This window comes from Urocitellus parryii, chromosome 10, assembly GCF_045843805.1.
Source record: "Urocitellus parryii isolate mUroPar1 chromosome 10, mUroPar1.hap1, whole genome shotgun sequence".
NCBI classification, from domain to species: Eukaryota; Metazoa; Chordata; class Mammalia; order Rodentia; family Sciuridae; genus Urocitellus; species Urocitellus parryii.
In genome coordinates, this window is record NC_135540.1 from 91,584,246 (window position 1) to 91,656,334 (window position 72,089).

Sequence of the window (72,089 nt, forward strand, 5' to 3'; positions counted from 1 at the left end):
TGTTCTGCTTTCAAACTATTTTCTCTTTTAAGAAAAGGAAAGATGTGCTGGACATGGTGGCACATGTCTGTAATCCCAGTGGCTTAGGAGGCTGAGGAAGGAGGATCAAAAATTCAAAGCCCACCTCAGCAACAAAGTGAGGCCCTAAGCAACTTAACAAAAGTAGCTAAAGTGGAAAAATATTTCCAGGATCCACATTGCCAACCTGTAAATTAGGATCTTCTAATTATCTTTCTAAAAACACATTTAAATTTCCACCCCTATGTAATGAATAACATAATTTTCATATACAGCTTATTGATAATGATTATTTTTATCCAGTTACAAAAAATTAACTGACATAAATAAATCCCCATATAAATTTTCTATATTTCTATAAGCATGAAAAAATCTATTATTACTAAAAACTTTAGTTAAGGGGACATCACCTTGATAAAGTGCTCTCCTAAGCACTAGGCTTTATTTAATTATGATTTATATATAAATGTATATAAATTATATATAAACTTTATATATAATTTATATACAATATATAATTAAATTTATATATAAATATAAAATATTTATATATGTATTTATATATAAATTATATTTATAAGGCTTTCATACTTGGAGAACATGAATAGTTTTTACATACAAGAAAGTCACTAACAATTAGCAGCAGAGTTACACAGATGTCTTCATGTTAGCTTAATTACAACTTTGAAGCAAAACTCAGGATAACCATAACTAGAGGTCTACATAGGTTAACAGTATTGATAAAAATTAAAAAATATAGCTTTAGTATTGATGAAAATAAAAATATACAAGTTTAGGAAATAGTAATAATTACCATAATGGACTTATTACATGATATATAAGTGCATTTCTGATATACAATAACCAAATGCTTATTTAGAAAGCAAACTAATGCAGAAAAAATAATGTATAAATGCCATCCATAAGTTTCATAGACTATTTTATATGTTTAAGTTTCAGATACAATACATGCTGTATTAAAGGGAACACTTATTATTTATCTTGTAGGCATTAAACTTACATTATATTAATTGTAAAAACTGCTGCATAACATTTGGATAAAGCTCAAACATACTAAGTCCTTAGATGTATATGTACTTTGATTCATATATATAAGTTGTCAACCTAAACATATTAAATAACCTAAAATAACATTTTTTATTTAACCAGTGCTATGAAATTATTATTTAACAGACTTTAAAACAGAAAGGTACATAAACAAATCTTAATTAGTTTAAGAATAGTTTCCAAGTTATAACTGTTTTGTTTAATTGGAACTAGAAGAGGGATTATATTCTAGTTTATGCCCTTCCTAGAGATTGGGAAGGACACTGAGATTGCACCCCTGTACTGGTCACCACCATTGTCAGTGAACATATTGAGTTTACTTCCCTCTAAATCTTAAATAAATTCAGGTCAGATTTGCAGGTATGCAACCTTCTAGTGTTACAGGAAAGCAATTCATTGATGACTGATCTTCCAGCAGCATGCAGTCTTTACATTCATCGATGACAAATTCATTTTATGTTTTTTTTCATTTAAAGTTTGATTGAAAAGAAAAAAAAGGGACTACTTCCCTAAGTGACAAAATGCTGAGATTATCTTGATAACTAAGTGCTTTACGAAAATCTTGCTTAAACATAAAGAATTAGATTTTGGTTTTATACAAGTTCATTAAATTTTGACCTGAAAAACCCTTAAATAACATTCACTGTGTCCATTATAGCCAACTTACTCACACATAAAAATTTCCTAAGATATTTACTTTCCACCATCTCCAACTTACTTAGACAATCTACAACTTGTTTACATTCTTAGCTTTTCCCTCATGTCCATCTAGGACTTTATGGGGAACAAAGAATCACTCTATCATATAAAATACTTTTTCATCCCAAATCATTTTTTTCTTTAATTTTTTTTTTAACAAAATACATCCCAATTCCAAAAACTTTTTTATATCTCTTTCTCTTATTTGCTGACTCATTTTCCCCTAAGGGTACATTTTAAAACAATCTTAAAAAAAATTTTCAATTTAGGAAAATTATTCTTTACCTCAATAATATGAAGTAATTTATGATTTCAACAGTATTTTAATCAAAACACAGCTGAAACTCTTCATAGGTTTGCATATAGAATTACATCTACTAATTTGAATTTAAACTCTTGGTGATCTTGCTTTGTAGAGACCCAGAAATAAAGTGATCTTAAACAGTTTTTGTCATATATTAAGAATTTATAAAAACTTTTTAAGAACACATTTAATAGAATAAAATATATATTTTTCTTACAGAACTTAGTGTTGAACCCATGATGCAAAGAAAAGACCACCAACTCTAATTTTAAACCAAATTAAAGTAAGCTTATATTGCATACACAAGAGATCTGGCCAGCAAATGCCTCACTGGAAAACCTGGGTAAAGGACAGCAACAGCGCTCAGGAAAGAAAGGTATTTATAGCACAAGAAGTTACAAAGAGGCTAGTGTTGGGAACTTATAGCTAACAGGGTTCTGGCAATCATGATACAAAGGCAGATAGCAGGTTAATGATCTACATGGCTTGACATTTTAAGGTAGGGAGTAAATTGAGATTCCAACATCAGAATTTGTGAGATGCTGCTGAAGTTTTGGGGAGGGTTGTTATCTGATAAGGGAGAGCCAGAATTTATGAGGAGGCACTAAAGTTTTAGGGAGGGTTGTCATCTGATCAAGGAGAGCCAGGCATGGGTGAGTTCAGAGCATGGACAGGAATTTCAAACAAGTTTTTAAAACATTAAATTATGGTCAGTTTCCAAATAGAAATCTTAATATTCTATAGTAAAACAGAAATGAACTTTTCATGACTTTGTGACAGATAGATTCCAATCTTAAGATGGAATTAAGCTGAGTTCATCACTTAGAAGACCAAGAGTAATTGGGCTTATTTTTAGCAATTTCTTTTTTATCATTTTAACTTACAAATGACTTAGATCTTTTATCTAATTGATACATTTATACATATTTAACCCATTTATGTCAGACCTAATTTTCCAGTTTTAGGTTATTCACGAAAATCAAACTTTCAGACAAGCATAGTTAATTTTTAAACTGTTTTCCCCTGACAAAGGAAAACCTTAAAAGCAAGGGAGAGTATACTTTAAACATCTGAACAGAGACAATGCAATCCCAGTTGGCTGGTAACTTGGGGAAAAAAGTGTTAGTAATTTTAGAGATATTTTTACTGTTATCTTACCAACAAATTTAAATTAATTCACTTCTCAAAGATTTATTTAAATCACATGGACTAAACATGTAGGTTTATGTTCTTTTTAACTGTGTGAGCAAGCATTGATTTATAAGTCAATTTGATACCTTGTAGATACACACATAATACATGCCTGTCCACAAACATACTAAAAATTAAAAATATATATATATTTTATAGCTTTTATTTAGGTTCATCTTTTACCAGTTCTTTCAATAGATTATTATAGTCTTAAGCAATTCATAATATTAAATCTGCTCTTCCAAAGGTATAGTTTCCACAAAAACAAAGCAGAAATTTTATATCTGTTTGACAGAATGTAGTCTAAACACTACTGAGAAAGATAAAGGCAAAGGCTCAGAAAAGCAAAAATTTTAATGGTGAGGCTTGTTTTGGAGGCTAAAGTTAATATTTTATTTATTTTAAGAGATAATCAATAGAGGGAGTCACCCACTCAAATGAAAATTCTTGTTGAATAGCTTAAAAACTCATATTTTGGAGAAATTCTTAGTTAACAAGTCCTTCTGACTTAATTTATTTTCTAGTCATATGTAATCATTCAGTGGGTAGGCCAAGGGTTCTCTCCATGCCCACCCAACCTGGAAAGCCTAGTTTGAACTTACAAAACCTTTTCTTCCTCTTTAATTTATCACAGGTTTCAGTAATCTTAGAAAAAGCTTGCCATAAATTTTAAAATATTTCCCATTGTATCAGAATATAGAATGGCCAGTCAGAAATTTATAAATATCTTACCATTTTAACTAATTTCCCAAGAACTCTAGAGCAGTGTGGTGGAAATCCAATTTAGGAATATTAAGTGTCCCCCATTTCTTGAATACTTGCAAGTTGAGGCATCATGATCGTCAAACATAAAACCAGTTTGAGTGTTATATGAGGTTTTTCTCCATATATTTTCTCCTCCCTTAAATATGTTCCCCATTTTGGTGAACTAGCCTTTTCTCCCAAAATTGTTACCTTCTGAACTACTGGAGTACTTGTGTTTTGCACTAAAAAAATCAAAGTTGCAATGATCAGGAGAAAGAGACAAAGACAAAGATGCAAAAAAAGGAATATTTACACAATCAGGTGGCAGGAGAAAAAGATCAAATGCTAGCAAATAATGTTCCACCAAAAATTATGAAGCAAAAGCTATCCAAATTCACCAGCTCAGAAGCAAAGAACTATCAAACAAGCAATAAGTTTTCAGTAGGACCATTGATACCACCAGTTACTGGTGAGAAGTTCTGTTCTCTCACATGTTGAACTATAACATTAAAGAAGCACGAGGAGGCAAGCATATAAAGGAGGATTTATCTAAAAAGGGGTAAAATAGAGTTCTCCCAGGAGGGAGAAGGGGTCATGGCTGGTATTCTAGTATCTCAAGAAGCCAGGTATTCCACCTTTTTGTATGTCTTGGGCTTCCTATATTCTCGTGATCCCTTCCCCTTATCTTTCTCCTTTCTGCATATGTGATTAGGCCCAGGAAATTCTCAGTGGGATGGCCAAAAGATGGGAAACAGGTGGGTTGAAGGTGAAGAGCAGGTTGGAACAGCTCAGGACACATTAATTAACAACTTGCCCCTGTAGGAAGTGTCAATCCCAGTGACAGGTTACCTTAGCAACAGGTTGAAGCACGGGGAGGTTCTTGCAAGGGTGCAGGAAGATTTCTGAAGGAATTAACATTTCAGTCCCTCAGGAGGCAGCCTCCAACATCCCAGATTTACTCAAATTGGCCTCCTTGATCTGACATGACTCTATTTACCTATCTATATTGACTGCGTATCTAATTCTGGCTTCACCATCACCATCAGCCATTATTTACTTATTAATGTTTTTGCCTTTACTGAGTCACTCATCACAAACACAGATTAATAGACAAAAGAATGCATAAAAAATAACATTAAATCAATGTGTACTTTCAGGTATATAAGCCATGCTATACTTCAATAATGAACCATCTTTTCCTTAATCATGGGTTTATTGCTATAAATAAATCAGGCAGCCAAAATTCTCCCTAGGGGACACTGGCACAAAATTAGGGCTTTCTGTTCTAATGCAAATAAGAATAGAGATGTCCCCCCAAACAACATTACTTTTATTTTGTCTTTAAGTCCCTTCCCTGCTCACTGGCACTACAAAGTTATGGAATACAAACTTCCCTGGTAGGCAAATGGCAAAAGTTCACACCAGTTCAAAAAAACCCACATTGGATCAAATGAGCCTCAAATGACAAGGAAAAGGAAGGGTGAGTACAAACATGCATTGTCATGAAGAAGTGCAATCCTTCCCTGTTGGAGGTTTTGTATGAATTATGGGTTTATTTGAGTCATTACAAGGTGGGGCAGGGGTTGCTTTTTAAGGAATAATCAGGTGGAAATTCCCCATTCAAGAATGCCCAGATTATACTGACCCCCTATTTAACTACAGCTCTAGATTCAAATGTAGCTGTCTAGAGGTGGACAGAACCTGTTCAGCCCCAAACAACTTGTTTCCCCCATTTTCATTCAGTTTTCCTAAAGAAGCTTCTCACTGTATTCTTCTGGAGACTGGAGACTCCATTTTGGGGGAGTTACACCCAATCTCCATCAGAGTTGATGGATTCTGCTTTTTACTTACTTTTATGTCTGGTCTTACTGCTTCAATTTCTCATACCTTTAATTTTTCCCATCAGACTAACCACCCTAGCTCAAGAAACTGAGTAAATGTCATGTGGGTTCTGACACTGCCCATCATCTGGAGGTGTTAGCAACCAGATGGGAATGCTATGTACCCTTTTCCTTTTCTCTGATAACAAGCTACCTGTCCTTTGCCCTGGTCTCATTGTCCCTCAAGGGAAAACTTACTGCTATGAAGGTAAATGGGCAATGACTGATCTGGCTGCTTCAGGTTGAGAGGGGAATGACATGGAGCAAGTAGTTTGGGTTTCCATTTTAGGAATGTTTTGGGTCAGTTAAGGGGTCAGGGGCAAAAGTCTGGTTCAGAAAAAACTGGTTGTAAGTCATTTGAGAGAGGATGGGCTCTCTGAGAGAAACAAGCAAACATGAGTACTGGAATGAGATTAATACAAAACTAAGTGAATATGATGATGATTATAGAGACCAGCATTTTTTTTTTTTTTTTCACCAGGAGGTGCAAGAGCTAAGAAATTGTTCCCATGACAATGGCAGTGAGGACATGACCTCTGGTTTGGAATGTAAATGTTTAATAATAATGTAAATGTTTAATTAATGACATTGCCAGAGTTATCAGGAATGTAATCACACACTAAGCTTTTATAATGCCACAAATGCCCCCATAAGATATAAAGATAGCTAACATCATCTGATTTTTGTAAAATACATTTCTATTGGCATAAATACCTCTGTGTTTAGTACAAATATCTTTATTTCTGTCACTTAGGGCTAGATAATTATACTAGCAAAGCAGATCAAGTTTGCCCATGTAGGAGGTTAGGAAGATTTGTAGGACTTAATTTAAAAACAAACAAACATCAACAACAAAACTAACTTTTGAATCTGATAGTCTCTTTTAGTAGTTATTAGGCACTCTTAAGAATCTTTCTTTTATAGCATTCAGCTTTATTTACTCTTGGTGGGGCTCTCACAAATGTACATCAGAAGTCATATTAAAAGATCTATTATTTTTTCTTTTAAATGTCCAGGTATGGCTGTGCTTTATTTATGACTTTCTTTCCTAGGTGTTAAAGACCAAGCCAGTCAAATTGACCTTGTTTCTATCTATTACTAAGAGTCAACTTAGTTTCCTGGGGGGTGGGGACATTCCTGGGAAAACTGAAGAGTCTCTTAGCTTCTTTAGTGCATTATGCCAGGATGGGTCAGAGTCTTGTTGACCATGTTTGGCTTCCCTTGGAGGTATTAGGACATTTCTGTCTCCAATGACCCTCCTCTTTGCAGCATGTGCTCTGCTTGGCTTTCTGGTCTCCATGTTCTCATTGATCCTCTGATCAAGAGGTCATGTGGCCCAGAGTTGCAAAGCCCTTGGAGAAGTTTCCTTATGCCCTGGGTTGAAGCTGACCTCAGAGGGCAACAGAACATTACTGGATATTTTCTTTTTGGCCCTTTTGTTTCCTTAAGTTTAGGCTGTAAGTTTTGGTCTTAAACATCTAGCAAGTCATTTTCACCAGTCTTGATATAGGAATACTGAATTTTATCTTTAATGTTTATTATTTTATAGTAATTTATTTTTTCATTTAATTGAGTCAGTATTAGTATTAGAAGTTAGCCTTACATCCTGTATGTGATATGGATGATGGCCTGTTATCTCAAATTAACGTTGGTTATTGTATTAGAAGTTGTACTTTTGTAAGGCACTAATATAGGATAGTGACCATTGTCTAAGTCACACTGGGGCGAGGCCACAGTGCAGTAAAGACCTGGCAGTTCTACCATTGGTCTGAGTCCTAACTTGTCAAAATTTAAATATAGACTTTCTTTTTTTTTTCTTTTTCTCAGAGAGAGAGAGAGAGAGAGAGAGAGAGAGAGAGAGAGAGAGAGAATTTTTGCTGAGAATCGAACCCAGCGCCCCGGGCATGCCAGGTGAGCGCATTACCACTTGAGCCACATTCCCAGCCCCTGAATATAGATTTTCCAAAGACTTTTGGGGTCTAAGGAAGATTCGATGTTTTCAATGACCTTCTGGCACCCTCAGGTGTAGGTGGGATCAGAAAAAAGCATCCCAAATTCTGATCGCACTCACCTGAGGAACGGAGAAGAGCCAGGCGGGGATTGAGGATTGAGGTATCCATGCAACCCACTGGGGGCCCAAATGGATCAGAGTGGCTAGCCAGAGTACTGGGACATTTCCAAAGTTCATGGGGCCTTAAACAGAATGGGTGGGAGTCTATGGCACACTCCTGACTTATGGATAGGCCCCTGTGGCCAGAGAGGGGCTTGATGGTCAGGGGAAATGAGGGAACTTACCCCACTCCTGGCAGCCCAGATGAAGGGAGAGGGAAAGAAGGAGCAGCTTAGGAATCTCTTGGTTTGTTTGAAGGGGGAGAGGGTGGACCTCATTCTCCAGATGTAAGGTATGGAAGAGGCCTGAAAAGCTCTCCCAGGTTTCAGCACCAGATGTAAAGCCAGGCAGCAGCCACTAAAAGGAGGCAGATTTAAGGGCTGCTGAATGAGGCTTTATTGAGATTTTGCTTCTGGGCAGGACCCTCAGACCAACAGGGTAAAAATAGGATCTAAGGAGAAAGGCATGGGGCTCAACTAGACTGGAATTTGTATTGGGCTTAGGGCAGGAAGGAAGGGCTTGGGACAGGAAAAGGGGTTTTTAGAGTCCCTTGTCCTACTGGGGTTGGTCGGGAGAGCTGGCTAAGATTCAGTATTGGCCAGGAGACCCCTCTGATTGACAGGTGTTTCTTTCAGTGCCTGGTGGTGGTTCCCCCCCCCCCCCCACAACACACACACACACACACAGGTTGCTTGGTATTTTGTTCCGGAGCCACCTCAATTGACCTGACAGATTTTAGCTCCCTTTGGTGAGAAAGTGACAAAATGTTTTTATGTTCCACATGTTTAACTTGTAAATAAACCATGCCTTCCTATTGACTTATAAAATACATTTAAATTGCCAGCCCAGTGTAAAGAGTCACATGAAATGTTACATATAACTTATTGATAGCAGGTTATTTTTCTCTAATTACAAATTAAATAATATAAATAAGCCTCCAGCTAAATTGTTGTTGTTGTTGTTGTTATTATTATTATTATTATTATTATTTTGTGTGTGGTGCTGAGGATTGAACCCAAGGCTTGTTCATTGAAGGCAAGCATTCGAACAACTGAGTTATATCCCCATCCCACAATCCATTATTTTTATATAAGTCTGAAAGAGACTATTGTTATAGAAAGATTTAGTTAGAAGAACATGAACTCAGTAAAATGTTTTTCTATACTTTTTATTTTAAAGATTTTTATACTTGAAATATATGAATACATCAAGTGTACAAAAAAGGCATTATATTATATTATATTAACAAAGTTTAGCTTTTAAAGGTAAATTCAGAATTTGTAGTGTAGTGTATTACTCTAAAATAACAGCTATTGTTTACCTAGAGTTGTACAAACCCTAATTCCTTTAAGACAATTTCTCTAAATAATAAAACTAACTAGTCATGAGATATTATCTTGTTGGATAAGAGGAATTTAATGTTTTAAGAATTCTTTTTTAGTTTAATACATAGAGATAAAAATCAAATGTACTTATATAAATCAAAATAAATCTTTGATTTATATAAGTACATTAATATTTAGCCTTAAGTAAAAACCTTGAATAACTTTAACTTATAGTGTTAAGTAGCCAACTTAGTTACACAAAAACTTTTGGAATTTCACCCTCCACAATCCTTAGCAATTTACTTAGACATTCTACAGCTTTTTATAATATCACACAATTCTTTTTATTTATTTATTTGTTTATTTTTTAATTTTAATTTTTTATTATTAGTTGTTCACATAATTCTTTCTCACCCAGAAACATTTCTTTTTCCTTCTACTTTTTATATTAAAATGCACTCCATTATCTACAACTTTCTTATATCTCATTTGTTGTTGTTCACCCCTTTTTAAAAAATTACATTCTGGGGCCTGGGGTTGTGGCTCAGTGGTAGAGTGCTTGGCTCACATGTGTGAGGTACTGGGTTTGATTCTCAGCACCACATATAAATAAATGAATAAAATAAAGGTCCATCAACAACTAAAAAATAAAGTTAAAAAATTTACATTCTGAAACAATCCTTATAAAATTTCTGAATTTAAACAAATTACTCTACTTTAATAAGATGAAATACTTCATATTTTTAGTCCTTTAATTTAAACCCAACTGAAAACTTTTGTACTGTTTTTATATAAAATTATACCTGATAGAATATTAACTCTTAGCAACCTTTTTTTTATAAAGACACAGAAAGAAAGAAATCTTAAACTTTTGTATTTACCAATTTATGAAAATACACTTTATGATTGAATATATTACTTTATGGAATCTAAGAAGTCAAAAGTTCTTGATTTTTTTTATTAGCAGTTAATGTGTCAGCATTTTAACTTTCCAAATTAATCAGGTGTCTCCTCTGGCAAGCACATTTATGATTAATCCTATTGATGTTAAGTCTAATTTAATTTTTTTAACTGTAAGTAAAAGATATCAGACAATTGTTACAAATAGTAATAGTTATTTCTTTGTTATTGAAGAAAAATTCTATAAACAATGGATATTACATTTTAGATATTTTATAGAAACCAACACTCTATTAATTATCTGACCACCTAGAAAAACTTGTGAGTTAGTAATTTTAAAGACATATTTATTCTCATCTTTTTAACTTTTTCAAAAGTCATGTGAACTAAATGCTGTTTGGCATCCATTTCTCATTTAAAATTTTATTTATGAGTGCTCATTTCTTTTTGCCAATCTTGATATCATGTACGTAATATATGTAGCACATATGTAGACACAATAATATAATACATAGGTGTGCACATATGCATAGAACAGACAGGAAAGAAAGATCTTGCAGCTTTTTGTAGGTAAATTTCCACAGGTATGAAACAATACTACAAAAGTTTTTTAAAAACCTCTAATTAATTTAATCTGATAGAAATTAAAATAGAGCCTGTCATTATTTTACATTATGACTTAAATATAGGCAGGCCTGTATATTTGGAAATGTTAGGTGTGAAGTGTAACAGCCATTTAGACACTGAAATTAAAGATTCAGGTGGCCACGTGTTCTTGAAGACTATCAGATTTATTCCGTACATCACCATGTCTATATCTTCCTTAGGACTCTAAAAAGGAGATTTTTCCAATGTATTTGAGAGTTAATGCCAGTGTCTAGGCTGACACTGAATCACGAGCCACCACACAGCTTTGTAGATTCAAACAGCAATTCTTTATTCCCGAACTCACACCGGCCTCCAACAAACACGTTCTCCTCCAATCTCCAATATGCCGCCGCCCCAAAACCTACTCCACAAGGCTTTTTTCCAAATCCCATTTGAATCTCACGAGAACTCAACGGGAACAAGCAGCAGGAACACCCTAATCCCAGCAGCAATAATCTTCAACCTCCAACTTCCCTAAAACCCCTATTGTCTTAAACCGGGAACGCCTTAAACTCAAGGAGCGGAGGAGCGGGGAAACTTCCTCAAACCTGATCAGCTCTAAACCCAGATCCGCCCTGGTCTTTGAGCAAGGTCACCTTACTAAAGCATACATGCAATGTCCCATCAAGTCCTTTAAGCAATATGGGGTACGCTGGCAAGGAAAATTCGATGCGTCATTCCTACTTGGCAATGGCCCTCAGCAAGTTAATCTTTGAAAAATTGGTCTTTGAACAAAGACAGTGTAAAAAACTTTGTATTTTGTACTTAGATAAAATAAAATAGTTCAGAAATATATTTATCTAGGTATGCAGGATCCATGAGCTCAAGAATATAGAAAGTTTTAATAAAACAGAAGTTAAAAAAAATGACATGACCACAATTTCTCTAGTAAAGAAAATCCAGAACTTTGATCAGATCAGAGTGAACTTTTGGATCAAATTAGAATCAGTTCAGAAGTTTAAAGAATGTTAGAGTCCAGAAATCCTTGGGTAAAAATTTTTAAGGTAAAGAAGTCTTACATATATATGAGATTATTTCATTTTTCCTCTCTTTTTTAGGAAGGAACTTGTTAAGAAAGTAGGTGGTAGTGTGTAGATAAGACAGTTGGCCATTTAGGTCCCACATGGAGCTTGAATTTAAAAGTTATTTCCTTTTTTCTTTTGTCTCAGATCAGTTTTGAATAATAATTTCTGCAAGAGTCCCAAGTCTTGAAAGTTCTGAAATCTCTGTAAACTTCTGTAAGTTACATTTCAAATGCAGGCCTTGGAGAGAGAGATCTGGCAGAAGTTAAGTAAGGGAAGATGCTATTTTGAGTTTAAGAGGCAAAACCTCATGCATAGGTCATTTTAACCATTTTTTTCTTTTGTAAAATCACCCTCTTAAGGTGCAGTGCTATAGTTTATTTCCTATAGTGAGTCTTTTTTATTCCCCCAGTTGGTACTCAGGATAGGGATGTAGAATACTATAAAACATCTTGTTTTCCATGCTGTGCTTAGGTCATTTCCCAGGCCTGGTAGAAGAGGAAAATGATGCACTTTTTGAGCATCTGTGGGTCAAACTTATTCCAATTTTTAGTAATACAGGATGGTGGTAAACCTGGCATAACTGTTGAGAAAGAAGCTCCCATCTGAGTACAAGAAAACAAAACTCAGGCGCGTATACCTGAGAAAAATCTATTTTTTAAAACGGACATCATTCAATGAGCTTCTCATGTCCAGAAAGCCCATTTTTCATCATGGTTCTGCGAAATTAATTGCTGGTGTCATTGGCCGAATAAACAAGGTCTCTGTTTAAAGCATGACAATGACACTGAAGATTCAGTCTCAGAGGCATTACTGACCTCTATAAACTTTCAAATGTGATGATCACAAAAAAACAAAACAAAACCTAATGTGAAGTACATCCATCTGCTCTGTGGCTAAAGGAATCTCCAGAGTGTAAGGAGGACATCTAGTGGTTGTTAAGACACTTAACACCCTTGTTTTGAAAGAGATTATGGAAGGGGTGAATGAAAATGTCTCCCATTTGCAGCCAAAGAGACTCACAGACCACAGAAAAAAACAACAGGAAAAACCCCTGGAGGCTTATAGCAGCTTAATGTGTGAACAAAGGGAATCCAGGCATTTCCTTATGAACCACTCTCAATGGCTAGAGACTTATTGGTGAAAGGAGGGGCGTGCTCTGGAGGAGTGAGCACAGGAAAGTGAAGTTTGGCTCATCTGGAGGTGTGTCTCACTCCCCTCTGTACAGGGAAGTTGTTAATTAATGGGTTCTGGGCTGCTCCATCCTGCACTTCCTCCCTCAGCCCACTTCCTCCCTTCCCACTTTTTGGCCCTCCCACCTAGCCTTTCCTGGGCCTAGTCACAGACATACCCAGGAAGGAGAAAGATAAGGGGAAGAGAGCAGGAGCACAAAGGAAGTCTAGGCATATAAAAAAGGCAGAACACCTTGCTTCTTGGAATACTAGGATACCTTCTATGGCCCCCTTCTCCCTTCTGGGAGAAGTCTATGTTACCTGCTTTATATGCTTGCCTTGGCATGCTTCTTTAATGTCCAAATTTCAGCACATGAGGGAGCAGATAACCAGTCACTCGTAACCATGGGTATCAATACTGTTTGCCTATTAGTTGAAGAATGCTCTAAAATTGTCAAATTATTTTAATAATTTTTAATGATTTTGTAATCATCCTTTTGATTTGTTTTTGACCCATTTGCTATTCAGACATGTTTGGTGGACTTTCTAAGTGATTTTGGATTTTTCAAATTTCATTTCACATTGATTGTTAATTTTATTTTACGGTGATCAGAATACATGCTTTGTATTATTTCAGTTCACTTACTTTAATAGATACTTTAAAAATAATATGCCAATGGTACATTGGGAGAGGTTACTATTCACTGAAAAATATCATAGATTTGTTTTAGGATGGAGCATCATGGAAATACCTATTAGACATCAACTTAAAGTGATCTTCTGGTCTTCTTTTTCCTTGTAATATTCTTCTGAGAATCCTGTCCCTTGAAACTGCAGTAATGATGTGTTCAACTGCTATCACTATTATCTTGTTGTTTCAAAACTTTCTGTTTTATCTTTCAGCCTCTGGTGTGGCTATGTTTGGATCCTTCTTGGATTTGAGAGATTTCTGAGTTTTTCCCAGAGACTATAATTTGACTTATCTTATAAACCTAACCCCTCATATTTGAAAGATAATGTATTTTTATCATCAGCATTTCAACCATGTGCCATTTAGAATATATTTTGTAGTTATATGAAGGGTAAAATAATGGTGGAATGTTTTTAGTCATTTAATAGTGCAAGTTGATTTTGCTGTGCACAGCAATTATTTTCAGGGGTATAGCAAGTTAACAAACACATTCTTCACAATCCCATGACATAGGTTATGCCATCATATTGATGACTATTTCACTGGTGACAAAACTGAGGCACAGAGAATTTAAATAACCAGCTCAACTTCACATATCTTTGTAGTGACTAGTGTCAATGCTATCTGGATTCAGAATACAAATGCTATAGCTATTTTCAAAATTTTATGTTATGTCTCCCATATATGTAAATATATCTATATGTTAATATAAAAAAAATCACATAGTGTATGAATAATTAAATGACAAATATTTATTATATAGTTATCTGTCACTGCATAAAAACCAACCCTCAAATATAGGGCCTTAGAATATCCTGTTTTAGTATTATCTCTTACTGTTCTGGGTGTTGGCTCACTTGACCATGGTGGTTCTTGAGTGCGATTTTTCATGTACTTACAGACCTGTGATGGTTGATGTTGAATCAGCTGAAGGTTATCCCCTAACAAGTCTGGTGATTAAGAGTCCATCTAATTGATGCCTGAAAAAACGGAGACTTCTTATACATATCTTTTGTATCCTCCACAAAATGCTCATTTATCATGGAGACTACAATTCTGACTCAGGGCTCCAACATGAGTAGAGGAGGAAAGTTTGAGGAAAGAGAAAAAGTCACAAAGAAAATCGGCGGGTGGGTGAGAATTCAGTGCCTTGATTAACTAAGTCATGGAAGAAAAGTGCATGACTTCCAGTGCAAGCTCCATGATGAAATTGACAAAGTGCAATGAGAGGGGACACGGATCAATGGAACCATTGTTCAAGTGTTTCTAGTCTTGTCTCAAATTGCTGCAGATATAAACTTTTGAAGTAGCTATCAGACAGCTCTATGCTACTATGAAATGTATTTAAATGTTCGTATTAAACCTAAATTTATATTATAAAAATTGTGTGAATCTACAATGCACAGTGATGCAAATCTAATAACATAAGCCATATATTTAATCATTGAATTTTGCAGTGTTAATATTAATGCTTCAGAAAAGGGAAACAAAGCAGACAGCATTTAATTGTGATGAATATCACATGCCAGCAGGAACCCAACCACATCCAAAAATATGTACAGGAATCAGAAGAGGTTCTGGATGGCATAGGGGGAGAGTGAAAATTGAAAGATTGAGACTATGTATATGTATAATCAAAGCAGGAATGAAACTGAGACCATCTAGGTGAAACTTTTTAAAGGACTAAGAGCAAAAGTGAATGAACCCATGATAAATGACTTTGCCTTCTATATCTTTTAGGAAAGAAGGGATACTGAGGCTGGATGTACAATGAAAGGCAAACAACATTACCAGTCTCCCAAAAAACAAACAGAAGGGCAAATCTTGTCACTACACTCTAATTACTGAACTCTTTCTTCAGAGAGGTTAAAGCTACAAAACGGAACCATAAATGGCAATATAAACATGTGGTTTAATTTTATTTTCTCTAATAGTTTTTCCTTTAACTGAAATATTTCTATCTTTTACACAGGGAGTGAGTTTTATGAAGCCAAAATTTGACTTGACAAAGTGATCTGTGAAAAGTTGTTAGCATAGGTAGAAACCTGGCAATACAGACTCCTCCTGTGGAAGTTAACAGGAGGAGCCATTTATCAGGATTCCCAGCTTCAGGCCTAGGTACAATTACTCCCTTTTTTTCTTCTTTCCAGTTTTAAAAAACATCTGGAAACAAAACAGACAGCATTTAGTGATGATGAATATCCCAGTTGCCACACAGGCCAGCAGGAACCCAATCACATCCAAAGAGTAGTACTGGAACCAGGAGAGGTCATGGGCAGCCACCCGGAGGTGTTTAGCTCCTTTGTGGCGCATGACAAACTCAATCCAGAAGACAGCTCGGTCCAGAGGCTTCACTGGCTGATCATGTTGAATTCTAGATAACTTCATAGCATTCTCTTTATATCTAAAGGTGAAACATAAAAGGATCAACATTGAAAGTAAGTTAATCTGTCTAAGCACATGAAGTCAATGAAAGTTTTTCACAAGTGCCTTATGGATGATTTAAAATAAATATCATAGACTTGCCCTGCATATGGTGTATTTTTGCTTTTGTCACCATATTATGTTTGATTTTAATTGGAATGTTCTGATGTATAAATATCTCAAAAGTGCCTATGGAAATGAGTAAAATTCTTTCCATCAGAGCAAATAATTATGAGTAATTCTGAGTCCAATAAGTGAGAGAGAAGGCATACAGTTTGTGAAAGATTACCTTGAAGCCTTTTAAAGAGGAATCATATCATGGTGGGCAGTGCTTCCTAACCATTCTCTGTTTCTCCTCTTCATTTCTACCTTCTATTGTCTCTTTTCCAACTAGTAGCTAGAATGGTATTTTGAAAATATATACATCTATTTATGAAGTTGCTCAAAATTTTCATTTGACTTCTCATCACAAGTGGAATCAAATCCAAGTCTGTTCTTGTACTAGTGAATTCTAATGGGTTAGACACTGGCCATGTTTTCTGATAACATTTCCCCTTGATTATTCTGTCTAGGCATATGTGTCTTATTTATTTTATTGTTAAAGCTTTAAAAAAATTATGTATAACATAAGAATATATTTTTACATAATTGCAAAGAAATGGAATATAATTTGTTCTAATTCAGTTCCCAGAACACCCCCTCCTCATACCCTCCCTCTACTTAACTCTTTCTATTCCACTGATCTTTCTTTAATTTATTTAGAGTTTTTTTTTAAATAAGTGTTTTTTATATATACTTGATATTGGGATTCACTGTAATATATTCAGGTATGTACATATGAAAATTTGTCAGATTCATTCCATTCTTTTTCCTTTTTCCTTTCCCTCATTCCTCGTCCTCAATCCCCTTTGTTTACTCTATTGATCTTTCCTCTATTTTGATAAAATTCTCTCTTCTTTTTTTTTTCCTTTCTCCCTCTGCCCCCCGTCCCATTCCCTGTTATTTTGGATTAACTTGTGTTTATAAGGGAAAACTTTTGACATTCTAGGTTTTGAGACTGACTCATTTCACTTGGCATGACAGTCTCCAGTTTCATCACTTTTCTGGCTAATGCCATAATATCATTCTTTATGACTAATACTCCATTATGAATATATATCACATTTTTTTATCCATTCATCTGTTGAAGGGCACCTACATTGGTTTTATAACTTGGTTACTATGAACTGTGCTGCTATAAAGATTGATGTGGTTGAATTCCTATAGTACACTGATTTCAGATCTTTTGGATATATACTGAGGACTGGGATAATCTATGGTGGTTCCATTTCTAGTTTTTAGTAGTTTAGGCTCATGTGCATTCTTCCTCTTCCCCAGTGTCACCAATGTGCTCTCCCCTTGGCACCTTCATACTTTTAATCTTGTCTGGCTTTTCCTTGAGCATCCTTTCCTACAACCCCACAAGGCCTGCTTATATTTCATGGTTGAGGTCTTGGCCCTCATATCACCCCTCAGAGGTGCTTTTCCTGACCATATTAGCATAGCAGCACCAGGCATATTCTATTATTTTGGTTGTTTTACATGAATTTCTATTTTATACCACATTATATTTTCTCTAATAAACCCCCCCACAACAAGATAATATACATATCCTAAGTGATCACCTGGAAATATCATAATTAACTTGAAGATATGTGAAGTGAGGACACTAATGTACCCACTAATTGGATCAATGACATCGGATTTGCACATGATATGATCTGCCATTTAGAAGATCCTAAAGAATCCACTAGAAGACTTAGATCTGATGATGAAATACAAATTCAGAAAATAAATAGGATACAAATCACCACACAAAACTCAATAACTTGTCTAATACATAAACAGCAAACTCACTGAGAAAGAAATCAGAAAAGAAATTTCTTTAGCAATAGTTCCAAAGATAAATAACTAGGAATAAGCCTAATAGAAGAGTCTTCTTTCATATTCCAATTATGGAATATGGAAGAAAGAAGATACTATAATATGGAAAGACTTCTTTGGTTCATAAATCAGCAGAATGAATACTGTTGAAATGGCCATCTGACTGAAACCAATCTACTGATTTTTGATAAAATTTCTGTCAAAGTATTATATTTTGTCAGGAATTTTATCAAATCAGTACATTGGTTTCAGTCATTGTACTGTTATGTGTAACTAATTAAAACAAAAATATATATATATAAATGGAAGTCTTCACAGAACTAAGAAAAACAATCATAAAATCCATATGAAAGTACAAAAGACTCTGAATAGCCACAAAAATTTGAGCAAAAGGATAAAAGCTAGAAGTATCGCAATATCCAATTTCATATAGCCTAGAGAGCCATAGTAATAAAAATAATATTGTAATTATAAAACAGACCAATGGAATACAATAGAGACTCAAGAAATAAACCCATGGAGTTATAACCATCTGATTCTTGAGAAAGGTGCCAAAAATGTATGCTGGAGAAATGATAGCCTTTTTTCAAAATGGTGCTGGTAAAACTGGATATCCACATGTGGAACTTTGCAACTTGATCCCTAACTCTGACCCTGTACAAGAATAAACACAAAATAGATCAATGACCTGAGTATAAGATCTAAAACATTGAAACTACACAAAGAAAGACTTCATGACATAGGCACAGGCAATGACTGTTTGAAGAGAACTCCTATAATTCTGAAAGTTATAAGAAACATCAATAAATAGGACTGCACCAAATTAAAATGCTTCTGCATAGTAAAGAAAATAATCATCACAGTGAAGAAGAAGCCTACAGAATAAGATAAACATTTTGCCCTCTCCTCTTCAGACAGGATTAATATTCAAAATGTATAAGGAATTCAAATGTCTTAATACCATAATATTCTCCAAATAAACCAGTCAATGAATAGGCCAATGAGCTGAACAGACATCTTATGGTTTGAACATAGATATCCCCCAATAGCTCATGTGACATCACAGGAATGTTCAAAGTGAGATAATTAGATGATGAGAGGTATAGTCTCATCAGTAGACTAATGTATTTGAATGGAAGTGATGTATTACTTTGTAGCAACTGTATCCAGGATGTGGCTGGAAGAAGTAGATCACTGGGGATGTGAACTTGGGGATTATATTTTGTCCCTGAATCCCTGTCACTCCCTTTCTCTGATTCCTGATTGCCTTGAGCTGAGTAGCTTTCCTCTGCCATGATGTTCTGCTGTGATTTTCAACCTCATCTCAGGCCCACAGTAATTGAGTTGGCTGATTGTGAACTGAATCTCTAAAACCATGATCTGAAATAAAGTTAATTTTTTTCCTGTCAGGTATTTTTGTCACAGCAACAAAATCTGACTAATACAATATATGAAAAAAATGTTCAACATCTTTAACCAGTAAGAACATGCAAAATAATACTACACTGAGATTCCATCTCAGCCCAGTCAGAATGACTATCATCAGGAATCCAAGTAACAATAACTGCTGGCAAAAGATTCAGGGAAAAAGAACCATTTGTACACTGTTGGTGGAAATGGAAAGTAATACATTCACTATAGACATGGGGTGGAATTTCCTCAAAAAGCTAAATGTAGAACTAACATATAATGAAGGTATACTACTGTTGGGTATATACTGAAAGGAATTAAAGTTATCATACTAGAGTGATGCCTGCATATTTACACTCTTCATGGCACATTTACAGTGGCTGGATTATAGAATTAGCCCAGATTTCCATCAACAGATGAGTGGATAAAGAAAATGTGATCTCTCTCTCTCTCTCTCTCTCTCTCTCTCTCTCTCTCACACACACACACACACACACACACACAGAATTATTGAGCTCTAAATAATGAAATTATGTCATTTGTAGAAAAAGAGATGAAATTAGAAATTCTAATATTAAATGAAATAAATTTAAAAATTAGACAAATATTGCATGTTTTCATTGGTATATGGAATCTGGCAGGGTGATGTAATGTATAAGTAACAGGACGACTATTATACAAGAAGGAAAGGATCAGTAGAGGAGGGGGAGAGATTGTTAGGGTACTACAAAGTCTTCTAGGACATAATGTATTAACTGATATATTCATATTTAAATCTGATGTTTTAATCTGTATTTTCTTTTCCATTTTTATGGCTCTTTTTCTATTCTTTCTTTATGTCTTTCAGAGTATTTTTATTATTCATTGTCTTACTATTTTCTTCTTGGAAATGTAATTTTGAACTTGTCCTTCAAGTGATACCTTTCTAAAATATAATACTCTGATAGGAGAAATGAGAGCTGAATAGAAGATAGTCATTCTGCTGAGATACAATTCCCATTTCCCTTTGCAGTATGGAAAAGGTTAATTATTGAAGTTTTGTTTTATCAAATGTCATGTAGAAAATTTTATTGTGCTTCAAAAGTTACCACAAATTTAAAAAGTCAACCATATGGAATGTTAGAAAAATATTTGCAATTCATATATCTGATGAGATAAAATATGGTGAAATATTATCATCAATAATTAAAATATAAATAACCTGATTAAAAATGAGTAAAGAATTGGAACTGACATTTCTCTTAAGAAGATAAGTGAATGACCAATAAGCACATAAAGCAATGCTCTTTAGCTATAATGGAAATGCAAGTCAAGACCACAGTGAGCTACAATCCTAGTCATTAGATTGGCTATAATAAGAGAAACAGGTGATAAATGCTAATAACGATATGGAGAGATTGTAACTCTTACGTTGCTTGGATGCTGCAGAAAATTTTGCAACTAGTTTGTAAAACAGTTTGGAAGATCTTAATACATATAAAATTAACATATGACCCAGCAGTTCTATTAGGAATTATCAGAAGAAATGAATACTTATGTTTATAAAAAGTTGTACCCATTGTTCATAATAATCAAAATTGAAAACAACAGAAATGTCCATAAACTGATGAATTGATAAATTACTGTGAATATGACATACCTATATTTGAAGCTGTCTACAACTCTGAAATCGTACAGACTGGTTTGAAATAAATAAGATTTAACATGGGTTCAATCTTTTAAATTCTTTCAAAACTACCCTCCTCAAAAATGGGATAAAACTTACACTCATTGATGAGAAGACAATCCTTCTATGAATACTACCCGATGTCAAAGTTGTACTTACAAAGGGTCATTAATAACCATCCTCAAGGCCTTGAGAAGATCAGCACTTGACAGTGTTCTGTAGTCCAACCTAATAGCTGCTCCCTTGGCCTTCATATGAGCAATGTTGTCAGCTTGATCTCCAAACAAGGGAATTCCCACCATAGGGATCCCATGGTAGATTGCCTCATAGATGCCATTGGCTCCACCATGAGTTATAAAAGCTTTTGTTTTTGGATGACCTAGGATTGAGTCAATGTCAGAAAAAATATTAATTAAAAATCTTAGAAATGAAATGAGAAATGTGTATTATAAGACATTAGAAGGAGCAGTGTATTTTAGATAACAGATTATTGTAATCTTGAATTATTAACCTGCACTGAATTATTTTTTTCATATCTTAGGGGAACAAGCACCTATGTCTACTGGGGTAATAAATGAAAACTACAGGAAAGAGGGAATATATGACTTGAGACTTGATAATTGAACACAAGATTATAGGTGGTAAAAAAATAGAACATTTTTTGAGTAAAGGAATCAACATGTACTAATGAAAAATACAGTCATGAAGGACATGTTAGCATATTTTCTCATTAAGAAAAAACCCCCAAACTGAAGTCACTAAGTTTGCTATGTAGCATGTCCAAAGCAGCAGGAAGTAGAATGGTGATGGTACTAAAATCAGAGAAAAGAGAGACAACACTTCATTATGAAATGTGTTATCACTTCATAATAAAGATTGTTCATTCATTTCTATAGAAAATAAAGAATCGCTGTTAATAAAAAAAAAACAAAACTGTCAGTTACTTTCGAGTGGTATTTGAAATACTTCAGCAAGAGGGGAAAGAATGAGTGAAAGATGTAAACTAAGGGGCTGGGGTTGTGACTCAGTGGTAGAGTGCTCACCTTGTAAATGTATACCACTGGGTTTGATCCTCAGTATCACATAAAAAATAAACAAAGATATTGTGCCCATCTACAACTAAAAACATATTTTTAAAAGAGATGTAAAACAATACAGAGAGATAATCCAGGAACTGACTGAAAAATTCTTGCAGAGGTAATTGCACCAGAAATAAAGATAATTTGGATTCTGTATATAATGACTGTGTATAATAAAATTGCAGCTTTTTACTTTGCTTTTCCAAACCATCCCTGGGTCTGGAAAATAATTTTTTAAAAATTGAACATTGTGTTTGATTTTTTTAAAGTAACAACTATTCAATAAAATGTTTCCTGTTGAACTGAAGCATCCAGATTGACTGTACTCATGTTTTCAGGATTTATCTCAGAGTCTTACCAAGAAGGTCATTCTGGGGGATCCATTTGTATATCTGAGTGTTGGGTCCTAATTTATCTGGCCTCTTGCCATTAAATCTCCATATGACCTGTGTGGTAAACAAAGTACCTTATTCTATGATTTAAAGATTAAAGTTATAGTATGTTTGAATTCTAAAAATTTAAGAGATCATCTAGTTCAATATTTCACACATAATGAAATGAATACAAACAATTTTTAACAATGGGAATTCTTAAAATCTGAAGTAAAAGTCCACATTTATTTTGTTTAATGTATTTTACTCTAGCTTTCATTTTTCAAAATTAATATTATCAGGTTTATTTCTTTTGAGTGACACAGATTGGACATTACATATATTCATTAGTTCTTTAAGGTACTTATTTCAGTTTGTCATTTTGTTTTTTTAATACACAAAAGCAAAACAATACAGTCAGCTACTTGTTTGAAATAAATGAATTCTAATGAGGAGTTACATGTAACTTGTTTTAGATGGCATTTTACTAAGCAGTAACTACAAGAATCATTTCACTGGCACATGTGAACTATACCCCACACTTTATCAATTTAACCTACGCTTTTATAAATATTGGTGGATTTGGAAATTCTTTTAAGTTTTAAAAGGAAAAGCTTATTAGCAACTTGTAAATAATTACATGGGTTTTGAAATAAAGTGCAAAATTTTGATGTCACTAGTTTTTTAAAAACTGTTTGCTATTTAGTGATGTACTACAAAGTCTTGGTGGTAGTATCATACAAATTCAAGATATTTTTGTGCCTAGAACCAAAACAAGGAGCTGACTTTGGAAATTGAAAGCAGACTTCATGAACTGGAGTATAATTTCTATGTGCTTAACTTCTATATGCAATGAGAATAGCAAAGTAACTTTAGTTCTGCAGAAAAGAAAAAACGCTTGGGTGATTAGGAGAAGACTATATCAGATAGAAAACTACAAAGTAAATGGCTAACACCCAAAGACCACAAGAGCATTCTGTATGTAGAAAATGTGGTATTAAAGCATTTTATGGAGCTGCATCTCCTGAATTCCAGCCCATGCGAGGCTTGCTTCTGCTTGACTCTTCCTTAGACTGTCTTGTTTCTCCTTCAAAGGTGTTAATCTGATATTTTAGAAGCAAAGTCCTTTGGGGCACATTTTATAATGCACAGGGTCCACTTTGAGGGAGGGTTAATGTCTACACATTTAAAAATATTTTCCTTCCTCAGACATTATCTGTTAGTGCAAGCTGTTTTTTGTTTGTTTGTTTGTTTTTCTGCAAATACAGTGACTGAGTGTGAATTTAGAGTCAGGGTTTAAGGCTTGTTCAACTCTGGGTAGCCTTTCTCCTCAAAACTCCAGGAACAGTTCATTAAAGAAACCTATGTTTGTTTGTTTTTTTTTTTTATGGGAGTATTTTGAACTCATAGTTTCCGAGGTTCAGCACACTTTTGGCAGACTCCAGTGTTCTTGGCCAGAGATGAGGTGGAATATGATTCCAAGAAGCTTATTCTTAAATAAGGATAAGTAAGGAACAAGGGATTGCATAAGATATCTAAAATCATGATAAAATTTAGCCTTTTCCAATACCTGATTAATATTATTGTGGTGGTCCAGTTATGAGTTAACTTTTTTATAGCTTTTTGATAACATTTGCTGTGTGTATGGTGCCCTCAGGAATCCTGCAGGGAAAAGGAAGAAGTGGCAGGGAAGAATGTAGTATCTGTGTGAATGTAGTATCTTACAATTAAAATCTCACAATGAATCTGTGAAAAAAATATATATAAAAGAATGTATATATACAAAGATATATATCATGAATTATATATATCATGATAGGTTTTTTTTTCACAAAGGATGCATCTTTAATTAAATACTTTGTAAATTTTATAAAGTTTAACAGACTTTTTCATGCTTATCTACTAAGAGGGCACTTTTTCTTACCTTTTGTGGAATCTGTGCAAGAGCAAATGCAATCATATTGGCTTTCTCTTCTGGCATGTTAGAAACCATTGTCCCCAGAGAAAACACCACAATGCCATTTTCTCCAGAACTCTGTACAAATTCTTCCATTTCCTGTGAATAAAACATTTGCTCCATCAAAAAATTTTAACAGCGAGGGAATAGAAGATGGCAGATTAGAGGAAGGCTGACTTCTTAATTCCTCCAAGGATCAAAATACGAGTACTGAGAATACTGCTTCTTAGTGAGGTGGGTGAAAGAAGGATTTCACTAAAATTCAGTACTGGCCAATCAGAGTTATCTCAGAGACTCAGAAGTTTGGGTTCATTATACAAAGAAGACTACATTGAAACCGAAGTATTTGTGGAAGTGGCTGTAGTAATAGTAATGGTGCTGTCTACCACAGAGAAAGGAAAATACAGAGAAAAAAACACAATGGACATATTTGGTATGAAAAAACCTGAGATCAGAAAAGCAGCCTGAACTTAGCTGATCCAGAGGCTGCACTGTGCACTGATAATTGAAAGATTATGTTTCTTTACTAGGTGGGGAGAGATGAGGTGGAGTAATCTTGAAGTGGCCATACTTCAGCTGCTGCTAGTACTGGGAGATCAGAGCAAACACTGCTGCAAGGCCTACTGTGTGGCCTAGTGAGTACCTAGTTAAATGGAAGGGAAACAAACCCAAAGAAGGTTTTACTCCAGGGGAATCAAGTCAAAAAAGCAAAGTGGGAGCACAACTTGCGTTTCCTTTGAGACTGGTGGTTCATGTGACCAGGTGAAGTGGGTAGAGAATCTGAAAATGCAGGTGTAGAAATACTCAGAGACTAAACCTGGGAGATCTATGTTGGTGGACCTCAGAATAAATGGAGGATCAGCTCCCCTGCTGTTATGGGCTAATTTGAAAATTAAGTCAGGCTGACTGCATTTTGCTCAGACATCTCACCCTGTGCAGAACTGGTCCCCCTTTCTGCATGAGCCCACTCACACAGAGCTGAAATCTCTACCCTCACCCACTTGCACACTGACCACAATGTATTTTAAACTCTGGAACTAATGCAAGTATGCTTCCTGATTATGTATAAAAAGGTGCTGATTCCGAGAACTTGGTGCTTTCCACTTTATGAATTGTGTCCTATGATTGTACTTGCCTCTTCCATCCCCATTATTTGTGGTTTTTGTGTTTTTAAGCTGTCCTCCCTCCCCCCACACCAGTGTTCAGTGTCTTGGGCCATAGAACTGTCTGCTTTCTTCTCCCTTGGCCCTGGCCAGAACATATCCTTTGTCTTTTCTTCAAAAAACCCAGAGTTTTATTTGGGATTTTGGAATAGCACCTTAACATGGCCAAATGAATAGAATTCTTGGGAGGCTACTGAGATTCAGACTTCTTACAAAGTTCAGCAACTGCCAGGCCCTAGGTGTGTGTCCATCTACTCTCTTCAGATCAGAATCCAACAAAGCCCTTGAGCTCTGATTAGACCTAAGCCTCATCCATCAGGACTCCCCTCATACAACACCACAGCTTGGTGTGCATAGATCTGTCTGTGTAGGCAAAGCTCCAACTAACAGTTCTTCCCATTCCATCCTATGTCATACTGGTAAGAAGGAAAGCTGTCACTTGTTTAAAACAGCTACAGCCTTTGGCAACTCCAACTGGTAGCTCAGAGACAAACACAAGGAGAAAGCGGATAACAAAATCCATCCCTTGCTCTGGCTTTCCTTACATAGCTTAAGAAGAAATGGAAAGAAAGACAGTTGGGCATAGTCGGTGATCATCCATTCTTGCTGACTATTTTGACCGCTTCAGTGGAAATTATTCTTTCATTTATCATTAAGAATGTTTTTACTTTTTCTTATTCTCTCTCTCTCTCTCTCTCTGTTCTTTCAGTGGTTCATGGACATATATCTACATTTTTCTTCTTAGCATTTTTAAAAATGTAGTTATTTCCTTTGCCTTGTCTTTTGAGGGTTAGGATTTTTGATCTGTATATTTTTGTTCATTTTGTATTATTTTTATTTGTTCGTTTCTCTTCCTCTCTTTTCTTCTCCTGCTGATAGCCAAAATCTATTTTCTTTTTCTCTCTTCCTTTACTTTTTTCTTTTTTTTCCTCCTCCATCCTCATAACTGTCACCTGCCACATTTCTGCTGCATTCTCTCTGTTCACTTTTGAGAACTGCAAACCCTTTTTCTTCCTTCCTATCATGCTTCATTTCCTCTTAACTGTATTTTTCATCATCTTTTAGAACTAATTGTTTTATATAAGTCCTGCTTCCACCATTAACATTCTTGAAATTATTACTTATGTGGATGACATCGGTGATACCTGTTTCTTGTTTTAATGCTGGATCTAGTATGGTTATACACCTTTTTGTTATTGTTGTTATTGTTATTGGCAATTGCTGACCCCACCATTTCTGTGTGTTTTTTTTTTTTTTTTTTTTTTTTTTTTTTTTAGCAATTGACATTGTAGAAGTCATAGTAGAATCCAACTATTTATTTTTATGCTGTTTATTGTTTGTATAATTTGTTTCCATTGTTTGTTTCCACCAATTCTGCAACTGGAAATCTATAGTGTTACTACAAGTACAGGGTAGAGAAGTCTCCAGCTAAAATAAATTCAGCCAAAATACAGTTCACCTTCCTCCACATACAAATTAATGAAACTCAATCTCTGTCTATACTTTAATACAAAGATAAAAACACAAACTATTTATAAAGCCACCTTAAGTAGAAAGAGCTGGGGGTGGGCTTTTAGCTTCCACCTATGGAAATCCATTGCCACAGCAAAATCAGAGAGAATTAATGCAAAGCCTGTGAATACCACATTTACAAGGGTGCCTCAATCCAGATCATTCTAGGACATGTTGGAAAGTAAAGACAATGCCCTATATAGAGTGAAAGAAATATCCCCATCTAAAAGATGTATAAAATTCAACACAGGTCTATAACAAATATGTAAAAACCAGGTAATATTAAACCACATAAAGTTTATAATTCACCAACAACTGACCCCAAAGATATTGTAATAAATAAAATATCAGATAAGAATTTAAAAACCCACTATAAAAATGATCAATGAATTCCTAGAGAACACAGAAAAACAATTGAATGAACTAAGGAAGTTATTATAGAATATAAATGAAAAATTAAATGAGAAATATTAAAAGAGAACTAAATGTGAATCTTGGAAATGAAAGACAAAATAAATAAAATGTTCAGTTGGAAGTCTCTATAATACAGTAGACAATGCTGAAGACAGAATCTGAGATATAAAAGAAAAAGCGGCCAGCCTTGAACATTTAGGCAGTTTTAAAGTAAAGAAAATATGTAACCATGACCAGAAAGTACAAGAATATTGGGAAAACATTAAGAGATTAAATTTAAGAACCATTGGAATTGAGGAGGATTGTGAAAGGCAGGATAAGAGAAATTGATAACCTCTTTAGGGAAATAATAACAGAAAAATTTTCAAACTTTGAGAATAAGACAGATACCCAGATACAGAAGGATATATCCAGATATGGAACCCGAAATACACAGGATAGATAAAGAAACTTTCTACAATACATTATAATTAAAATGCCTAACATACAGAACAAGAATAGACTTTTAGAATCCTTAAGAGAAAATTGTCATGTTACATTTAGAGGCAAGACAATCAGAATCACTTCTCATTTCTCAGCACAAACTCTAAAAGCCAGAAGATCTGGGAGTAATAAGTTCCAACTCCTGAAAGAAAATAATTGTCAACCAAGACTGCTATACACAGCAAAGCTATTCTTCAAAATCAAATTAAAACTTTCCTAGATAAGCAGAAAGTAAAAGAATTCAGAGCAACTAAACCAACAGTACAGAAGATATTTAATAAAATAATTCTTTTGAAAGAAATGAAAAACAGACCATAGAGTTCAAAACTGAACAAGAGTAATTTGAAGAGTAATTAAGCAAATGAGAAACAGGACCAAATTAAAAATAAATAAATCAAAATGACAGGAATTAATAAACTTCCCTTTGTAATTATATTGAATATAAATGGTCTCAATTCTCCAATTAAAACATAGAATCTGTCAGAATGGATTATAAAAGAAGACCCAATGATACGTTGTTTGTAAAATATGCACCTTACAGATAAAAACAGCCACAGGCTGAAGCCAAAGCATAAAAATAATATATAATGCAAAGGGAAAGATAAAATATGCAGGATTAGCAAATCTTATATCTGACAAAGTAAACTTCAAAACAAAATTAATCAAAAGAGACAAAGATGGTCACTTTCTACTGGTAAAGGAAATAATTTAAAAAGAAGATATAACAATTATAAATATTTAAGTCACAAACATGGGTCCAACTAATTACATAAAGGAAACCCTACACATATTGAAGCCTCAGATAGACATGAATACAATAATACTGGGTGATTTAATACAGTTTGTTTATCAAGGTCATTCAAACATAAAGTCAGTGAAGACTCTTTGGATATGAAAAATATTATAAGTCTAATGAACTTAAAGATATCTATAGAATATTTCATTCAACAACATCTGAATACACTTTCTTTTTAGCATCTTATGAAACCATCCCCCAAACAGACCATATTTATGATGACAAAGCCACTCTCCTCAAATACAGAATAATTGGTATAATTTATTATATCCTATCTGACTATAATGGGATAAAATTAGAAATCAGCATGATTTCTAAAACCATACCAAAACTATGTAAACATATGAAGATTGAACAGACTGTTTTGAATGAAACAAACAACCCCCCCAAAAAATTGGATTATAGAAGAGTCAAGAGAAAAATTTAAAAATCTTAGACTCAAATGAGAAGAGTAATACAACATATCATAATATCTGGATTAGTATGAAAGCAGTTTAAAGAGAAAAGTTTATAGCTGAGTGCCTGTATAATAAAATCATAATGATTACACATATAAAAGCTATTCATTTCAAGGCCCTTGAAAAAGAAGAACAAACCAATTCCAAAACCAGAAGAAGAGCAGTTAGAAAAGAATGATATATATGATATACAAAAATAGGAAAGAAAGAAGTCAAATTATTAGTTTGTAAAGGTATAATTCTATACATAGAAGACCCAGAGGACTCTACCCAAAGATTGCTAGAACTAATAAATAAATTTGACAAAATAGCTTATTATAAATCAACATACAAAAATCAATAGCTTTCCTTTATACTGACACTGAATATGCAGAGAAAAAAATCAGGAGAAGGATTCCATTCACAATAGCCTCAAAACAAAACAAGCAAACTAAAAGCCCCTAGGAATAAATCTAACAAAAGAGTTGAAAGAGCTCTACAATTAAAGAAAGAAATCAAAGAAGACACATAAGAAATTGGAAAGGCCTCCCATGTTCATGGATAGGTAGAATTAATATTGTTGAAATTGCCAACTATTCAAAACAACATACAGATTCAATGCAATCCACATAAAAATACCAATGATGTCCTTTACAAAATTAGAATAAACACTCCTAAAATTCAACTGAAAAAATTAGGGCTGGGGATGTGGCTCAAGCAGTAGCGCGCTTGCCTGGCATGCGTGCAGCCCGGGTTCGATCCTCAGCACCACATACCAACAAAAGATGTTGTGTCCACCGAGAACTAAAAAAAAATATATTAAAAATTCTCTCTCTCTCTCTCTCTCTCTCTCTCTCTCTCTCTCTCTCTCTCTCCTCTCTCACTCTCTCTTTAAAAAAAGAAAAGAAAAAAAATTTAAAAAACCCAGAATAGTGAATGCAAATCTAAATTCAAAAAGCAATCCTGGAGGCCTCACAATATCTGTCTTCAAATTATACTACAGAGCATGGAGCCATCATATCACCCAGGCATACTACTTTTGTAGTAACAAAAACTGCTTGTTACTGGCATAAAAGCAGACACATTGATTAGTAGTACAGAATAGAAAACAGAGAAAACCCCACACATATATAGTCATCCGATCCTTGACAATGGTGCCAAAAACATACATTGGAGTAAAGATTGCCTTTTTAATAAATGATGATGGGAAAACTGCAGAAGAATTTAACTAGACCCTTATCTCTCACCCTTCACAAAAATCAACTCAAAATGGATCGATGACCTAGAAATTAAAGTAAATAAAATACAACTCCTAGAAGAAAACATAGGGTCAACATTCCAGCATATAAGCACAGACAATGACTTTCTCAAATAAGACCTCTAGAGGTCAGAAAACAATACCAAGAGGTAATAAATAGGAAGGCATCAAATTAAATAGCTTCTGCACAGCAAAGGAAACAATCAGAATTGTGAAGAGAGAACTTATAAGATGGAAGAAAATCTTTGCTATCTACCTTCTGACAAAGGATTAATATCTAGAATATATGAAGAATTCAATATACTTTACACTAAAAATCAAACAACCCAATTAATAAGTGGAAAAATAAATTAAACAGATGCTTCTCATAAGAATAAGTATAAATAGCCAACAAAAATATGATAAAATGCTTAATATCATTACCAATTAGGAAAATCAAAACTATACTGAGATTTCATCTTATACTAGTCAAAATACTAGTCATTGAGAATAAAAAGGGTAATAAATGCTAGAGAGGATATGGAGAAAAATGAATACTTTTACACAATTGGAGGCATTGTAAATGACTATGGAAATCAGTATGGAGATTCATTAAAAGAGTAAACATGGAACCATCAGGTTCCATAATACTTCTCAGTATTTATCCTAAAGAATTAAAGTTGTCTTATTACAGTGTTACACACATACCCATTTTATAGCAATATAATTCAAAATGGACAAATTATGGAATCAGCCTAGGTGTCTGCCAATGAATGAATGAATAAAGAAAATGTGGTCTATATACACAATGGAGATTTATTCAGCCCAAAGAACTAAAGATCATTACATTAAATGAAATAAGTCAAACTCAGGTCAAAGGTTGTATGTTTTCTCTCATATGTAAAAGCTAGAGAGGAAAAAGGAAAATAAAGATGGGATGGATCTCATGAAAATCAAAGGGAGATCAGGTGAGAAAGGGATCAATGGGTGGGAGGTGGGGAAAAATGGGGAATTTCTGGAAAATTATATTGGCCAAATTATATTGTTATATTGTGTGAATGTATGAATTTGTAACATAAAATCCCATCATTAGGTATAACTATAATGCACCAATAAAAGTGTTGAAAAAAAGAGAAACAGAAAATACTAGAAATAATTTCTATGTAAACTAAGAGGAGAAAAATCATGTATTATTAGAAATTTGGTGTCAATGGCTACTTTTAAATTGATCCAAACACTTATCAAAATTAAACTAGACCCTTATCTCTCACCCTTTTGAAAGAGATGTGTATTATGGCATTCAAGTTCTACTAGGCTTACTTGTATAAACATGTTTCCCTGTATGTGCTTGTGTCCGTGTGTCAGGAAGAAATGACCTAGAGCCATTAAACAGTAATTTGAGAGGTAATGTTAGAAATTATTACATGTAGACTCTTAATTTATAACTTTATTCATTACTAATGTCAATTTTTTTGTTAGACACTATAGCTAGTACTTTACTTGGCTTCAATTGTTGCATTTCTAGGAAATCACTTGGGTTTATTCTAGGCAGGTTATCTGGATAATTTTTTAGTTTGAAATTATTAGTACTTATTTCTCTCCTAGTGAGCACTGAAGAAAAGTTACTGGGATTTTTTTTACATGTGTATAGTTCTTATCTCTATAATACTTATTTTTTCACTTTATAATTTGTGAGAGTTTCTCAATGCTTTTCTCTATAACATCCCATAAAAGCTGGATATTAACAGTCACTGGCATTCAGAATATATGTAGTGTGTTGGATTTTCTTTTACATAATCCTAACAATCCTCCACTTGTCCATTTCAGAACCATTCTGATCCACAATCAGCATTTTCACTGCATTGGAATGATACATATATCTGAGTGATCAATTTTTTGGGTTGTTTATATGTATCATGTTTTGCCCTGAAATTTGTAAATAATATTGAAATTCCACAACAATGAACTGTGTACAAGTGGCTGTAAATAACCCTTATCACCACCTCATATGACCAATGGGAACTGATGCACACTGGTGTGTGTTCCTCTGGACCTTTTAGAGAACTGGCCAAAATATACAGTACCCCTTCATGTTCAAAACACTAGAAACACTAGGGATAATAGGAACATATCTCAACATGGTAAAAGCTATCTATGCTAAGCCCAAGGCCAACATCATTCTAAATGGAGACAAATTGAAAGCATCCTCTCTAAAAACTGGAACAAGACAGGGATGCCCTCTTTCACCACTTCTATTTAATATAGTTCTTGAAACACTGGCCAGAGCAATTAGACAGATAAAAGAAAATAAAGGGATACAGATAGGAAAAGAGAACTCAAATTAGCACTATTTACTGGCTATATGATTCTATACTTAGAAGACCCAAAAAATTCCACCAGAAAACATCTAAAACTAGTAAAGAAATCAGCAAAGTAGCAGGATATAAAATCAACACCCTTAAATCAAATGCATTTTTCAGTGACAAATCCTCTGAAAGGGAAACAAGGAAAACTACCCCATTTACAAAAGCCTCAAAATTAAATAAATAAATAAAATACTTGGGAATAAATTTAGTGAAAGACATGAAAGTCCTCTACAATGAAAACTACAGAATTCTAAAGAAACAAATTAAAGACGACCTTAGAAGAGCAAAAAAATCTCCCTTATTCTTGGATAGGAAGAATTAATTTTGTCAAAATGACCATACTACCAAAGCATCATGCTGATTTAATGCAATCCCAATCAATATCCCAATGACATTTCTCATAGAAATAGAAAAAGCAGTCATGAAATTCATCTGGAAAAACAAGAGAGCCTGAATATCTAAAGCAATCCTTAGAGTGAAGCAGGTAGCATCACTATACCAGATATTACCCTATACTACAGAGCAATAGTAACAAAAACAGATGGTATTGGCACCAAAGTAGACTTGTAGACCAATGATATGGAATAGAGGACACAGAGACAAACTCACATAATTAAAGTTATTTTATATTAGACAAAGCTGCCAAAAACATACATTGGAGAAACAGTGCTGGGAAAACTGGAAATCTATATGCAACAAAATGAAATTAAACCCCTATCTCCCACCATGTACAAAACTCAACTCAAAGCAGATTAAGGACACAGGAATTAAACCACAGACACTGTACCTAATAGAAGAAAAAGTAGGCCCCAAACTCTATCATGTCGAATTAGGCCCAACTTCTTTAATAAGACTCTTATAGCAGGAGATTTAAAATCAAGGATCAATAAATGGGATGGATTCAAACTAAAAAGCTTCTTCTCAGCAAAAGAAACAATTAATTAGGTAAAAAGAGAACCTACATTTGGGGAGCAAGTTTTTACCACATGCATATCAGACAGAACACTAATCTCTGTGATATATAAAGAACTGAAAAAGTTAAACACCAAAAAAACAAATAACCCAATAAATAACTGGGCCAAGGAATGAACACACACTTCTCAGAAGATTATATACAATCGGTCAACAAATATATGAAAAAAATGTTCAACATCATTGGCAATTAGGGAAATGCAAATCAAAACTACTTCAAGATTTAATCTCACTCTAGTCAGAATGGCAGCTATTAAAAATACAAACAACAATGAGTGTTGGTGAGGATGTTGGGAAAAAGGCACACTCGCACACTCGTACATTGGTGGTGGGACTGCAAAATGGTGCAGCATTGGAAAGCAGTATGGAGATTCCTTGGACAACTCAGAATGGAACCACCATTTGACCCAGCTATCACACTCTTCAGTCTATACCCAAAGGACTTAAAAACAGCATACTACAGTCAAAAAGCCACATCAATGTTTATAGCAGAATAATTCACAATGGCTAAACTGTGAAACCAACCTATATGCCCTTCAGTATATGGATGGATAAAGAAAATGTGGCATATATACACAATGGAATATTACTCAGCATTAAAAGAGAATAAAATCATGGAATTTGCCATTAAATGCATGGTGTTAGAGAATATAATGCTAAGTGAAGTTAACCAATCCCAAAAAAACAAAAGCTGAGTGTTTTCTTTGATATAAGGGGGCTAACTCATAATGGAGATGGTGGAGGGCTTGGGATGAATAGATCAACTGTAGGTCTGGCAAAGGCGTGGGAGGGAAGAGAAGATATAGGAAAGACCGTGGAATGTGATGGACATCATTACCCTAAGTACAAATATAAAGACATGAATGGTGTAACTCTACTTTGTGTACAAGCAGAGACATGATATATTGTGCTCTATATGTGTAATATGAATTGTAATGCATTCTGCTGTCATATATAACAAATTAGAATTTTTTTAAAAAAAAACTAGTTTCTGTTATATGTGTAATTATATCCATTATGCCTTTCACATATTAACTAATTGATATTATTGGCAACTACCATACAAGACCTGAACTGGTTACACTTACAAGAGAAAATCTATGGTAGTTAGTTTCAGCCATATTGTTTCTTTCTCTCGAGTTGAATATAATCCAAATTCATGTACACCGTAGTGTTTTAGGTATGCTAAAATGAATTACCTGTAAAAACACCCAAATATTATTATTTATAAACATTAAGCCTACCTTTTTGGTATAGTTAGGATCTTTAAAAGTAGATAACAAAGTTCAGTTATTTAGAAGGAAAAAAATTGTTTTATAGATACAAAAAAGAAATAATTACAACAGCTAATATCACTATGGATCCTATGTTTGTACCAAGGACATTGTGTATCAGTATTATCTATTTTTTCCATGTAACACAATATGAAATTGAACTATTAACAGATAAGTAAGCATCATCACATGTAAGAACCACCTCATCCATGTTTACATCATTTGTTATCTGCAGTCTTGCAACAACTTCCTGAGTGTTTCCTCTGCATTATCTTTCCCTCTACAATCCAACTTGGTGACTGCATTTTGAGATTTTTTCAAAAGAGAAAATTTATTCACATCTCTCTCTTTAAAAAAATATTTACTTTTCAATTGTAGTTGGATACAATCTATTTTATTTATTTATTTATCTGTTTATTTTTATGTGGTCCTGAGGATGGAACCCAGGGCCTCACACACGCTAGGCAAGTGCTGTACTACTGAGCCACAACCTCAGCCCCTTCACATCTCTCTTATGCTTAACTCTTTTCATGGAATCCCCAATGCACTTAATAGATTCTTTAAACTCATAGTTACCTAGCTTTCACTTACCTCTCTAGCATTATCTGCTCTTTGCTGTCCTACTCCTGCTACACTACTCTTGAAGTTCTTGGGAGTTTCCCTTACTATTTATTGTATGTGCTTTTCCTTTTGTGTCTTCCTCTCTCCCTCAACCCCTTTTCTCATCCTGTGCATTCTTTAGAACTCACCTTAGTTATCAAGGATTCTAGGATGTTTCTCATGATCTTTGCTGGAGGTTTCCTTAGCATTGTATAATTTCCTTATGGTAACACACACAAATTTATTCCTTGTTACAGTCCTTGTACCCAGCTTGAATGTAAGATCTGGATGATGCATAAACTGTGTCAACTTTATATCTCTCTGTATCTAGCACTTACCTCTGGTAGATGTGAGTCACTTAATAAATATTATCTTTATATTTAGTAGAATAATTGATTGATTTTTTCTTATGAATTATATAATGAAGGCATAAGTTTCATGACTAGTCTCAGATGATGCCAGATTTCCTATTTCCTTCTGTGACAATAATGAAATGCCAGTATGTTTGATGGCATAGAAATGCCGAGTCTATAATTGGCAGAACTCTTTATCTTATTTTTCATGTCTTTGACTCAAAAATCTCTGAATTAGGAATGCAGAATCATTTCTACCAAAAATGTCAATCTTTAAACAGAACAAACAGGAGCAGATTTACCTTAGGGAGGGGTTTGGCAGGTTTACAGTGGAGTCCTCCAACAAAGTCAAAATTTGGTAAAAGTGGACGAGGAAATTCTAAATCCCAATAGGTTCGAATGAGCCAAAAATCAGCTTTCCCCATTGTCTCATATATTGTAGTGGGTCTCCCTGAAAGGATTAAAGAAAAGATGATGAAACTTGTATCTTGAATGCCTCACATAATTTCCATGAAATGAACTGGATTAGTGTTGTCAAGATGCTTAAAGTGCATGTGTGTATGTGTTTGTGTGTGTTTGCATCCTAAAATTGATATTGTTTTTTAGAGAGAGAGAGAGAGAGAGAGAGAGAGAGAGAGAGAGAGAATTTTTTTTAATATTTATTTTTATTTTAGTTATTGGCGGACACAACATCTTTGTTTGTGTGTGCTGAGGATCGAACCCCTGGGCCGCACACATGCCAGGCGAGGGTGCTACCACTTGAGCCACAGCCCCAGCCCCTAAAATTGATATGTTTTATAGTGTACTTTTTTGTATATTATAATTGATATGTTTTACATATGTTAATATGTACATAAACTAATTGTGTGGGTACTTTCTAATGTTCCATCAGTATATATACAATCACAAATAATTACTAACATAAGCCAGCATAGAAGTAACATATTTTATTTTCTTTCTAAAACTGTAGAATAATCTAAATTTTTAGAATCTTTGTGAGCTCCACAACCAATCAGTGTTCCCATAACTGTAAAGACATCTTTTCTAGGAGTACTCAGTCTAATTCTCACAATTGAACAAACCATTCCCTTGATTCTTGATTCTACAAGTGAACTGTAATGGTTAGTGAGTATGCCTGAATTCCTAGTGACCACTACTGCAATTGCCTCCTATTAGGAGATTAATAATATTAACTCGGTAATATATATGTATTTGAAAATAACAGCCATACAAATCATTAAAACAGAGATTTGTTCTCATGCTTAATTTAGTTCATATTGCATTAAATAGTAAATATTAGTCTTTAAAAATATAGACTAATAAGGTGTGGTTCCACTCCACACAAAGTTTTAGGCCTAAAGGCATGGTTTGTTTGTTTTTTATCAAAGGAATGTGAAGTATGAGATATCTCAATTTATAGCTCTCTGCATCTGAGATAGAGACACTATTTACTTAACTGTGAAGGAATCTTTAAGGTAATTCAGATAAATACTTTAATTTCTAACTGAGGAAATAAAGCTACATAAAATAATTTTCTCCATGGTACATACATATTGTTATGCTAGTAATACATATGTATGTTATTAATGTACATGTATATCATCATTAAAACATTTAGGGAAATTAATGACTGTCCTTAAAGATGAAAAAAAAATAGTAAAGTGCAGACAAATCTTCCATGATTCAATTTGCAAGTTATTGTTTCCTAGAGCAATCCGTACAAGTGATTGCCACTGGTTTCTAATTGACCCTATAATGTAAAAGCCCTTTTTTATTGGTGAGACCATTTGTTCACCTTATATTTTCATTCCATACTTTTTAAAATTATTTTTTTATTTGTTTTAATTTGTTATACATGGCAGTAGAATTCACTTATACTTGACATATCATACATAGATGGGATATAATTTCTCATTTTTCTGAGTATACATATTGCAGAATCACATTGGTCACAAAGTCACATATACACATAAAGTAATAATGTCTGTTTCATTCAACTGTCTTCCTTATCCCCACATCCCCTGCTTTCCCCTCCTTTCTCTTCCCTCTACCTAATCTAAGGTAATGCTATTCTTTTTTTCTTTTTGCCTTTATACATGTACACTTTTTTTTTGTATTACAATTCTTAATACACATACATACCACAAATTTTGTATCTCTGTTTGTATATAAAGTATGTTGGCACCCAATTCAAGTCTTCATACATGCACTTTGTATGATCTAATGTAATCACATTACACCACCCTTGCTAATCCCCTGCCCCCTCCTTTTCCCTCCCATCCCTCTGCCCTATCTAGAATTCATCTATTTCTCCCATGCTCTCCTGCCCTACCCCACTAATGAGTAAACCTCCTTATATCAGAGAAAACATTAGGCATTTGTTTTTGGGGGGATAGGCTGACTTCACTTAGCATTATCTTCTCCAATGCCATCCATTTACCTGCAAATGTAATGGTTTTGTTCTTTTGTAATGCTGAGTAAAATTCCCTTGTGTATATACACCACATTTTGTTCTATAGTTTTACTTACAGAAAAGAAAATTTTTCTGATTTTATATTTATGAAAGGTCAGCTTCAAAGTCATAGAAAATTTAGGATTTCAAATAATAATTAAAGAATCAACTTACCTAGAACTTCACTGTAAAACTGATTCCATCTCTTCACATCAAACATTTGGAACCAAAAATCAAAATAAAGCATATACAGTATATTTTTAACCCTCTCCATGAATGTCATTTGATCACTTAATTCTGACATAACAATGGGCACATAAGAAGGAGGAACTGTAAGTCCACCACTGTATTTTTCATATGTGTAGCCAAAAGTGAAGCGGAGAGTATATACAAATGGTATATTAAGTAGCTCAGCCAGCAGCTCACCACAGGGACCAACTGCATCTGCAAGAACAACATCAAATTTTGATTCATGTAGTTTCATCATAAGTTTCTTGTTTAAAACTACATTTCTGCAGAGTTCTTCAATTGTATCAGAATATTCCTTGAAAAGTTTTTGCGATAATGAATGAAATTCCCAAAAGTCATCTTTTGGAATATCATAAATTAATTCATGGATCCATTTGGAGAAACGTTCTTCCAAATGTTGTTCACTTGATGGTGCAGGGTAAACCTCAAAATTAATAGCAGATGTTGTGTTGGGATTAATAAGAATGGAAGCTGTTGATGTCAGAACAGTCACCTCATGACCTCTCTGGAGAAGTTCATCCAGGATTGTCTTTATGTTGATCCAATGGCTGTATTCTGTGGGCCACACCAGCACTTTTCCACAGCTTCCAGAGCTAAAGTAACACATCAGTTGTATCAGCAGAAGAACCGAGTTCCTTTTCACAGACATCTTGGTGCAATGCAATGCTTCTGTTACATTAGCAGCTCTTCTTTTCTTCAATTTCTCAGGCTTATATGTCTCAGGATAAATCAATCCAAAGTTAAAGTATAACTCCTGCACTTCAAAGTACAATTGTAGAGGCTGATCATGTGGATGATAGAAGAACAAACACAAGGTAGAGTACCTTAAGGTCATAAAAACTTGTTTAATATCTCCTTTATTTTTGTAAGTGCAATTTTCCAGATAAGATTTATTGATATCTCATATATACATTACCTGTCTTACATATTGTATTTTAGAATGATATCAAGGACAGTGGCAACTGAAAGGATCTCCTATGTGTATCAAATAATAATACAACTGACACAGCATTTATTTGATGATCTGATTCAAGGGTAATTTTTAAATTTTCTTGATATATACAGATACTATACAATTCACCAATTTAAAGTGTATAATTCAATGTTTCCTAATATATTCACAGAATTTTGAAATCTTATTTTATATGGATTTAAACTCAATTTTTCTTCTGAGTTTATTCCATTTTATATTCTTATAACAAAATACCTAAGTCAAGGTACATTATAAGTAAAAGATTCATTTTGATTATGGTTCTACTGCCTGGCTTGGCATCTGATTATGACACTGGTTAGCACACTCTGGGTATGTCATAGCATGACATAAAAATAGTATGGGACTTGGGTATGTGCCCAAGAGGCGAAACATTTGGGGTGACCCCATTTTATACCAACTGTCTCTTGCAGTAACTGATCCAGTCTTGCCAGATCTAACCTAGTCCCATAGACATATTAATCCTTATTAATTAAAGTCTTAATCATTACTATGATCTGAAAATAAGGTATTCCCTTCCTGAACTTCTGTTAATGCAGGACTATTCAGGTGTAAAAACATTAGATTATGAGAACTATAACCAAATCCGTCCAAACTAGAGTGCACTGAGTGGGTGTAACTGTACACAGGTAAAGCTTGGCTGGTGGAGGTGGGTTGTTGGGGGTATGCCCTAAAAGGGTGCATTTGCCCTGGATTGTATGTCTCTCTCTCTCCTTCCAGACTCTGACATAAGCTGAACATCTTTCCTTTGCTAGGGCCTTCCCCCATAATGTACTAGTTTATCTTGGGCCCGGGGCAATGGAGTTGGCCATCAATGGACAGAGACCTCTGAAACCATAAGCCCCAAATAATTTTTTTCTCCTTTAAGTTGTTCTTAGGTATTTTGGTCACAGTGATGAAAAGTTGACTAAAATAATCACCTTTGAAGGTTACCATACCTCTCAATACTGTTACCTTAGCAACCAAACCTCAACACAAAGGTGGGTAATGACAAGCTCTATTCAAACCACACAAATCCCCTACTAAAAAGATTTATTCAGTAATGCAGACACTGGTTATGATGGTCTTGAATGAAGTCTACCTCACTGTTATTAAGAGGTATTGTTAATATTTTGCTTTAACAATAGTGAGAAAACATTCTCAGGTTTATCACTTATGATGTTATTATTTTTAATATGTTCTTGGAAACAGACAATCAATAGAAACTTAACTTACATTTAGTTACTTATAATTATTATTTTACTAAAAAAAGGTGTTCCATGCAAGTTATCTGAAGAATCATTTTAGTTTAGTTTTTTTGTCTTTTAATTTAAGTGTAGTAAAAGATAGTTAGTTATAGATGAAATTACTTTATATCACTTTCAGTCAGCTCTGTGTTCCTGGGTAGCTTATCTTAAAATATGTTGGAATTTTCCAATCACTCCCCCTTAAATCACCTCTATAATAAGGCTAAGAAATGCTGATTTTTAGGGTCATGGTGCTATGGTTTAGAATTTCAATGAAACTGTTCCAAGAGTCCTATTTATAATCTAGGAGAATATATGTATAGTTACATGTTTAAATGATCATATTTCTTAGGTCATTGTTTCTATATGGCAGCTTTTGCCCTGCTATCAAATTAATATTCTGGTAGAATGTGCTATGTATATCTGGTATGAGGGGCCTTCCTCATCACCTTTCTGTATCCTACAAGGAAAACTTATACCACAAAGAGGTTCAGCAGGCATTTCTCCAAAGGAGATCTGGTCAAAGTTTTGATCAAATCACTTCAACTTTTGGAAAGCTCCTGGTAAAGACATATTTGGTTGGAATTATTTTGAGAATTATTCTTTTGTTGTTGCTGCTGCTCTGTTCTTCTTTATTACAACCCTGTCCTGTGTTCCCGAATGATGGCTCTTTAACATGACACCCAAAATATTCCCACAGTGAATCCTGTTAGCATTCAAAAGTCTCCCAATTTATTTCTCAGCACATTAAATCCAAAAGGGGGGAGGGAGTCTTTTAAAAAGTCAATAGGTTTAGTGCATCCCAGGAAAAGCACCTTTGCAATAGGAAAACTAAATGTGTCAGAAATCTGACAAAATAGGTAAAGCATCAGGTATGATTCCTGAAGGAATGACTCCCAAAGGAACATAAATAGATCCACCCAAGGTATATATATTTCACAAGCATGTACATATATATTAAAAGAAATTTGGTTTTTAAATCCCCCCAAATTATTCAGAAATCAACATCCCATCTGAGTTGGGGAAGCTGGATGCTGCATCCATATTACAAGCCAAGCAGCACCTCTCTGTGCACAGGCCTCCCCCGCCCCTATGCTCACTCCTGGCCGAACAGCATGGGCAGCTAAACTAAAGGTTGCTGGAGTGAATTTACTGGGATACTAAATAAAACACAGACACACATTTTACCATTCAATCAAGCTTCAGGGGCTGGGGATGTGGCTCAAGCGGTAATGCACTCACCTGGCGTGTGCAGGGTGCTGGGTTGGATCCTCAGCACCACATAAAAAAAAAAAAAAAAGTTGTGTCCACCAAAAACTATATATACATATAAATTCTCTCTCTCTCTCTCTCTCTCTCTCTCTCTCTCTCTCTCTCTCTCTCTCTCTTTAAAAAAATAAATAAATAAAAAATAAATAAATCAAGCTTCAGGACAGCTCCTTCACTCTAGGCCTCAAGCTCCCCAATGGGAGAGCAAGGAATGTCAGGAGAGGCTGGAGAGAGAGAGCTAGCACCTTTGGAAGTGAACTTTTACTGGAGGGATCCACATTCTTTAGAAAGTTCCATACAAAAAAGGTCAAGAGGGGGAAGGTTACAAGGACAGGTAAGGTAATTTGACCCCTGGGGTTGTGGGAGGCCACGCCTACACATGATGACACATTCAGCTATTTGGAGAATGGGGGAAGGATCTAGGGCCACTATGAAAGTGACCTGATCACTAGGAAAGTGACAGACAGAGCCTCTACCAGTCACTGGAAGGAAAATGCTAGTCATTCAGCATGATGGCCCCCTACATTCCAAATTATTCAGAAATCAACATCCTATCTGAGATGGGGGAAGCCGGGTGCTCCAGCCATATTAAAAGCCAAGCAGGCACCTGGCTGTGCACAATGCCTTCCTGCGCCTATGGTCACTCCTGGGACAGGGCTGGGGTGGCCCAGGTCTGGCAGATCCATTGTTTATAGAAAACTGAAGTAGGAAGGCTGGTCCCTGGGTGGCCTGGGGACTCCAGAACCAACTGGAGGAGGGAACAAATGCCCAGGCCCCCCACAAACAGACCTGAGGACCCCCTGTTCCTGGGGTAAAGCAAATGCTTGGACCCCAGGGGTAGGAAAGCAGTGCTCCCTCCCAGCTTTAGCTGCGCTCTGGGTTCTGCCCAAACACCTCCAGGTCTTTGTATTTGATCAGCCTGGGCTTCACCCAGGATCCAATGGCTTTGGAGAGTAGTTTCCAGACGCACCAGGGATTAGCCTGTGAGCCTGCTCTGTGTGTGTGTGTGTGTGTGTGTGTGTGTGTGTGTGTGTTCGTGCTCTCACATGTACATACACATTTTTTAATGGAAGTCGGGCAGAAATGAGACATAGTTTTCTCTCACATTGCTGTTTCCTGCTCAGAAATTAAAATATTTGGCATATTACCTAAGGAATTTCCTCATATTTTCCGTGGAAATTTTAATTTGCTAAATTATTACAAACTAGACTAATTGTGGCAATGTTTTCATGGATACAGCAAGATCAATAAATTTTGGAGCTACGATAGTTGTTCACATTTATACCTCTTACTTTTACACCTTTAAACAAAAACCAAAAGGAGTTCATTCTACAGTGTTTTGTTTTAATGATTTTTTTAAAAAATTGTGAATGCCATGAAAAAACTAGAATTCCATGAAAGACAATCTCTTCTCATTTCTATACAGAAAGTGGTGCTAGAACTATTCATAATTCCACACCTACATAACTATGTAAAGACATTCAGTGAGGTTTATCATTGTTATTTTAGAAATGAAATTTAAAATAGCATTAAATAAATGTGTAATGTCTTAGAGAAATTCTAAGGTCTTCAATTGGTAGGATTATGATATTCTAGAATGACTAATGAGTGATGGCCACAGGGTTCTAAATAACCATGCAATGTAAGCCTTACTTAAATCTTTGTGAGATTGATCACTGATTCCCTTTTACTGTATCTCCTGTACAAATTTCTCTGATTTCAAATATTCATTCAAACTTGCCTTCAAATAAGGAAAGTTTTGACTTCATGCTACCAACTGAAATTGTATCTCATCTAGTATTTTACAAGGGAGGGTGATTCTACTTCTTCCTAAATGTGTAGAACTAACTCAAAATAATGTACATGCATCATATTCTTTCTTTCACCATGAATACCACTTTGCTACTTAAGTCTTACATAAAAGCAACTATATTAGAAGAAGCAGATAGAAGTTCTCTGTTCTACTACTTCAGTGTATATCCAGGAAAGAATTTGACATTGTATACATAGTGTGTCTCAAGTATTTTAGCCAGCCATTCACCACAGGGACCAATGGCACCTGAAAGCAGGATATTCTTAGTTGATTTTTGTTGCTATAATTAACTACTTTGATATATTTAATGAATGAAAATTTTTTTTTCTCAGACTTCTGAGGCTGGGAAGTCCAAGAGCCAGTCACTGGCAAAATTTTTGTTCAGTGGTCTGTGCTTTCACTAAGAACACAGCAGTCCTCCAGAGAGGAGGAATGCTTTGTCCTCATGTGGCAGATGATGGAAGGACAATGTAGTTTTGATTTGCATTTTCCTGATGGCTAAAGATGCTGAATAGTTTTTCATATATTTATTGGCCATTTTTACTTCTTTTGAGAAGTGTCTGTTCAGCTCATTTGCCCATTTATTGTTTTAAATATGATTCAGTTCCATTTGTCAAATTTTATTATAACTTTCTGAGCTATACAGATCCTATTCAGAAAGCTATTGCCTGTGTCTACATCATGGAATGTCCTTCTTTATTTTCTTCTAGTAGATTCAAGATTTCATCAATCTTGACTCATTCATTTCATGGATGATCTCATGCCTGGGTCATTCCTCCATTTTGAGTTGATTTTTTATAAGATGAGGTATATGAATCTAGTTTTAGTCTTCTACGATAGATATATGGCTTTCCCAGCAAGGTTAGTTAAAGAAACTGTCTTTTCTCTAATGTATGTTTTTGGCAATTTTGATAGGAATCAGGTAACAATAGCCTCATGGGTTTATTTCTTGGTTTTCTCTTCTATTCCATTGGTCTAGGTGTCTGTTTTCATGTTGTACCATGCTGCTTTTGTTACTAGGCTTGCTCTTTTTGCTCAGGATTGCTTGGGCTCTCCAGGGTCTCTACTGATTTCATATGAATTTTAGGATTTTTTTTTCTACTTCTGTGAACATGAACATAAGAGTTCTTTGCATTTTCTAGTATCTTCCTTAATTTTATTTCTTCCATTGTAGAACACATGCCCAATATACTTTTGAAAAATCGTATGTTTATTTATATTTATAGTTGGCTTATTTATTTATATTTTCATGCATTTGTGAAAAAATCTCCAGTTTCTCCTCAGCATGGGATATAGGAAAAATTAAAATTTGTATAGTAGATAGTTTGTTGAGATCAAAGAAAATGGAACATGAAAGTCACAGAAGACCACCTTAGGGTCCGCCAGGACAAGTTCATCCAGAACTTCCTTAAAAATGACCATTGAGCACAGTAGTACTTCTCTATCACTATCAGAGTTGAAGTAATAGTTCAGCACATTTTTGATTGTGTTGTTTTGTTATGTTTGAGTTTCAAGTTTTCTTTACATATTTATAAGTCCAGTATTAGTTATCCAATATATAATTTAGAAATATATTGTGCAATCTTGTGATTTGTTTTTTTCATTTTCTTGATGATATCTTTTTATGAATGAAACTTTTAATATTAATGAAGTCAAATTTATCGATTTTATTTGGTTGGTTTTGCTTTTAGTGTCATATCAATGATGAAATAAGAAAATAAAAAGTTTTAACTATATTTTCCTTAAGATCTCTATATATTGTATGTACAAAATGTATACTTCTTATACTTCCTTTTGAAATTTGTTAAAAGAGAACAAGAAATACACATTCTTCCTCCATCTTATAATTGTGGATTATTTTTACTGTGCTTTATTGTGTGGATTAGATTTGGAGTTTGGGCCGGGTAGAATGGTGCATGCCTAGTCACCCAGGAGGCCTAGGCAAGAGGATCGCAAGTTTGAGGCCAGCCTTGACAACTTAGAGGGACCTATCTAAAAACAAAAAAATAAAAAAAGGTGATTATGCAGCTTAGTGATAAAATATCCCATTGTCTGATCCTAGTAACCAAGAGAAAAAAAAATAAAAATTTAAAAAAAAATAGTTGAAGTCTGGGTTTATTTACATTCAGCCTGAAAAACTACTTTTAGATTTTTTGTAAGGTAGACTTGCTAGAAATAAATTATCTGTTTTTGTTTGTTTGTAAATGTCTTTATTTCTTATTTTGGAAAAAATAGTTTTATGGTATATAGGATTTCTCTTCAAAAGAGATCTTTCATTGTTTTGAATATGACATACTAGCCTCTCATGGATCCAGAGTTTATGATAATAAGTCAGCAGTTAATGTTTTTGGATTGCCTCATATGTCATGAAGTGTCTTTCTCTTGCTACTTCACAATTTTCTCTCTTTAGTCATTACCTTTTACTTTGATGTGTCTGTGTTGGACCTCTGTGTGTATCTTACTTGAAATTCATTGTACTTCTGGATTTTATAAATCAATGTCTTTCATCATACATTGAAAGTTTTCAAGTATTTTTTAAAAAGTATTTTCTCAGATCATTCTCTTTTCTTCTTGTATCCCCACTTCACACACGTTGGTGTGCTTAAGTTTGCTTCATAATTCTGTAGGGCTCACTCATTTTTCTTCATGTTTTTAATCTCTCTGTTCTTTGGGTCATATAATCACTGTTTACCAACCTGCCGTGTTGACTGACTCTTATCAGCTGCTGTTTCAGATCTACAATTGGGTTCCTTATAATGAACTTTTTAATTTCAATATAGTAATTTTCAATTTTAATATATATTGTTTTGATTCTTTTAAAGGAATATAATAACTATCACTTTTTGTATCTTCAATATTAGATATTAGATTATTTTCCCCCTGTAAATATATATATATATATATTTGCATTACAATTCTTAATTATTACAACTTCTTTTATTCTTGGGAGCTGGTCCAGGGAACTCCTCATGCTGCAACATGAAAATTGGCTGGTAAAGTTTTCCTGTAAAATATCTCTTATTCCTATATATATTGAAGGGAAGAAAAAAACAATTAGGGAGATAAGAGTAAAAATTTAAACATTAGGAAGTTGCAATTTAAGAAAAAAGAGGACATGTTAAAATTAAGGGACGAAATCCTTTTGAAGTCATAGCCCTGTGTATCTGATTTTGGGGGGTTTTGTTTGTTTAATTACTTAATAAGCAGTAGAATGACTCCAGTAGATAATACTGGGTTGCCATGACTGGAGGCTGGGGAAAGTACTGAATAGACATCTTTTTGTGGTGATGCAAATGCTTTTTATCCAGAATATTGTAATAGTTGCACAACACTGTGAATCATTGAATATCACTTATTTAACTTAAAATGTAAAATGTTATTTTTTTATTTGATTATTTTTAAAAAATAGCCATATTTGTCCCAGAGGCCCCAATTTGTTATTCATAGCTTGTACCGTAAATTAATTCCTACATATTCAAAATAGAAAATACTCTCATTTTTATTGTTTACATCTGAAACATCTTTTATTATTATTATTATTATTATTATTTGGTATTATGAATTGAACCCAAAATCTGTTCTACGTTTTTAAGCAGAGAGTCACTGCACTCCATATAGAGTAAAATATTTTCCCTACAGTTAAGGCCTATGTTTTATTTGGATTCCAAGAATACACTAATCATCAGTGAATATTTTTCTTGATTGCATATTTGCCTGGGAATGCTGTTGTATACTGCTTTTTCTTTAAGATATGTATGTTTTAGGAGCATAAATAGTGAGAAAGTATTGAGTCAATTATGAACAGTTTAGTCCACTGCAAAAAATGCAACCCCAAATGTAAGTATTTGAGAATAGATGGCGTATATTCCCTTTTTCTTCCATTGATTTTTTTTAGTTTTATTCCATTATAGTAAGATTTATCTCATATAAAAACTTCAAATTTGCTGAGATTCTAATCTGTGACCTTGCCTGAGAACTCCTTTATAAAAGTTTCATGTGCACTTGAAAATAGTATACGTAATTTCACTTCAACTTTGGAAGACAAACTGTACTGCTTGACTTTAATATGCATCCACCCGCTGTTCTACATTTTCTTCTAAATGGACATGGCAAAATTACCAGCTCATCTCATTTCTCAGTGGAATGCTCATGGAATTAGAAGTACCTCAATCAGCTTTCTATAGCTTTAAGCTGTCTGGAAAAGTCTTGGCCCACTAACTAGTGATTTTTTTTTTTTTTGGCTGTGAGACTTTACAAAGATTTACCTGGTTGATTCCATTCTCATATTTAAATATCGAGAGTAAATAGAGTGTCTTGAATTTTAGGTTGTGATAACATATAACCTGTAATATAATACAACATAGTCAATTTTCATTCTCCCACAGTGACAAGTAAACATGTATGTTCATTTCTTTCAGGAGGCAACACAGTGCCATGCAGCTACCTTACAGACACTCTGTGATGTTAAATGTGTTTGGAGAGGAGTGTTTAACAAAATGCAAGTTATTCTATATGGCCATGCTTTAGTGAGCATTCCTCCTCTTCTCATTCTTTCTTTTTCCTCATGAGACTCTTGCTTCATTTTCTCATAACCCCGAAAGAGAAATATTAAATATTTCTACATAGTTGAAAATGATAAAATGACCATTTCATTTTAAACCTGCACATATTCCGGTTTACCATCATCGGTAACAAAGCAAAGAATAAAAAAAAATAAAACCTATCAAAATTTTATGAAAATTTGACAAATAAAATGAAAGGGATTCTCAAGGCCCTCCTGGATAGTGCACATCATGGAAGCTCTTTAAAATTAAAGTGGTCCAGGTTAAGAATAATCTATTATCGGCAAGAAGAACTTTATCTAAGACAAACAAAAACATTCTCCAGCCTAAGGCATGTTTTTGTTTTAAAAATAAAACTTCAGTGGTAGGGAAAGTATAGGAACAGTTTTAAACACATTTTTTTCCAAGCAGCACATGTAGATAATTAACACAGTTTTAAAGAAAAATTGGGTCAATTTAGTACAATTGAAGAAAATGACATTAAATCATAGACATACATATGAATTAATTTTCATCAAACTTCTACTGTAACAAATGTATCAAAGGAATAGTGTTCATTGTGTGGTGAGCATGAATGTAAATCATCAGTCAGAAAGATAAGTAGTTCAATGTGGAAATATATGCAGGATATAAAGTGGCAGTTCAGAGAACTAAAAATACTCAATATCATATAAGATGAAAAAAGTCATTGATACTTTGAGAAATAGAAATTAAGTCAATAAATTGTTTCCTCAGAGAAGACTTTCAAACTTCAGAAGTCTGTGAAAGTTATTTCTGAGGCCCTATATGTGATAAAATCTTTTTATGTAAAATTTAAATATTCTGTGTCATCCTAGAATTCTACATCTAAACATTCATCATGGAAAAAGCACTTGTGTTGGGGTTTAAGTGTGCAGAGTTTAGCTCCCTCAGCCTGACACTTTGCAAGAAGCTGTGGCTGTGATTTAGGTCAGCTAAAGGCATGCCTCGCTAGGAGGAGGAAAAGTCCTCTTCCCCTTATCACAAGACACAAGCTTCTGCATGGTTTGGCCTAGAGGAAGAAGCTTTCTGCATACTGGACCTGGGAACAGTACATTCAGGGATTAGATAATGTCTACAAAGAACTTTGGGAGGGTACTTTCAAAAAGAACAGGAACAACTTGAATTTAGCTCTGTGTACCCGCTGAGGCATGATACTTGGGCTATGTGGGTGAAGTGTTATTGAAGAATTGCTTGCTTTGTTAGAAGAAGAATATAAAAGAAACATGCAAATAAAGCTCAGCATGCAGTTGCAATTGCTGCCTTGGCTCTGCATCCCCTGTGTCCCGGTGATTTCGCGACCCTTACCCAGGGACCCGAACGCACTAGACGTTCACACACTTGCACATGAGCATTTGTATATATGGACATTTCCAACTGCACAAATGGCTATAAGTCAATGAACTTATAGCTACATGAAGGGATACAGAAAATACAGCAATTAAAAGGAATTAATAGATTAGAGGCAATATCATTGAAAGTTCTACTTGTCATATTAATACCAACATGTCAACTTCCAGAAAAATAAAAATAAGGTCTGGGGATGTGGCTCAAGCGGTAGCATGCTCTCCTGGCATGCGTGCCGCACGGGTTGGATCCTCAGCACCGCATACAAACAAAGATGTTGTGTCCGCCGATAATTAAAAAATAGATATTAAAAAATTCTGTCTCTCTCTCTCACTCTCTCTTTAAAAAAATAAATAAATAAAAATAATCTGTGATGAATTTCTGTAATCACAGATGCTCAGGAGACAGTAGGATTACAACAAAAAAGGCTCAGTAGTAAAGTATCCCTGGTTAAATTCCCAGTGTGTGTGTGTGTGTGTATGAATATATATATATCTTCAGAAATAAATAAAATATATGAAAACTGTGGAAGTACAGGGAAGTTAGTCCTGAAGATTACACAAAATTTCAAGGACTGAAATTTTAAATATTACCCTATGTACTTTTACAGTGCTAAACTTTTCACAATAATGTTTTATATATTATGTAAATTAAAAAATAATTGGTGAAATAAGCAAATTGATTCATGTTAGCAGGTTCAAGGAATTGATATATTGTCAATTCTTCAGTGTCATTCAGAATTTTCGAATGACCAAGAATCTGGCACATAAATATTTGATCCATGCAGGGCTTGTTTTTAACACACTCATTTCATATTTAAAATATATATGAATAAATTCATTACAATGTTTATTAAAAGTATGATATTCATGAAATTCTGAGTTCAAATAACTTTATTGATTTTACTGTGTTAATGTCAATATTTACAGCTGCTTAATGACTTCCACTGAATAATTCAATTGTTTATATTTTGTTGAGAGCTATCCGTGGGCTGTGTGTGGAGTGTCCTGCCTGGAAGTCTAATGAATAGGAGAATCAGGGGTCTGGGAAATTCCAGTGTACATTTTCTCTGGTTGACTGCCCAGACACACTGTGAGCCCTATTCAGCTCTTCCCAGGTCCCACACAGCATTGGAGATGGGGTGACCAGCTGTGCACAGTAATAGATTATAGCATATAGATTCAATAGTAATAGCATATAGATTCAAACTCTGTTTGGAGCTGAGAGACAAGAAAATGAAATGATACAGCAAATAATAAAAATTTCAAATTTTTCATTTGTTAGTATTTGAATTATTGTACCCTTAGGAACTTACTGCATCATGGTGAAATTCCCATGAGGAGACATAGCGTTCTTCTGAAAATGAAATTCTTAAACCAGGGAGCATATAGTGGTTCTGACAAAATAAGATAAGAGTTGGCCCATTGAATGTGCAGCCACATTGGTGGTGACTTCTGATGTCTAAACATATGAGAACTGACATGTTATCTTCATTGGATTTGTGGTTTCTGTAGAAACTAGCTCAACCTTGGTTAGAGAGAGTATATTCTGTTGAGCACAATTGTACCATTCAAACAGAACTGCTGCATGTATACCACCATCAAACCATCACTGGAGTAGCCAGTTATTTGGTGCCTCACCGATGGTGCACATATATATTTCCCAGTACAAAGTATATCTAAATATATCATTAATTTTCTTGGAAAAGTCTGCTTGGCCATCTTTTTAAGTTTATAATTCATTCTGATTTTTTGTTAGCATTCTGTACTTATCTTGTGAAGTTTTTGTACTGGCTTTCCTTTGGTATAGGAAAGTTAGATAGAGTAACTAGGAAAATAGTTGAAATCCTGAATCATGATGACAGGGCAGGGAAGCAGTCAGGTGTGTGCCTAAAATTGAAATCAATATAGATTAGATAAGCTGGAAAAAATTAACCAGAAATTATAGGTCAGAGAAGATGTGAAGTGCAAACATCTAATGAATACACACATATTGCAAAAGTTAGGCTAGAATGAAATCAAAATCAAGATGAACACATTGAATAAGTTCTTCAATAACATATAAGATGGATTAAGTACTTCAATAACATATAAGATGGATGGTTAGGGAAAAGAAAATTAGAAACAAGACAATTTTAGACAACCCAGGAATGCAATAGGCCCTAATAGAAGGTGTTTAAAATATTACACTTTCAATCAGTTACTTTGTAATTCCTGAAGCGAATACAGGATTCCTACTGGAGGCTCTAGCAGTCAAATTACATGTAGAAAAACAGAAAACTCACTAACTGTGTTCACTGCTGATCTTGCTCATTCTTTTGTTCATCCATGCTAATCCATTCTATTTCATATGTTCATTTTTGTTTCATGTTTGTGAATGTGTGCTCTATTTTAGAGAACGATCCTTCAGAACAGTGGATTGCTTCTGCTGTGCACAGCCTCTCTGAGTTGGGTGTGACTTGCCAAGATGCCAATCAACCTGCTGACTGCAAAACATCACAAAGCAAAACTCCATCCCTGTAACCTTATCCCTGCTTTAGTGTACTCCCTTAAAAAAATAAAAATAACATCATCAGTTCAAGATTTTCATAGACTGGTCACTGTGAATGGTTGATAAACATATAGCATTCTCTTTATAGCTAAAGGAAAATCAAATAGACATAGATAGATTGATAAAATATCAAAGATAGACATGAAATTTATGTGAATGTGGGAAAACAAGTGCTAAAAACATGGAATGGAAATAAATTATTTTCTTCATTGATAATTCCAAGGATCGTAGTATATATGCTGGAAATTCTTCAACCCATAGGATTTAGAAATGAAGAGAAAAAATGGGAGAGCTCAAGTACTTTCTAATGTACAGTTTTCCAAAGGCAAAACAAACCTGAACAACAAATCTATCATTTGAACATGCTGAGTTTGAATTATCTAGTAAACAATTATTAATGGACTATGTGTACAGGGTTCCAAAGAGCATCACAATTTGGAGATAGGAGGCAAGTCCATGGCTACTTTCAGATATGTGTCTGAAAGATGATAAAGAGATGGTATTGATCTGAAACTGGTATTGAAATTTTATGCATGGATTAGTGATTAAAACAACAAAAACAGATTCAATCCTGACTCTGACACTTCTTGTCCTTTTATAAAATTCTTTGTTTCTAGTTGTTCATTGTTTAATACAATGTCTAGGAAGAGTGGCTTTCTTTTCTGATCATCATGAGCAATATTATATTAATTCTTAGAATATTTTGAGTTGTTTATATTATTTAGTAGCTTCTCAATAAATGTTGGCTATCATTGTTGTTGTTTTCCTTCTCAATATTATAATATTAGATTCTGAGAGAGCTCAATATCTTCCATTGAGGCATTGTACTTATATTTGTTTCTAGTGTTGAAATAATTATTACTAATGGGTAAAAAAGAAGGGTGAAAATAAGGAAATGGCTTGTCAATCTAAACTCTAAACTGCTAAAGTGTGACATAGTAGCACTAGCTATGGAGGGGACTTCTTTTCCTTTTCATTAAAAAGAGTGTGAGGACTGTTTTACAAAGAAGTATACTAATTTTGATACATTTCTAATATGGTAGGGAAAAGCTATAATGGTGAAGTTACATAATATATTCATAGAACTAATAATTGGTGTCATATAATATGCATTCAATATGTCAGCTAAGACATCTGAGAAATATATATTTTTACATTAAAACAGCATATGAAAGATATATTCTTTTTCAAAATAAAATAAACAGAATATATTCTTGACACAATATTCTTTAGGATGAATAATAGCTGTACTAAAATTAAAATAGCATTGCTTTTAAAATATAATTGTCTCCTGTATTATTACTATCAATATACTCCTGCTATATTTTGAATAAGCATTCCCCAAAAGCACATTGCTAAAGATTTGGACACCAACCTATGGTGGTATTGTGAAATGAAGGAGCCTTTAAGAAGGGAGAGGAAGTTAGATTATTGTGGGGATTCCCTTGAAGCAGACTTTGGGACCCCCACCGATTTCTCTCTTTCTTTTTCCTGTCCATTGTGATGTGAGCAGCTTTGGTCCATCTGCCATGATGTACCACCTTGCCATTGACCCAAAAGCAATGTAGCCAACCACCATGTACTGTAAACTTCTTAAACCATGAGCCAAAATAAAACTTTCATTCTTACAAGTTATTTGCCTAATATATTTTATTACAGTAAGAGAAAACTGAAGAATAGGAAAAAACTGATAGAAAGTTTGAACATTGCTGTGACAACCTGAGATGATTTAGATAAGTCTTTGGACTTGGTTTGGGGGAGGAGTTTGAACAGGCCAGCTAGTAAAACCCTAGAATACTATAAGTGTAGTGTAATGTAATGGGTGATTCTGGTAAGAACCCATAAGACCAAAATGCTGATAGACATGCGGACAGTAAAGGATATGCCCACGAGGTTTCAGATGGAATTAATGGGCTTATTGGGAAATAGACTATAGGATTTCCATTTTGTATCATGAAAGAAACAAACAAAATAAAACAAAACTTTGTTTTGTCTATACCCTGAGGCAGTGAGAGCCTATTTAAAGTTGATAGAATAGTTAATCTGGTAGAGAAAATTTCAAGAAAGCAAAGCATTTAGGCTCTGACATAGAATTTCCAGATGCTTTAAACCATATTTAAGGTGAGAATCAGTAGCAAAAAAGAAAACAGAAAGATTTTAAAAATTCACATTTTGGTGAGAAAAGAAGAGTTTCTAAAGGTATTACCAAAGAGAATTAAGATGCTAATGAGACAAACTGCACTAAAAAAAATAAAATAAAAAGCAAAACCAAATACTTTTAACTGGGAAAATAGGAAAGATGTGCTTTGAGGGTATCTCAGGAATCAGCAAGACCCCACTCATCACAGGATTCACAGAAAGTATTACTTTTCATTTCTAAGACTTTCACTTGAGAAGAGATCCCTGGGATGCCTGCTTGCACAGGGTCACTTTTTCCTGCTGGATTTCTTTCTCTGTGTTTAGCTCATCAAAGAATTCTGAGGCCACTACAACCATAGTTCAACCAGGCTTGATACAACTCACACATGCAGTAGATCTTATCATCGTCCACATGATGCTGGTTGTGTTTATACAGAATGTAAGAGTTGTATGCTCACGGAGGTTTTCACAGAGACTTCAGTGAAAATCCTGGGAGGCTAGGTTGTAAGTGGCAGTATTGAAAGTCCTGCAAGCATCCATTTACCTGCAATATACGAAGCTGTCAGAATGAAACTGATACTGCAATGGAGACCCCAGGAAGCTGGAGATGCCAGGAACCTGGAACATTTGCCAGGGGAAACTTCAGGGCAGGAGCAGAGCCAGAAAAGCCTGACCATGTGGGTTGCATCCATCAAGTTCACAGGGACAGGGCTTCCCATGACCTAAGATGCTCACATTCTGCCACCATGTGTCCCAGATAATGTATATGATAATTAAGGATTTAATGTTTGCCTTGCTGAATTATTGTCTTGCTTTTTTCCTCATGCATTTTATTTTCTATTAAAAAAAATTCCTTTTTGGTGGGAAGGTTTACCCTGTACCATGGTATCTTGAAAGTGTGTAAATAATTTATTTATTTATGTTTTTAAGTTTTATAAGGGCACACAGATAAATTTGCTTTGAATCTTAGAAGAGACATTGGAATTGGACTTTTGTGCAATTGTGAAATAATTAATTGTTTGGGGACTCTTGGATTAGGACTAGATACATCATTCATAATGAGATGAAAATGAGCCTTTGGGGACCTAGAAAAGAATTCTATGGTTTGACTAAGTGTCCCCCAAGGTACAATGTTAAAAACCCTAGTTGTCAGACTGCGGTACATGTGGGAGGTGGTACAGACTTTAAGAAGTAAAGCCTAATGGAATAAACCTAGGTCACTTCAGGTGACACCTTCTGGTGAATAGTGGGATCTTACACTTCTTCCTTCTCTCTTTTTGCTTCTTGGCTACCATAGGGTGAATGACTTTTTTTTTTTTTTTTTTTTGTCTATCATATAAAGCCTGTCACAATGTGCTACATTGCCACTGGTACAAAAGCAACAGGAACAATTGGCCATGGAATACACCTCTGAAATTGTGAGCTAAAATAAATCTGTCCTTCTTAAACCTTGTTTATCTCAGGTATTTTGTTACAGTAATGGAAAACACTCTAACATTACTTCCCCCTCAAAAGCTTTATTTTCATTTAAAGACTTTATGATAGGGGGAATTATATGCAGAATATTAATAATATTAAGATTGTAATATAGTAGCATAACAAATTAATATTTCACTATGGACTAGACCTCTGAAATTGTGACCTAAAATAAGACTTTCCTTTTTTACCTTATTTTGGGTATTTTGTTACAATAATGGAAAGCAAAGTAACACTACGCCCCCCTTCAAAAAAGCTTTATTTTTATTTACAGGCATTATGAAAGGAGAAAATGTATACACAATATTAATAATATTAAGATTATAATGATAATAGCATAACAAATTAATATACCTCTAAAATAATTTGGGGACCAAATGTTTCTCACTCGAAAGTTTTGTCTATTATACAGAAACATTCCAACCTATCTCATATGTGGCAATTATTTTTTGATTTTACAATTCTTTGAAATGAAAAAAAAGCAACCACAATCATAAACACTAAAAATATACCCACATGTATAAATAGTAGCCTTTTTTTTCTCCAATGATTTTAACTAAGCAAATTTGAAAACAAGAATCATTTACTATTTATCACTGCTGGGCTGAAAATATGAGCATAACAAATTTGGGAAGATTTAAATGTAATGGGAAAAGGAGATTGATTATATCTTAATGATTTATTGAAAGTAAACCATTTTAGAAAAGTTTTAAAATTGAACACATTTTAAATGAGATTATAAATATGTTAATTTACTTCACTATGGTAAGTTTTTTACTTTCTATATGTATCCCACAGCTTCATGTAATATACTTAAATATTCACATAAAATTTCCAAAAAAATGATGAGTTCTCATGCTGAATGTTATAACCATATTGAACATTATTACTTTTATAACATTCATGTTTTTGTGTTTCAAAGTTTTCCTAATGCTTCATTGTAATCATTCTGTTACCACTTTCAATGATTCCTCTTAATTCTCTTTATTGGTTATTAAAAAATTTTACATTGTACTTAATCCTCTGACAAACCACTGAAAAAGACATTCCAACACTTACAATACTGATGGTTTTCTTCTACTATTAAGTAAATATATTCTCATCATTAGGTTCACATTCAAATTCACTGCAGCCCCCTTGGCATCTATGTGAGAATTAATCTATAAATATAAAGTAGTTAAAAAACACATTTATACCCATGAAGGATTGATTGTTTGTGACTGGATCTTGAGGGCATTCAACAAATCTGTGCTTAGCTTTATTTGAATCTCTTTAATTTAAATAACTCTTAAACATAAAATGAGAATTGCATAATATGAGACACTAAAAGCGACAGTGTTGTCTAGATAAATATTATTGCATCATGAAACTGCGTTTAAATATTTTTAATATCTCAGTGCAAACAGCACCAACTCCAATGGAGATGCACATGAAGGCACATGTTACACAGACTGGAGATTGGACAATGAACCCATGATTAATAGGGCAACAAATAAAAAGAGCAGACAACAGACTAAAGAAGCCATGGGCCAAAGAAAGACTATGTAGTTGTTAGAACTTGTTCTCTAAAATAAAGAGTGCAAAAAATGTGGAAGGAAAAAAAAATAGTGTAATCACTAGGTCTGATATGGAGGTTATTCAAGGCAACAAAGAGAGGCCTTGAGACAAGAGGAAGTGTGTTATCACTTCATGATAAAGATTCTGTTATATTTTCCCCATGGAAAATACAGTCATTCATAATAAAACAAAGGTGTTATACTCAGTGGCACGTGAAATAACTCTATGGTACAGAAAGACAATCCAGATAATTTTGGAAAATTCTGTGTGAAAGGTAACTATGCTTGAAATAAAGATTCTTTGACCATAAAAAATAATGAAGGTGTAATGAAATTTCCTTAGGAGTATAAAATAAACATAAAAAAGTTTGGTTCCAAAATTTAGTGTTTCAATAATAAATTATTAGTCAGATTACTACTTATTGAATCATTATCAACCTTATTGACTGTTACTAAGATTTTCAGGATTTACTTCCAAAGGTTCAGCAAGTAGCTCATTCTGAGGGATCCTCATGGTATATCTGAGAACTGTATCCTAAGGTATCTGGTTTCCTACTGTCTTCAAAGAAAGTTTAGGGAGAGACCTTATTCTATTAGCCAAATGTTAAATTACAGCAGTTTAGAATTCTAAAATGTTTTCAGAGATCATTTAGTTACATGATTATTAAACATGCAACATATGAGGAAATGAGGACAAGAGTGATTACATAAGGAGAACTAGTAAAAAACAGAGAAAAATAAAGCATTTATGAATTCTTATTTCCCCATTCAATCAGGTAAAATGCAAGATATTTTTCACACAGAGTGATTGGGCAAAAAGAGAAAATAAATAATAAATTCAAGGGTTTAAGAAATTGTTTTGCAATTATAATTTTATTGCAAAAAAGTAACAATTATTAATAGTTTGCACCTTTATATTGTATATGTTTACTATACTTGCTCCTATCTTCCAAGTTTAATATTAATACTTTCACTTTTTAAATAAAATGAGTTTACTTATATTCATTAATTCTACAAATGATTGTTTTAAGTGTCACATTTTTTGATATACAAAAAAGTTTGTGTAATCAATTCTTTGTGAAAAATCCATTTTACTTAGCAATTACACATATCTTTTTTGGTAAATTACAAGTTATTAACACTTTTTCCATGGAAAATTTCAAGTGGCATTTTCAAAAGGAGTTTAGATTGTTGTTATTACTATTTCTAGTCTTGGAAATTCTTTATGCTTGCAAAAAAAAAAAAAAGATTATAAAAAAGAAAAAGAAAAGAAGAAAAGAAAAAAATTTAATGATACTGAACTTTGTTCCATCAACTATTTCCTCTTCCATAAATTACTAAATTAATAAATTACTAAATTAATAAATTTACTAAATTACTGTAAATTACTATATGAATTACTAAATTAATCTGTGCCTTTATAGCAAAGATTAATATGGTTTACTGTTGCCAAACCATTTCCTGCCCAGTTACAAAAAAAAAAAAAAAGATATTGATTATGGAATTCTCAAGCCATTCTGATAAATTGGAGTAACATTTATTATGCAATTAATTTCTACTTATTGTGTGAATGATAAAAATATCTTCAAGTTATGAGCTAATAATTAGCATAAGTGATTACAAGAAAACTATCTGATAGGAAACTACTCTAGTTGCAGTAGTACATACATACTCAAAAATATAGTTATATGAAGTGGAAAATTAGTCATATTTTATGGATACAGGAATCTTCCCATTTAAAGATTACTTCTGTTTGACTCCTTTCTATTTCCCCTTTCCTTCCTTGATTGGGAGGAGGTAATAATCTTGTGGGTTAGAAGCAAAGTCCTTGTTGCATACTATAAATTTTAGTCAGTTTTCACATCTCTGTGATAAAAAGACTTTACAGGAATAACTAGGGAGGAAAAGTTTATTGTGACTCAGTTTCAGAGGCCTCAGTCCATGGGCAGCAGATTTTATAGCTAAGGATCTAAAGTTAGGCACAACATCATGGAAGAATGGTATAGAATGGAAAGCAGCTCAGGATATGGTTCCAGGAAGAATAACTCTGCTTACCAAGAACAAAATATAAATCCCAAAGGCCCACCCTCAGTGACCTACCCCTTCCAGCCATGTCCTACCTGCCTAGAGTTACCACCCAGTTAATTCATATTTGTGGGTTAATCCACTGATCACATTAAGACTCCCATAATCCAATCATTTAATCTCTGAAAACTCATATTGTCTAACACATGAGCTTTGGGAGGACACCTCACATCTAAATCATAATAAGCACATTTTAAAATGCACTAGATTCACCACAAAGATAGAAACCCATCTCCACCATTCTCTTACATCTTTCCACTTTAGACATTAGGAGAGTCCAATCCAAAAGGGCAGGCTGATTTTTTTTCTTTCTCCTAATCTGTATGGCTGGGTGGGGATTTGAACAGGCACACTGAAGACCCCTATTCTGTAATTAGGGTGAGTAAAGAGGGTGAGATTCCATGGGTAGCCTAAAATGCAAGAGGAAATTTAGTCTATTTTATATACCTGCTTAATGTTTTTGTGCTAGTTCTGTTAGAAATTAAAACTCCTTCCTGAATCATCTTCAATGTGTACAATAACTGAGGGATTCTGCAAGGAAAGGAGTAAATGAGAGAGAGAAATTTTCATGTCTGTGTACCTGCATACAATATCATGATAACAAAACTTCATATTGCACCTGTTAAATATATTTCTTTCTTATCTCAATATTAATGTCAAAGTTATTAGGAATCTTTTTCCCCCCACAAAACTATGAGGTCAGTATTCATATAATGGACATGAGTGTAGTAGTCTCTATGACTACTACACTGAACTCTGAAGAAAACTGAACTCTTAGAAAACTTTATAATACTCTCCATTTCCACAGCTTTGCCCCTCTGCTATCCAATCCAATGGTTGTATCCTGAAGGCTCTCTGTTTTTTAAAAGGAATTCTGATTATATATCTGCTAAGCTCAGGTCTTCTTTAAATCCCAGTGCCTTTTAAGATTGTTCAAATTCTTGTCTATTTTCTGATTACAAATTACTTTTCCAGCAAAATAGGCCTGGATTTGGCTTCCTGCTATTAAAGATGCAGTTGTTTGGAAATGCTTTTACAATATCTCCTGGCTTTTTTCCTCTTTCTAACTGTGTCTTCTTTTCCCCCTGTACCTTAGATTACTTCTGTACACCATTCATCTCTCACTCTTATTTCAGTGGCTCTGGGATACTTTTTATGATCTCCAGTGGTTATTCTCTTAGCATTGTAATCCTGTTTTTAAGACTTTTATTTTTCTTTCTAGAGGCATATGATTAACTCTGTTTCTTTCTTAAGTGAGGACCTTCACAATTTAAACAGATAGATTTCAAGCAAGGAAATAGAAGACACCATCACAAGCCCACCAATGAAGAAAAGGCCAGAACCAGACTTATTCATAGCTGAGTTCTAGAAGACTTACAAAGAAGAATTAATAACAATACTCCTTAAATTATTCCATGAAATAGAAAAGAAAGAAACCCTTCCAAACTCATTTTATGAAGCTACTATCATCCTGATACCAAAACCAGGCAGAGACACATCAAGGAAAAAAAATTAAGACCAATATCCTTAATGAACTTTGATGTAAAAATTCTCAATAAATTTTTCCTGGAAGTCATGCTTAATAATTTGTGCCCACTTTTTGCAGAACTTGGCTTGAAACTCTCAATCCTCCTTTCTCAGCCTCTCAAGCCACTGGGATTACAGTTGTGCACAACTGCGCCAGGCTTCACAAACTGTTCATAATAGACATTTTATGTCAAGAAAACTCACAGTTGCCACACAAGCCATTAAGACCCAATCACATCCAGAGAGTTGTACTAGAACCAGGTTAGGTTATCAGAAGCTGGCCACAGGTATTTGACTCTTTTGTGGGTCATGACAAACTTGATCAGTCCAGGGGTTTCACAGACTGGTCATTGTGAATGGCTGATAAACATATAGCCTTCTCTTTATAGCTAAAGGAAAATCAAGTAGAAATAGATATCATGGACTAGAAAAGATAGAGATGAAATGGTTTGTGTATATGGAAAATGAGTGCACAAAATGTGGAAAGGAAATACATTATTTTCTTCAGTGATCATTACAAACATCTTAGTTCACAGGCCAGAACAACTTGAATCCATAGGATTTAAACAAACAAAGAGAAAAGCTAGGAATGCAGAGCTCAAGTTCAGAGCTGAAGCTCCAATTTATACACTGGAATTATTAAATTTCAAAGGCAAAATAAGCCAGAACAACAAATCTATCATTTGAGAGTGCAATGCTTAAATTATCTAGTAAACAAATATTAATGGATTATGAGTACATGTATCCTAAGAAAATCACAATTTAGAGATAGAAACCAAGTCCATGCCTTCTTTCAGATACCCGTTTGAAACATGATAAAGACATGGTATTGATCTGAAGATGTATTGAAATTTTATGGATGGATTAGTGATTAAAACAATAAAAGCAGACTGAATCCTGGCTCTGACTCTTACACTTGTCCCTTTTATAAAATTCTATGTTTCTAGGTGTTCACTGTAAAAAGCAAGGTCTACAAAAAGTAGGTCTCTTCATGGATTATCAAAGCAATATTATAGTGATCCTTAGAATTCTTTGAATTGTTCATATTATTTGGTAGCTTCTCAATAACTGTTTGCTATCAGTTGTTGTTTTCTTCTCAGTATGAAGATTTTAGATTTTGAGAAGTGGTCAATATTTTCCATTGAGGCATTGTACTTGCATTTGTATCTAGTGTTAAAATGATTATGGCTAATGGGTCAGAAAGAAAGATACATATAGGGAAATGTCTTGCCATCTAAACCCCAGACAGCTAAAGCATGGCAAGGTAGCATTAGCTATGAAGGCAGCTTCTCTTTCTGTTTAATAAAAGCATGTAAGAACTATTTTCAGAGAAGTACACTAATTTTGATACATTTCTAATATAATGGGGAAAAGTTATAATTATAAAGTTACATAATTAATTCATAGAACTAGTACATGGGTGTCATATGCATTCAACATGTGTCAGCTGATTAAGATAAATTTAAATATGTGGAAAGACATCTGTCTGAGAAAGACATATTTTTACATTAAAAATTATATAAAAGACATATTCTTTTTCAAAAAATTAGACAGAAAATATTCTTGATACAGTATTCATTAAGATGAGCAATAGCCATACAAGAATTAAAACAACATTATTTTTAAAACACAGTTTCCTCCTGTATTATTATTATCAATACATTCCTGTTATATTTTGGATAAGCATCCCCCAAAAGCATATTACTAAAGATTTAGACACTATCCTATGGTGCTATTGGGAAGTGGAGGAGCCCTTATGAAGGGAGAGGAAGTTAGGGCATTGTGGAGAAGAATCTGAAGCAGATTTTGGGTCCTCCACCTGTCTCTCTCTCCCATTTTTGTTTCCAGGTCATCCTGATGTGAGCAGCTTAGATCTACCAGCCATGATGTACCACCTTGCCAGAGACCCAAAGCAATGGAGCCAACTACAATGTACTTTAAACCTCTGAAAACATGAACCAAAATAAAACTTCCTCTTTGGAAGTTTTTTTGTATCAGATACTTTCCTGAGAAGATTTGGACAATTCTTAGGAAATTGGTTTGTAAAAGGAGTTTGGAAGAGCAGACTAGAATAACCATAGGATACTATCAGTATAGTGAAATAGGTGACTCTGGTAGAACCGAGAGGACCAAAATGCTGACAGAAATGTGGACAGTAGAGGAGATGACCATGAGGTTTCAGATAGACATCATAAATTTTCCATTTTATATCATGACAAAAACAAAACAAAACTTCATGTTTTCCATACCTGAGACTGTGAGAGCTTATTTGAAGTTGATAGAATAGTTAATGTCTTAGAGAAAATTTCGAGAAGACAAAGCATTCAGGCTCTGGCCTGGGGATTTCTGGATACTTTAAGCAAGATTCAAAGTGAGAATCAGTGGCAAAAAAGAGATCAGAAAGATTTTAAAGATTCACATTTTGGTGGTAAAGCAAGAGCTTTGAAGGCATTACCAAAGAGGGTTCAGAGGCTAATGAGATGAACTCCATGAAAAAGAAACCAAATACTTCTCACTGGGAAAACAGGAAAGATGTACCTTATAGACATCTCAGGGATAAGCAAAACCCCACTCATCAGAAGCTCAAAGATGTAAAAGTGAGAACTTTCATTTCTAAGACTTTCATTTGAGAAGAGAGCCCTGGGATTCCCTGCTTGCATAAGGTCACTTGGCAAGTTTCCCTGCAGGATTTCTTTCTCTGTGTCTATCACATAAACCCTGTCATAATGTGCTGCATTTCCTCCTCTGTGTTTAGCCCATCACAAAATCCTGAGGCCACTGTAGCTATGTTCCAACCAGGCTTGAAACATCTCACACATGTGGTAGATCTTATCATCATCCATGTGATGCTGGTTGTGTGTACACAGAATGTAAGAGTTATATGCTCATGGAGGTTTTCACAGAGACTTCAGTGAAAGTCCTGGGAGGCTAGGTAGTAAGTGGCAGTATTGAAGGTCCTGCAAGCATCCATTTACATGGCAATATATGAAGCCTTGAGAATGAAGCTGAAGCTTCAGTGGAAACCTCAGGAAGCTGGAGATGCCAGGAACCTGGAACATTTGCCAAGGTCCAAAAGCAACAGAAACAGTAGACCATGGACTAGACCTCTGAAGTTGTGAGCTAAAATAAAACTTGCCTTCTGACAGCTTGCTCATATCAGATATTTTGTTACAGTAATGGGAGAAAACTTACACCCCCAACCATCCTTTATTTTTCATTTAAAGTCATTTTGAAAGGGGGAAATGTATACAGAATAGTAATAATATTAAGATTATAATGACAATAGTATAACAGATTAATATACCTATTGAAATTCTTTGGAGACCAAATTTTCTCACTCAGAAATTATGTCTGTTACACAGAAACATTCCAACCTATGTCATATAAGGCAATTGATTTTTGATTTCACAGTTCCTTCAAATGAAACAAAAACAACCATGACCATAAGCAGTAAAAATGCACCTACCTGTATAAGAAATATCCTCTTTTTTTAAATGGTTTTAACTGAGAAAATTTGAAAACCCTAGTCATTTACCATTTATCAATGTTGCGCTGAAAATGTAAGCACAACAAATTTGGGATGAATTAAATGTAATTGGAACTGAAGATTAATTCTATCTTACTGGTTTTATAAAAGTAAACTATTGTAGAATAGTTTAAAAAAACAAAATGATTTTATGAGATAATAAGCATGTTAATTTATTTCAGTATAGTATGTTTTTTACTTTCTATACATTCCACATCATGCTGAATGTTATAACCATACTGAACATTTGTACTGTTATAACGTTCAAAGTTTTCCTAATGCTTCCTTATAATCTTTCATTGCTACTTTCAATGACTCCTCTCATTTCTCTTATTGGTTATTAAAAAATTTGCACTATTCTTAAAACTCTGACAAAACACTGAAAAAGACATTGTAACACAATATTAATGGTTTTCATCTAATATTAAGTAAATCTGTTCTCATCATTAGACTCATATTCAAACTCACTGGAGCCACCTTGGCCTTCAGGTGAGAATTAATCTATAAATACAATGTAGTTAAAAAAATACAATTATACCCATGAAGGATTGTCCATGACTGTCTTGAGTGCATTGAACAGATCTGTGCTTGGCTTTATTTGGATCTCCAGACTAACAGTTGCTTCTTTGACCTTCATGTGAGTAATGTTAACATGTTGTTCCCCAAACAAAGGAACCCACTAAAGGAATTTCCCTATTGGTGGCCTCATAAATTCCATTAGCACTACTGTGAGTTATAAAAGCTTTCATTTAAATAGTCTTACTCATAATAATGGCATTATATGAAGCACTAAAAGTGTCAGTGTTTTCTAGATAAAGATTATTGCATCCATGAAACTGCATTTAAATTGTTTTTAAATCTCAGTGCAAACAGCACCACCTCCAATGGAGATATAAGGGAAGGCCACCTGTCAGAAATGATGTATGAGTAGAGATTGGACAATGGACACGTGATTCTTAGGTGAACAAATAGAAAGAGCAAACAACAAACAAAAGAAGCCATGAGCCAAAGAAAGACTATGTAGTTATTAGAACTCGTTCTCTATAATAAAAAGTATAAAAAAATGTGGAAAAGAAAAAAATAGTGAAATCACTAGGTCTGATATGAAAGTTATTCAAGGCAGCAAACAGAGGTGTTGGAGTCAGAGGAAGTGTGTTATCACTTCATGACTAAGATTGAGTAATTCTCCCCTATGAAAAATACACAGTCATTCATAATAAAACAAGGGTGTTATCTCTCAGTGGCATTTAAATACCCCTAGGGAACAGGGAGACAATCTAGGTAATTTTGGAAAATTCTATTTGAAAGGTAACTATACCCCTAGGGAACAGGGAGAAAATCTAGGTAATTTTGGAAAATTCTATATGAAAGGTAACTATGCTTGAAATAAAGATTCTTTGATCATAAAGTATATTCAGGTGTAATGAAATTTTTGTTAGGGCTTCAAAATAAACATAAAGAAGTCTGGTTCTAATTTTTTAGTGTTTCAATATTAAATTATTATTCAGATTGTTACCTATTGAACTATTATCGTACTTACTGACTGTTACTAAGGTTTTCAGGATTTACTTCCAGAGGTTTACAAAGAAGTTCATTCTGAGGGACCCCCTTGTATATCTGAGAATTGGATCCTAAGTTATGTGGTTTCCTGCTTTCAAATCTCTAAATAAACTTTAGGGAAAGACAATATCTTATTCTATTATTCAAAGGTGAAATTATGGCATTTTGAAATTCTAAGGAGGTTCAGAGATTACGTGATCATTAAAATGCAACATTTGAAGAAATGAGGATAAGAGTGATTAAGCAAGGGGAATGAGTAAGAAATGAGACAAATAAAGTATTTATGTTTTCATTACTTATCTTTATATTCTGTCCAGAAAATGTAATTTATTTATTTTTCACATACTGAGTGACTTTTTACAAAAGAGGAAAAAAGATAAAGTCAAGTATTTAAGAAATTGTTCTAGGGCTGAAGTTTTAGCTCAGTGGTAGAATGCTTGCCTAGAGTACATGAGGCACTGGGTACAATCCTCAGGACCACATAAAAATAAATGAATAAAATAAAGGTCCATCTATAACTAAAAATATCCAAAAAAATAAAGAAAGATAAGAAATTGTTCTGCAGTTATAATTTTATTATAAAAATGAGTAACAGATTACTGAGTTCACATCTTTATTTATAATATGTGTACTATACTAGCTCTTATCTTCCAAATTTAATATTAATCTTTTTACTTCTTAAGTGAGTTTACTTATATTCATTTATTTTAAAAATTATTATTTTAAGTTTCACATTTTTTTTATTTTCAAAAAAAACATGTAATCAATTCTTTGTGAGAAATCATTTCTGTTTAGCAATTACACGTATCCTTTTTTTGAAAATTACAAATTATTAAGCATGACTTCCAGGAAAAATTTCAAGTGAAATTTTCAACAAGAATTTTGATTATTATCACTATTTCTAGGCTTGGAAATTCTTTATGGCAGTTGCAAAAAAATTGAAAATTGTAATTGTACTGAATTTTGTTCCATTGATTATTTACTCTTCCACAATTTACTACAAAGCATTCATAGCAGAGATTAATGTGGTTTACTATTGCCAAACCATTTCATGCCCAGTTCCAAAATAAGATAATGATATTAGAATTCCCAAGCAATCCTCATAAACTGGAGCATCTTTTATAGACATTTATTTTTTACTTACTGTGTGAATGTTAAAAGTATCTTCAGTTTCCGAGCTAATAATTAGCATAGGTGTTACAAGAAAACAATATCTGATAGAAAACTATTCTAGTTCCAGTAATTCATAAATATGCAATATTCATATGTTATATGCAGTAGAAAATTAGTACCTATTTTATTTTATGGATGGGGGAATCTTCCCCATTAAGGATTGCTTCTTGACTCATTTTTATTTCCTCTTTCCATTCTCATTTGGGAGTAGGTATAAATCTTGTGGGTTAGAAGCAAACTCTTTGTGGCACACTTTAAATTTTAGCTTGCTTCATAATCTCTGTGATAAAAATATCTGACAGGAACAATTAGGGTGGAATAGTTTATTGTGACTCAGTTTCAGAGGTCTCAGTCCATGGACTGACTCTATAGCTGCGGGTCCAAGTTTAGGCAGAACATCATGGCAGATGAACATGGTGGAAGAAAGCAGCTCAGGATATGGTAATAAGAAACAGAAGAGCTCTGTTTACCAGGAACAAAAAGTATATCCCAAACGCATGTACCCACTGATCTTCTCCTCCAGCCAAATCTTACCGGCCTAGAATACCACCCAGTTTATTCATATTAGTTGATTAATCCACTGATTACATTAAGACTCTCATAACCCAATCATTTTACCTCTGAAAATTCTTACATAGTCTATCACATGAGCTTTGGGGGAAGACCTCATATCTAAACAATAGTGGCATATTTTAAAACCCACTAAATTCACCACAAGGATTGAACCCCATCTCCACAATTCTCTTATGTCTTCCCACTTTAGACATTATGAAAGTCCAATCCACAAGAGAAGGCTGATTTTTTTTCTTTCTCTTAATCTGTATGGCTGAGTGGGGAATTGAATGGCATACTGAATAGCCCTATTCTGTAATTAGTGTGCATAAAGAGGTAGAGATTCCATAGGTAACCTAAAATACATGAGGAAATTCAGTCTATTTTTAATACCTGTTTAGTGTTTCTGTGTTAATTCTGTTGGTAATTAAAATTCCTTTCTGAAATATCTTCATTGTGTACAATAATTGAGGGATCTGTGAGGAAAGAAGTAAATTACAGAGCAGAAATTTTTATTTCTCTGTATCTGCATCTGCAAGAAGGACATCAAACCTTGATTCTTGTAGTTTAATCATAGTTTCTTCTTTGAAACTGCACCTGAATATTTCAAAAGTAACTCTTGCAGTAGAGGAAAATATTACCAATATGAAGCTCTTGGCACACTATAGACCAATGCACTGACTCACTATGTGAAAAAATCATTCAGCTCATCTTTATTCAAAGATGTAGGAAAATGTTTAAATTTCATGCATTTTTTCCTGTTGACATCAAGAGACATGAAAAACCAAGTCTTTATAAATATCACTTCATATCCCCTCTGGATAAGGTCATCCAGTATTATATTTAAACTCATACAATGGCTGAATTTAAGAAATTAGCTCTCTTACACAACTTCAAGTACCAAAGTGACAACCCAACTGTAACAGCAGAACTGAAATCCTTTTCACAGACATCCTGGTTAAATGCAATGCACTAGTCATGCTTGTATTCAAGAAGAAACTAACAAAGAAGTTAAAACACTCAGTGGATTGGTCAAAGTAGGTTTTCCAGATAAAGCTTATTGCATCCATGAAACTGCATTTAAATTGTTTTGTTATCTCAGTACAAACAGCTCCACCTCCAATGGAGATATAAGTGAAGGTCATATATCAGAAATGGTGTATGAGTAGAGATTGGACAATGAACACAAGATTCCTATGTGAACAAATAGAAAGAGCACACAACAGACTAAAGAAGCCCTGGGCCAAAGAAAGACTAGGTACTTGTTAGAACTTGTCCTCTAAAATAAATAGAACCAAGAACTGTGGAAAGGAACAAATAGTGTAATTACTAGGTTTGACATGAAGGTTATTTAAGGCAGCAAAGAGAGATTGTGTAATTTCATGGCAAAGATTGTGTAATTTTTCCCCCATGCAGAATACAAAGTAATTCATAATAAGACAAAGGTATTATCTCTCAGTGACACTTAAAATACACCTAGGGAACAGGAGGCATCTAGGTAATTTTGGAAAATTCTATATGAAAGGGAACTATGCTTGAAATAAAGATTCTTTGATCATAAACAATATGAAGGTGTATTGAAATTTTGTTGGGAATTCAAAATAAACATAAAAAAGTTTGGTTCTATTTAGTGTTTCAATACTAAATTATCAATTCAACCATTATTAACCTTATTGACTGTTACTAAGGTTTTTAGGATCTACTTTTAGAGTTACATCAAGAAGCTCATTCTGAGGGACCGCCTTGTAAAGCAGAGAATTGGATCCTAAGGTATCTGGTTTCTTGCTGTCAACTCTCCAAAGAAACTTTAGGGAGAGACAATACTTTATTCTATTAGTCAAATGTCAAAATATAGCATATTGAAATTCTAAAGGAGGTTCAGAAATCACCTAGTTAAGGGATCACAGAAAATGCAACATTTGAGGAAATGAGTACAAGAGTGATTAAGCAATGAGAACTAATAATAAATGTTCATATTCAATTTTTTCAAGGAACCAACTTAATGTTTTGTCAATTTTTTTCAATTTTTTTGGTTTCAAAATCATTGATTTTTAGCTCTGATTTAATTATTTCCTATCTTCTACTGCTTGTGGTGTTGGTTTGTTCTTCTTTTTCTAGGGCTTTGAGATATAATGTTATGCCATTTATTTGTTGACTTTTTCTTCTTTTACAGAATGAACTCCATCCAATGAACTTTCCCGTTTGTACTGCCTTCACAGTGTACCAGATATTTCGATATGTTGTATCAGTGTTCTCATTTATCTCTAAGAACTTTTTGACATTTTAAGACTTCTTTTTTATTTTTATTTTTTGCATATGTTTGCATATAATTCTTAATGCACCATTATACAATAATTTGCTATTTCCCTTCTCCCTCCATTTCCCTCCCACCCTTATTCCCTATCTAGAGGTAATCTTCCTCCCTTGCTCTCCCTCCCAAATCCATTTCGAGCAACCCCCCTTATATCAGAGAAGACATTCGGCATTTGTTTTTTTGGGATTGACTAACTTCACTTAGCATAATCTTCTCTAATGCCACCCATTTCCCTGCAAATTCCATGATCTTATTCATTTTTATTGCTGAGTAATATTCCATTGTGTATAAATGCCATATTTTTTTTATCCATTCATCCACTGAAGGATATCTAGGTTGGCTCTACTGTTTAGCTATTGTGAATTTTGCTTCTATAAATATCCATGTGGCTGTGTCCCTGTATGTAATATGCTGTTTTTAGGTCCTTTGGGTATAGTGTGAGAATAGGAATAGCTGGGTCAAATGGTGGTTTCATTCCTAGTTTTCTAAGGAATCTCCATACTGCTTTCCAAATTGGCTGCACCAATTTGCAGTCCCACCAGCAGTGTATGAGTGTACCTTTTTCCCTGCATACTTGCCAGCACTTGTTGTTGTTTGTCTTCATAATGTCTGCCACTCTTACTGGAATGAGATGGAATCTTAGAGTAGTTTTGATTTACATTTCTCTGATTGCTAGAGATGATGAGCATTTTTTCATATATTTGTTGACTGATTGTATATCCTCTTCTGAGAAGTATCTGTTCAGGTCCTTGGCCCATTTATTGATTGGATTATTTAGGGATTTTTTTTGGTGCTTATCTTGTCCAGCTCTTTATATACTCTAGAGATTAGAGCTCTAGCTGATGTATGAAGGGTAACAATTTGTTCCCAGGATGTAGGCTCCCTATTCACCTTACATATTATTTCTTTTTCTGACAAAAAAAAAAAACAACTTTTTAGTTTGAATTCATCCCATTTGTTGATTCTTGGTTTTAATTTTTGTGCTATAGGCATCTTATTAAGGAAGTTGGGGCCTAGCCCCATGTGATAGAGATTAGGGCCTATTTTTTCTTCTGTTAGATGCAGAGTCTTTGGTTTAATCCCTAGATCCTTGATCCATTTTGAGTTAACTTTTGTGCATGGTGAGAGATAGGGATTCAATTTCATTTTGTTGCATATGGATTTCCAGTTTTCCCAGCACCATTTGTTGAAGATGCTATCCTTTCTCCATTGCATGGTTATGGCACCTTTGTCTAATATAAGGTAGTTGTAATTTTGTGGGTTAGTCTGTGTGTCCTCTATTGCGTACCATTGGTCTACTATCCTGTTTTGGTGCCAGTTCCAAAATGCTGATTTTGTTACTATTGCTCTGTAGTATAGTTTAAGGTCTGGTATAGTGATACCATCTGTTTCACTCTTCCTGCTTAGAATTGCTTTAGCTATTCTGGGTCTCTTATTTTTCCAGATGAATTTCATGATTGCTTTTTCTATTTCTATGAGGAATGCCATTGGGATT

The 72,089-nt window shown here is 34.1% G+C and overlaps 1 protein-coding gene across 1 annotated transcript; it reads right to left on the reverse strand.

Annotated features, from left to right (window-relative positions):
- Positions 1-15,685: 15,685 nt before the first annotated feature.
- LOC113176222 (UDP-glucuronosyltransferase 2B17-like) lies at positions 15,686-39,580 on the reverse strand. The gene is made up of 6 exons (XM_026380651.2): positions 38,836-39,580; positions 36,512-36,660; positions 24,570-24,701; positions 22,633-22,720; positions 21,355-21,574; positions 15,686-16,176 (listed from the first exon to the last, which is right to left on the reverse strand). The coding sequence occupies exons 1-6, from the start codon at positions 39,557-39,559 to the stop codon at positions 15,897-15,899; spliced, it is 1,593 nt and encodes a 530-aa protein (XP_026236436.2). The 5' UTR covers positions 39,560-39,580; the 3' UTR covers positions 15,686-15,896.
- Between the last annotated feature and the right edge of the window lie 32,509 nt (positions 39,581-72,089).

Coding starts and splice junctions, on each gene's coding strand:
- LOC113176222 (XM_026380651.2), bottom strand. CDS start 39,559: ATGTCTGTGAAAAGGAACTCGGTTCTTCTGCTGATACAACTGATGTGT. Junction 22,721..24,569: donor TTGCACAGATTCCACAAAAG/GTAAGAAAAAGT, acceptor TTTACCACACAG/GTCATATGGAGATTTAATGG. Junction 21,575..22,632: donor CCCCCAGAATGACCTTCTTG/GTAAGACTCTGA, acceptor ACTCAATCCTAG/GTCATCCAAAAACAAAAGCT.